This window comes from Panicum virgatum, chromosome 1K, assembly GCF_016808335.1.
Source record: "Panicum virgatum strain AP13 chromosome 1K, P.virgatum_v5, whole genome shotgun sequence".
NCBI lineage: Eukaryota > Viridiplantae > Streptophyta > Magnoliopsida > Poales > Poaceae > Panicum > Panicum virgatum.
In genome coordinates this window covers 12457708-12529796 of record NC_053136.1, presented here as the reverse complement: position 1 = coordinate 12529796, position 72089 = coordinate 12457708, and the positions used below count along the sequence as shown (strand labels likewise).

The 72089-nt window shown below is 47.0% G+C and overlaps 2 protein-coding genes and 1 long non-coding RNA gene across 3 annotated transcripts; all 3 read left to right on the top strand.

The window, feature by feature from the left end:
* The first annotated feature begins 32309 nt into the window (after positions 1 to 32309).
* LOC120651372 lies at positions 32310 to 33597 on the top strand. The gene is made up of 2 exons (XR_005666151.1): positions 32310 to 32601; positions 32832 to 33597. It is a non-coding gene; the product is annotated as an uncharacterized LOC120651372 (long non-coding RNA).
* Positions 33598 to 34061: 464 nt separating this feature from the next.
* On the top strand, positions 34062 to 36826 carry LOC120695444. Its single transcript, XM_039978694.1, has 2 exons — positions 34062 to 35267; positions 35675 to 36826. Exons 1-2 carry the CDS (start codon positions 35116 to 35118, stop codon positions 36804 to 36806), a joined length of 1284 nt encoding a protein of 427 aa, XP_039834628.1. The 5' UTR covers positions 34062 to 35115; the 3' UTR covers positions 36807 to 36826.
* A 5021-nt stretch (positions 36827 to 41847) lies between these two features.
* On the top strand, positions 41848 to 43756 carry LOC120695433 (G-type lectin S-receptor-like serine/threonine-protein kinase LECRK4). Its single transcript, XM_039978685.1, has one exon. It carries the CDS (start codon positions 41874 to 41876, stop codon positions 43443 to 43445), a length of 1572 nt encoding a protein of 523 aa, XP_039834619.1. The 5' UTR covers positions 41848 to 41873; the 3' UTR covers positions 43446 to 43756.
* The last annotated feature ends 28333 nt before the right edge of the window (positions 43757 to 72089 follow it).

The following is a 72089-nucleotide window of genomic DNA, read 5'->3' as shown; positions in this document are numbered from 1 at the left end:
TAAAATTGCATGATCCAACAAAAACAAAGGCTCATTTTTCTTTTGTTTTCATGACTCAACACTAATTTAAGACTCACTCTCACACATGCGAAAAATAAAGCACACTCACACGACGAACTTTCGAGTAAACAAAGACCATAATTCAATCTACAAGTCATCACACCTTCCCCCCATGCTTAGATTATGCGGCGTCCTCGTCGCAATGATGTAAAAGACGGGTGGGACGCTCGTCGGTGTTCTCAACGGCACCTAGGGCAATTGCATCTAGGGCTCCCTCCTCCTTGCTTTTGTAGATCTCCGACCATCCCGAATAACTTCCTTATGTTGCGGACAAGGATGTTGTAGTCTCTCTCGACCAAGTTCTCGATGTCGTCCATCCTTCGATCCATTGCCACGATTCGATCGTGACACCTATCGATGGTGGCGCGGAGATCCGCGATCTCATTGCGGCACTTGAAACAGCACCCGAAGTGATGCCCGCTGCGGTTGGGGCTGTCGTCCTCGGGCTCGTCGTCGTCCTTCTTCTTCTTGCCGCTATCACCTCCGGAGGGGTCGTCTTCTTCCCTTCTCTCCTCTTCGGGCCACCCCAGCCAATCATCATCGTAGTCACGACCGGTGGAACCCCATGAACTGGGGCTCATGATGCTCTCCCAATCGCTGTCTCCAGCATAGTCCTTCGGCTCCGGGGTGTGCTCGATGTAGTTCTTTCTTTTGAATCCGAGGAGGCGCAAGGAACGCCTAGGCGCGGGTGGCTTTTTGTCTTGTCGCTTCTCGCCTTCGTCTTTGTCGCTGCTGATGACGGCGACCACCCTTTGGGCTTTAGCTAGCTTCTTGTTGCACCATTGAAGGCCCTTCCCTCCGACGCTCATCCTTGCCTGAGTATTGAATTTCTTCGGAGGGGCCTTCGCTTCACATCGCTTTGTTTCGACAAGGAGGGGCTGCGCACCGGATGCCGAGATGGGGCTAGGCGTCTTTGGCGTGGGGGTATCGGGCGTCCAACCTCTCTCCTCGATCTCCATTGTTGCAATCATGGCTCTTGCGCTCGCTGGACCGGCCATTGTCGAAGTCTCTCACGAGGTGGTGGTGTAGATTGAAAAGTATGAGAGAATAGATATAACCCGCGCCTCTATTTATACCCCAAAAAGACTTGGACGAGAAGTCCACAATCTCTTCGGTTTTGGCATATGAAATCTATAAGGCACAGGTTTGAAATTTCCTTATCTCGCACCTACCAAAAATTGAGACCGATTCGCACACGAGGAGGCTTAGGCCGGCCGGCCTAGGGGTGTTGGGCCGGCCGGCCCAGGGGGTTTTTCAGCCCCCTGGACTCCAACTTTTTTCGAGGTGCACACTAATAAATTGGAAGCCTATGTTTTACTCAAAGTTCGTCCAGAATAGAAATAAAACAATGAAAATAAAATCTAAAAGAGAATATCTACAAACTTACCTTGCTTAATGTCGTTAGGCTTGACGTTCCGGTTCCTCATCCATGGTGTATATGTTGATGTAATGAAGGGGCACGACGTCAGGCTCCAAGAATACCTTTAGTCGTTGTCCGTTCACCACATATTGGTCGCCTTTCGCATCCATGATTATCACCGCTCCCGTGGGTGAAACCGAGTGTACGACGTATGGTCCATCCCATTTGCTTTGTAATTTTCCTTTGCCAAAGAGTTTGAATCTTGAATTGTAGAGTAGGACCTTGTCTCCTTCTTTGAATTTCTTGTTTTGTAATAATTTGTCATGCCATCTCTTCATCCTTTCTTTGTAAATTGCACTTTGTACGCTTTCAATCTTAACTCCTCCAATTCGCTTATTTGGATTCTCCTTTTAATTCCAGCGGCTTCCGCATCAAAGTTCATCTCCTTCATCGCCCAATACGCCTTATGTTCTAGCTCAACCGGCAAGTGGCATGTTTTTCCATAAACAAATTGATAAGGAGTCATACCAATCGGGGTTTTGTGTGCCGTACGATATGCCCATAGTGCATCATCTAGTTTCTTCGACCAATCTTTTGCTCCTTTTACCACGGTCTTCTTTAAAATGTCCTTCAATTGCTTGTTCGAAGTTTCCGCTTGTCCGTTTGTTTAGGGGTGATAAGCCGTGGACACTCTATGTTCAATTCCCAATTTCTTCAAGCATTTACCAAAGTCTTTGCCCGTGAAGTGTGTTCCTCCATCGCTTATCGAGATTCTCAGGATGCCATATCGAGGGAAGATTACCGATTTAATCATGTGTGTGGACTCCTCCGTTGATGCCTTCCGACACGGCATAGCTTCAACCCACTTAGAAACATAATCCACCATCACCAATATATGCTCAAACCCATGTGACTTCACAAATGATTCCATGAAATCGATTCCCCAGACATCAAATAGATCTATTTGCAAATTGTAGTTCAATGGCATGGCATTCCTTTGCGACATATTCCCCGTCCTTTGGCATTCCGGACAAGTCGAAACAAATCTTTTCGCATCTTCATGCATCTCGGGCCAATAGTATCCACTAGCCCATACCTTAGCTTGAGTTCTAAAGTGCCCATAATGTCCTCCATATTCCGACGAGTGACACTTCCTTAGAACTTCTTCACGTTCCTCCCTTGGTATGCATCTTCTTAGGACTCCATCTTCTCCATATCTATATATGTATGGTGGATCCCAATAGTATTTTCTTCTTTCCGTGATCACTCTTCTCTTTGCATTCTTGTCCAAGTGATCCAAGGGCATCCCTTTTATTGCCCTTATTATTTCATTCATCCAACTATCTTTGTCGAGAATTCTATATAGGTGATCATCTCTCATTTGATCCTCGATCGGTTCTTTTCCATCATCTCCATGGTTCATCCTTGATAGGTGGTCGGCCACAACATTTTCTGCTCCTTTCTTGTCCCTTATCTCCACATCGAATTCTTGTAGCAATAGAATCCATCGAATCAAGCGTGGTTTAGTATCTTTCTTGGACAAGAGATACTTGATTGCTGCATGGTCGGTATAAACTATCACCTTTGAATTTACTATGTATGATCTGAATTTTTCAAAGGCAAATACCACGGCAAGCAATTCTTTCTCCGTTGTTGCATAATTAAATTGGGCTTCATTGAGAGTCTTGCTTGCGTAGTAGATAGCATTTACCTTTCCCTCTTTCCTTTGTCCAAGAACGGCTCCTGCGGCGTAGTCGCTTGTATCACACATGATTTCAAAAGGTAGATTCCAATCCGGAGGTTGCATGATAGGAGCACTTATGAGGGATTGCTTGAGTGTTCGAAATGCGTGAAGACAATCACTATCGAAGATGTATTCCACATCTTTTTGGAGAAGTTGTGTCAATGGCTTGGTGATTTTTGAAAAATCCTTTATGAACCTCCTATAGAATCCGGCATGACCGAGGAAGCTCCTCAAAGATTTCATGTCCATAGGTGGTGGCAACTTCTCCACGGTTTCTATTTTTGCTCTGTCCACCTCTATCCCTCTCTCGGAGATAACATGACCGAGAACAATTCCTTCTTTCACCATGAAATGACACTTCTCCCAATTAAGCACAAGATCAACCTCTCCATATCTTTTAAGGACTTTCTCCAAATTTGCCAAACAATTATCAAAGCTAGTACCATGCACCGAGAAATCATCCATGAATACCTCCATAATCTCTTCTATGAAATCTGAAAATATAGCCATCATGCACCTTTGAAAAGAAGCGGGCGCATTGCACAATCCAAAAGGCATCCTCCGATATGCAAAAGTTCCATACGAGCAAGTAAACGTGGTCTTATGTTGATCATCCGGATGAATAGGTATTTGGAAGAATCCCGAGTATCCATCAAGGTAACAAAAGTGTGAATGCTTTGCCAACCTTTCTAGCATCTCGTCAATGAATGGTAGTGGAAAATGATCCTTCCTCGTTGCCTTATTCATTTTCTATAATCGATGCACATCCTCCATCCTGTAATGGTTCTTTGCGGTATCAATTGCTCCTTCTCATTTTTCACAACCATTAGTCCTCCTTTCTTCGGAACGCAATGCACGGGGCTTACCCATTCACTATGTGGCACGGGGTATATTATTCCGGCATTCAACAATTTGATAACCTCCTTCTTCACCACATCACGCATAGCATGGCTCAACCTTCTTTGATGCTCTACGACCGGCTTGTATTGCTCCTCGAGTTGTATACAATGTGTGCAAAAAGCGGGGCTAATACCTTTCAAGTCGTTAATCGAGTAGCCGATCACCTTTTTGTGCTTCTTCAATAAATTCAGCAACTTCTCCGTCTCTTCCGGGCTTAATTCATCGCTAATAATCACCGGAAAAGTCTTGCCATCTCCCAAAAATTCATATTTCAATCCCTTGGGGAGTGGCTTTATCTCAACATCGGGCGCACCATCCTCTTCTTGATCTAACTCTCCAATGTCTTCAAATTTTTCTTCCTCCAAATTCCTGTGTTGCGGCTTCAACTCTTCCATTGTTTCCACTAGTTCTCTGTCTTGATCATCTTGAGCGTCTCCATTCTCCAAAGCGCGTTGGAGAGGATCCCTGAAAGAATCAATGGAACGAATGCTGTCTACCTCTTCGTTATCAAGAGGTAGAGGTGAAGCAAAAGACGGTTTTGAATGAAATTCAAATGTGCTCTTCTCTCCATCTAGATCAAAAGTGACAATCCCTTTTCCAACATCTAGAATAGCATTTACTAATTTGAGAAAGGGTTTTCCAAGGATTATGCCTTCATGCTCATCATCACTAGCATTAATCACAAAAAAGTCGGTAGGAATTTTTTTACCCGCTATGGCAACATTTAGATTTCTAAGCACTCCTAGCGGTTTGATTAATCTACCATCTCCCATGATCAATTTAATGATTGTGGCATCTAGGTTTGATGTTTCGTTAAAAAGCTCAACATAAACCTTGGAACTCAGCACACTAACATGGGCGCCAACATCACATAAAACATTGCAACATTTTATTCCTTCTATTATGCAATCAACACGAGGTGTGGGTGATGGGTTACCTTCGCCTTGATCGCTTCCAATCGCATATACTTGGGCTATGTGCGCGTAGGGTGACGATTCCGATTTCACTCCCATGATCTTTTTGACCTCCAGCACTTCGTCCAAGTCAATCCCTTCCTCTTTTTCTTCAAAAAGTTTTCGAATAATATCACCGGCCGATTCCTTGCCAAATGTATATCCCGTGTGATTATCCGGCGGGAAGTCTTCCGCTATCACCTTCGCCATTCCTCGCTGATTTGGATGCGGTCTTGCTTTGTCGAACAATCTTCCGAAATCAATTGGTATCCAATCCATTTGCTCGAATTCCCTTAGCGATTTGGCGGTGCCCATGGTTCTTCCTTTCTTTTCCGGGTCGTCTTTCGTTGCACTCCGGATCGATGCTTCTTCATCGTGGTTTGTCTCTATGACTTTCCCATGCTTCGGTTGTTCTTCCTTCACTTCCGATGCCTCTTTTCTAAAAATTCCAGCAAGCACCCGCACTTGAGATTCTTCCTCGGAGCTTGCCGAACATCGTTTTTCCCAATCTCTTCGCATGGCCACACCCTTGCTGATTTTTTGTAGGAGTTGGGCGGCTTCCGTGAGTGTTTTCTCCATGAGATCTCCTCCTGCACACATTTGAACAAACTGCATGCACTCGGGGGTTAGGGAAAAATAAAAAATATGCAAGAGTACTTCACCGGAAAATCCGAGCTTCGGTCCTTGTTCAATAAATCCATTGAATCTATCCCATGCTTGATCTATCCCTTCTTCTTCTCCTTGCGCAAAGTTGATCACTTGCTTCCGAATATGTTGAACCTTGCTTAACGGAAAGAACCGCTCGCAAAATTTCTTCATCAAGTCATCCGAATTTCCTTTTACCTCGAAGGATGCAAGTGCAAACCATCTTCTCGCTTCTTCCGCAAGTGAGTATGGGAAAAGATTCCATCTAAACCAAGCTAGCGGAACTCCGTCTTGTTGTACCGTGTTGCATAGCATTGTGAACCACTTGATATGTCTATATGAGTTGTCTGTCTTATCTCCTCTAAAGGGGTTTGCCGCCGCCATCTTGATGATTTGAGGCTTGATCTCGTACTCGGTGGCTCGCAACACCGAATCTGATTTTTGCATGTCGAAGTCCTCCGATCGCGGGCTTGCATAATCCCTTAGTGATTTTTCTCCTTCCTCCATGTGTTGAATGAGATGGTCCATCTAGACAATCAAAACAAAAACAAGAAAACAAAAAATTTCTAGGGAAAAGGTTAGGTGTTAGTAACCAACAAAATTAATACAAATTTAAACGTAGCAAAATCGCATGTTCCCCGGCAACGGCGCCAGAAAAGCTTGTTGACGCTTCTTAAAGCGCCAATTTACGTACCGCAAGCGCACGGATCGTGTAGCTTTTCCCTTATAGTATTCCTCCAAGGTTTATCAATCCACGGAACAAGTGTATTACTATGCTTAACTAAGCACTAATGATGTTGGTAAAAGATCTATATTGAGTGTTTGAATGTGAAATAGATCTAATCTAACCAATCTAATCTAATTTAGACTAGTGAGCAAAGATAGATGTGTGCACAAGATATGAAGAGCATTTGTCCATAGGGTCTAGGATCACTAGAGATGTAATCGCCAAGCAACGAAGAACGGATCTAATATACCAAAGGTGTGTTCCAAGATCAAAACCTTTCCCTCCCGCATACTGTAACTACACGAGGATAATCGGTAACGAATCAACAAGAACACGATAGTTGATGTAATCTAAGAAAACCATGCAAGAGCAAAGCAAACCCAAAGCCAAGTCGCGAACTATTAGGCATCAAAGCATCATCAACAAGAATCGTGATAGATCAATCTCATAAAGGATTCAGCAATTACAACTCAAGATCTCCTTACAACCCATGAACAAACGAGGACTTTACCCCATGAAACTAAGCGAAGCGTAGTCGATCATGGTGACGAAATCTCCGGCAAGGGATGGATCCCTTGCTGTCCTCCAACTTGCAGCGGCGCCGAGGGAGGATGAGGCCTCCGGTGTCGCCCTTTCTCTTGTGTCTAACTCAAATGTATCTCTGGATGCTCTTTCTATGCGATCTCTGCATCCCTCTGCATGCCCCCTGTGATGTTCTCTTTGACGGCGGCTTCGGGGTATTTATAGGCAGATATGGTGGTGGTTTTGGTAAAACATAGATTAGGGTTGACGCATACTTCATGCTGAAGAAAACCGAGATCGATTGGGCTCCGAAAAGGGCTAGGCCGGCCGGCCCAAGGACTCCAGGCCGGCCGGCCTGGGCCTTTTCTGGCCCCTTTCGGTCCCATCTTTCGCGTGTTGAATCTTCCTTTTATTCCTCATCTTAGCCCAATTGTAACCATGCGTCAAAACATCTCCGAAAATGTCCAATTTCCTGTCAAAATGCAACATGCTCCAAAATCAAGGACAAAATCGAAAACGGTCAAGTTCGGGTGCCAAGTGGTGGGTTAGTACATGAATCATCCCGAAGAATTTACCAAAACAACTCCTAATCATATAGTAAAATGGGTACTTAAGGAGCGCCAACAGGGTCTTTGGGAGATATTTGGAGAGGAAATATTTTGGACTATTTGGGGATTTTTGTTGAGCTCATAGATATATACTCAATAGCAAACAAGTTTTTTGAAAATTAATTTTGAATTAGAGGGATATTAGAAGGAAATTTCCGGGGCTAAATTTTGGGGTGTTACAGTCCCTCTACTGCTGCGTGGGTTGGCATGGGCTTGCTGCAGTGCTTGAACCGTGTTGTTGACAGTAGCCATCAACTGCATCTAGAGTTGATAAAATTGTTCTGCAGTCAACTATGGTGGGTTGGGCAGTGGCTGACCGTTGCCCTGGTTTTCCTCTGGGTCACCACCTCTCCTAGTGTTCACCATCTGATGAAGTAATTGAGATTATCATAAGTAAACAGTTGTTGCACATGACCAAGATGATAAGCATAAGTGACAGCTAAAGTAGAGAGGAAGCAATAGAGTGGATGTCTATGTATATCCCCAAACAATCTAACTCATTTATTAATTTAACATAATTTTTTCTCACTGTGGACAATCCCCACAACTGGACTAGCAATCAAACAAAGAACCAACTCAAACATAATCCATAAGAACAACCATCCAAGCAATAAACATTAACTCAAAGTTTAACACACTGACTTGACACAACCAACTCGATAAAAACGTGCTAACGAACTATGCTAATGGCAAGCCTAGTCCTCATGAGGGAGGATCCTAGTGACACTTTTAGGCTCGCCGTAGCGGGTCCTCTTGCGGTTTGGTGACTCAGCTCGCTCCACGTATGGCACACCACTGGATCTGGACCTGCCACTCTTGCAGCTCGTGCTCGTAGCTCAACAATCTCATCATTTGCTCGATGAAGCTCATCCACCACTAAGTCGTACTTGGAGTTCAGGGCTGCTAGGAGCTGAACCGTCATCTTCGGGCGATCATCCTCCACTCCTGCTTCTGAAGAAATCACGTGACACGCCTTCCCCTACTGAAGGCGTTGGAAGTAGCGCCACGCAGTCTGGCTGAGAGCGGCATGGTACTTGTGGCGGACTGCTCCCAAGGCCAGGCGTGCGATGTCCTCCATAGCAGCTCCTAGGGTCTCATGGGGTGACGGGGCCTCGTGCTCACTCTCAACAGTGTATCCTCCATAGATGGCATTGGGGCATTGGATCTGGGCTTTGGCCAACCACTGTTCGTTGTAGCCCGGATGCTCCATGTGCATGACTTCATAGGCGATGCCGTGCGTAGTCAGTCCCTCGGTGTAGAGGCAGCCTCGCAGAAACTCGTGGAGCTGTCTAGTGCCATCGGAGTAGATCTTCGTAGCAGCCAAGGTGGGGCTAGTCTCTACACCCTCCTCCGTGAAGTCGGGGCCGACGAGCTCGTCTGCCTCAGGAAGAATCGCGTAGTGTGGCCACCTAGGTGCCACAAGCTGGGGCGCAAGGGGCACCTCCTCCTCCTGCTGGGGCACCGGGGCGTCTCCCTCGGACTCGTAGTCAGTGTCGTAGAACTCCTCATCGTCAGAGTTGTCCTCCACCCACACTACCTCTTGAGACTCCTAGGGTACATAGCGAGGGGGTATGCCATGGCCACCAATGCTCTTCCGTGCAGTCTGCCTGGTCTTGGCCATCGTCTACAGAAACGATAGAAAGGGTTCAATATCAATTCTATTATGACACAAGAAATAAATATAAAAAATTTAACATATAGAGAGTATTAAATATGAACAAAATTTTAACAAACAGCAAGTAAGGCAAAGAGAAGTGAAATCCTTAAATTTGACCAGTGCTAACTAGGCTTTTCGTCCTACAGCCGACACGGCTCTGATACCAATTTGTCACACCCAGTTTCCAATGAACAAAACTCTGCACAATACATATGCGCCAGGATCAAGTCTCGCATACATATGACAAATTACAAAGGTATCACAGACGCATGCCAAAGATAAAAGCGTTACATAACGTTATCACCATTACAACATAGAGACATAAGTCTTAAACTCAGAGTCATAACACAATATTTATTGGTCTTGGTAACTTATTTGCATTTTTCGGGCATGTCACACCCGGTTTCCAATGAACAAAACCGAGCACAATACATATGCGCCAGGATAAGTCTCGCATACATATGACAAATTACAAAGGTATCACAGACACATGCCAAAGATAAAGGTGTTACATAACGTTGTCACCATTATTACATAGAGACATAAGTCTTAAACTCAGAGTCATAACACAATATAGCGGAAGCTTAAAAAATAACTAGAGCCGCCACAGGGACATCAGCTGGTGAACGAAACGCCTAGAACTCGTCGTAGCCCTGCGTGTACTCCTCGGCATCTCCATCAACTGAGCAGCGGTTGGATTTGTCTCCCCAACAAGGATAAAAATAAAGGAACAAGCGTGAGTACTTCAACTCGTACTCAACAAGTATAACATAAACTATGTGGCTCTAAGGTTGGCTGACATAACTGCATGAGCTTTTAGTTGATCAAGTTTTATTCAAAGCTAATTACTAGAGTTGAGTAAGTAAACCATTAGCCCAAAGTTATTACATAAAGAAATTAACAACATTAATGAGACATAACCATCTTCCAAACCATACCTAAAGATCCACTAATCAATAGGAGGGTCCAGGCCGCTCATAACCGTGAGCACAACTGACATGTCAGATTTTACATTCTCGAGAGGTTGCACATCTTTACCCACAAGTAATGAGCTACGCTAGGTGTTCGTCACATTACTGGAGATGAGATGCCTAGCAAGCCCACTACAAAGCCTTTTCCAAAGATCATGTTGGTAAGAAGTAACCGCAAGGAATCAGGTGTCGCAACGGTGGGGCAAGCCTCAAGGGGAGAAGCAGGAGAAGCACATACATGTAACGTAAAGCGCACTCAACCCAAGTAGCACGAGGTCCATAGAAGCTTACTCCCCCTCTTGCTCCACATGTAAGTTACTCCAAACCAAAATGACCTAATTACTTAGCTAAGACTGCCCCATCCCAATCTTGTGGAAGCGTGTTGACGGTCGTTATTGCACTACCTACGACCATCAACTATCCATGAATATGAAGGAAAACATGCCAAAGTATGGATTAAACCTTGCTACTAACATAATTCCACAAGTTGTGTTGAATATTTGGTTGCAGGTGTAACATCACTGAAAACAGGAGAAACATGGCTAAGTCAGGAGACACTGGCAGGAGGGCCAGGCCGCCCGGCTCCACCCCAAGCCGCTCGGCCTGGGAATCTACCCAAATGTGCCCATCTTCTACCTGCATGCACAACATTGACGTGTCAACACAACTCCAAGGTCCAAGACGAGAAACGAACACGCCAAGTACCGAAAGGCTTGCCGCCTCACCGATCCAACCCACAGATTTGTGAAGTCAGCAATCCGAGGGACTTCAATCCTGTGGCTAAGGAAGAAACACAAAGATCCAATGGCTCAAGGAAAAGCACACTTGTAACCGCCATATCCGCCATGCAACCGACTTGGGGAGGCAATGTGAACCATTGGATGACAAGAGGCGGTGGATCCAACGGCTACCCAAGCCGCCCGGCCTGGGGTGGAGCCACCCGGCCCCACTAGGAGCCACCTGACCCCACCAGAGGCCGCCCGGCCTGTAACCACTTCTCTAACCGCCACACCGACCTTAGTAGCTATAAATACCCCACTAGGACTCACTTGTGAAGTGTGGAAGTTGAGTGGAACACACTTTTGCTTAGTTTAGTAGCTCTAGGTTAGTCCTGGGAGTTAGAGTTGAGTCTGAGTCTTTGCCTCAGGGATTTCGGAGTTAGCTTCGAGTCTGGTAAAGCTCTTGTATCTTTCTGTCTTTGTACTCTTACTACTCCAGTATAATATACTTTATTGCTCTATCTTTTGAGTTATACTTTACTTTATTTCTTACACTTGCCTAGTGTGGTGTACCTTTTTGCATACTAGACCAAGGCTTAGGTTTGTGTTGTTCTTAAGTTATTTGAATCTTGCTAGACTTGCCGGTGCTATAAGCTTGTCTTAGGCTTTTGATCTAAGATTAAGTTAGTTCTCACCCTCTGATCAAGGAAGAATTTTAGTGTTCAAGTTCTCACTTGAACTCTTGTTTAGCGTGCCATCTTACCCACGCAGATCTGGTTGGTAGCCCCTATAGGTGACAGCTTTAGGGAGCCTCTGTAGTCCACCCCGTCGTTCGGTAAGCCCGTAGACATTAGCCAGTTGCCGTTCGGTTGGCCTCCTATCTGCCCCCTGGCCTCCTCGGTGTAGTCTGGAATTTCGCTCGACGCAAGATCCTAGTTTGTATCCAGTTAACTTAGTTCAACCGCGAATACTCCTTTGCAGTAGTTAAGAAATAGAGTTTGGATATCTTAATCTCACTCGTTGTCCTCCCAGGCAACTACCTAGTTGTTTACTTGCTTTGGTCCCTGTTTACTCTTCCCACCATACACTATCTTGTTATATCTTACCCCGGTTGTAGAATAGCTGTATTTTATCTAAGTTATAGTACTACTTGAAGTTCGACAATTCATTCCACCTATTCGCCCTTGCTTCCCAGTGGATTTTTAAGATACTCGGAATACTCTGAGTGAAAAAGCTACAGCGAATCTCCATGCGCTTGCAGAGTAAAATCTGTTACGCTAAGAGACGTCAACAAGCTTTTTCTGGCGCTGTTGCCGGGGAAGCAATTGGCAATAGAAGTTTGATTTGTTCGAACCTAGGAACTTATAACTTGATAACATACCGCTATTTCTTAGCGGGCTCATTTGCCTCTGTCTACTTTATTGTTGGGTGACAGAGAGGTGTATGACCGGTTTCGACCTACCGGCAAACTTTCACAACAATCCGAAGTCACTGCTCAGAAGGAGAGTCCGTCAAAAGACAATCCACAGGCAAAGGCCTGTGCCATCAACACTGGAGTTTGGATCCATGAGCACAAGGCAACTGACACCACCCATGGCTGAGAAGACCATCCGCGACTTCTCCATTCCCTCCAGCAACAACATCCCTGTTGGGCCTGAAGTGAACGTTGGAGAGGGTTTGAGCTCAAGCTAGGTGTCATCCACATGGTCCAAGCCAGTCCATTCTGCGAATTGGTGTTGGAGGATGCAAACAGCCATCTCCAGCAGTTTCTGGAGATATGCAGCACATTTACTATCAAGGGTGCAACCACCGATGCTGTTTGACTGTGCCTATTCCCATTCTCACTGATCGGGAAGGCAAAACAGTGGATTCAACATTTCGTATGACCACGTTCAACATTTTATAGGACCCAGTTCAACATTTTACAAATGCGTTTTCAACATTTTACAAATGCATATACATCGAATGTTGAATTAATGTAGGTGAAATGTTGAATTAGTGTAGGTGGAATGTTAAATCAATGTAGATGAAATGTTGAAGGAGAACGTGTGAGGAACATGAAGACGGAGCAGCAGCAAGGACCGGAAGACGGAGCAGCAGGGCCGGCAGCGGGCGCGCGCTGGGCCGCGGCGGCCGGCGGTGAGCCGGGGCTAGGCGCTGCATCGAGCGGGGCCAGGTCATGCGCGGGGCCTGGCACAGCGGCGCGCGGCCGCGGCGGCGAGCAAGGCCAGGCCGGCCGGCGGCCGGGGCGGGGTGGCGGCGCGCTGCAGAGGGAGAGGGAGAAAAGAGAGAGGTTAGGGTTTGGATGAGATCCAATGGCTACAGTTGTTAGCACGAATCTTAGACACTGGAATGTATGGGAAACAAGTTTCTTCCGGAAGATGGATTGCTATCTTGGTCAAAAGAGCTTAAAGATGGAGGTCCGCAAACAAGTTTAAACACCACGTTTACACAAGATTGCAAAATATAAATGCTATCATGATAAGCATTACATGGATAGGAAAGCATACATCAATAAGATTGAGACCAAGCTAGCAAAATGAGGGCATGAACAATGGAATAGATGCAAAGTGCAAATGCAAAGTTAGCAAAAACAAGTGTTAGCAGGGTTGAAAGGACCTTTCGATGTTGTTCCGCAACTAGCTTATTCAAAAACCATTGCTAAGAGTGACAAAAAGCCTCCGCAACACTTTATAAGAAGTGAGGCTTTTGTCAATGAAAAGGTTATTTATCGAAAAGTACCAAACAACCGAGCTAACAAGGTTTTAGAAGTAGGTTTATGGGTTTTCTATATTTTTTGGCTTAAAACAAAAATTTTGAAGAGAGAGTGTTGGGTATAGAAATTCTATAGGTTTATGGGTTTTCTATATTTTTTGGCTTAAAACAAAAATTTTGAAGAGAGAGTGTTGGGTATAGAAATTGTATCTAAGGTGGTTTTAAAAAAACTAGAGAGAAACAAAAGTTAGATTTTTTTTAATGAAAAACATAACCTATGGTTTTAGGATTGCTCTATGAGTGGTTTTCCTAAGGGTTTTAGGATCTCAAAAGCGAGGCTAGTCAATGTTTTTAGAAAAAAAAAATTTTATGCAACATGCAATGCAATGCAAGGGTGAGACGAACAACATAGTATGCAATGCAACACGGGGTGGGTGAACAAAATGATATGACATGATGAGGTGGTCTAAAACAAAACAAAAAGTTAGCCTAAGTTAACTAGACACAAGTTTAGAATCAAAGGGTGGTACAATGCTTCATAAATCTCTCTAAAAAGACACAAAGAAAAAGACTCAAAACACTAATAGGCACACAAAAAGGTCTACAAGTTTCCCAAGATCAAATAACAAAGTGCTCCCTCAATAACATTTAGAATGAAACAACATGAAGTTGTGGTTTTTGTTAGAGCAATGGTACAATGTTACTTGATATTCCGATTAAAGAGTGCAATGTAGACGGTCATATTAATAAAATAAAAGATCGGGTTGCCTCCCGCAAAGCGCTTCATTTAAAGTCATAGAGCTCGACTTTCTTACCTTCAAATTGATGCGAAGCCATGGTCCTTCATGCAAGAGGTGAAGGTGTTCCATGCAGCTTGATGTCGCCTCTTGTAATCCTCAGTGAATAAATGGGGTATATATAAAGTTATGTGCATTATTTACCTAACACTGACGAATTCCACGAGTTTTGGTGGTTTTTGGCATATCACAGGGAGATGCTCATATCCCATACAAAAGAACACCATTCGGAGCAAGAGAGGATCCACATACAAAAGGGCTTGAGAATGAACTCCAAAATAACTCTACTACAAAGTATCTCAAATGCCCTCTGTTGGACCGAACTTGCGACCAGAGGGGGGGGTGAATGGCCAGAACCCAAAATTCACACACAAAAACAAACCCCTCTAAAACAGCGTTGAGTATCGGCCACTGGGAGGCTACACACTCAACAAAGCGTAGCAAACACACACCACAAAAACCCCGCTTGAAAACGCCCACGAGAAAAGGCGCAAGCGGCAGTACCCAGCAGTCCTTGTGCACGGCGGACGGTCCGGCGTGAAGCGCCGGATGGTCCGGCGTGCACCGGACAACTGGGACAGAGAGAGTTCTACCCAGTACCCTGTGCCGACTTACACACAGTGGACGGTCTGGCGTGAACGCCGGACGGTCCGGTGTAAGCGCCGGACGACAAGGACAGAGCAAAATCCCTAGGACCTCGCGCTGGCTGCGCACGACGGACGGTTCGGCGTGTAGCGCCGGACGGTCCGGTGTGAGCGTCGGACGACAAGACCAGAGACAGGAGGAAAGACCGCGCACGTGCACAATAGGCCGGACGGTCCAGCGGGTTAGCGCCGGACGGTCCGGCGTGCACAAAAACGCCAGCCCGACTCCCTGGAACACTTCTCCGTGAAGATCCAAAACCGATCAAAACTACGGCAAATGAACTCCAACCTCAACCAAACTTTGAGGGCACTCAATTGAGATTGTGAGAGGGCTATCCCAAAAGAAATCTCAAAAAAGGAATCACCCTATCTCACGAATTCCCTATCTCATGAATTTGAACCGGCCAAAGTGATTAGGGTTGGAAGCTCAAGAACGAATAAGAACAAGTCCTAGGACTTCACTGCGAATCCGAGAGTTATGCGCAAGGCAAAAGATATGGATTCAAATGCAACTAGGTCACTAGAACACGCAGCAAAAGGAGCAATCCATTTGGCAAACACAAAGCTCTCAAAAGCCAAGGATTGGAAACTCCAAAACCACAAAAGAGAGGAGGAGGAAGGGGATCAGTTCATGGAAGAAATTAGCACAAGGAAAAGCTTTTTATTTCACACCACGAACTGATTACAAGATGAGATCACAGCCAGCCTCCCTTCATCGACCCACTAAAGATGATCCTCTAGGCTAAGTAGTGATTAATCTACTCTAACCTAGCCTCTCATAAGCACTTAAGCACTTGGCTGCAATTTCTCTTTTCTTAGCACTAAAACCAAGTGGAGAGGTAAAAAGGTTCCCCCCCAATGGCTGCCCACCTTATATATATAGGCCATGGAAATAACGACCCAAAGACGACTCTAACCCTACACTTAACTAGACGACTCAACGCCCATAGGGGCAAAACCGGAAAGATACATAGAGGTACTCATCCAACGTCGCCCGTCGCTTCGGAGTGTCGCTTATCTTCTACGCAGCCGCGCGATGTCCACCACGTGCCCGTCGAAGACTTTTAGGGTTTCTATCTTGTCCGGGCTTCTGTCAGCCCAGAGAAGGCGGGCGATGGTTTTGAGGCCCAAACCATCAAAACGGTACGCCCGTGAGCATTGCCGGCCCACGAGCCCGTCCATCTCGACGTCCTCAAGTTGAAGTCGCCGAAACCTTCCGCTTTCCCGGGTAGGTGGCGGTTTTGCGCCGAAACCGCCAAAACGCCTGCCGCCCGTCGCCGTGCACCCGGATTGGACACCACGGCACCGGCGCTCTTCAGCCCGCTGACCGCCCTCCGTGTACCTGAGTCGAACACCGGCGTTCAGCACGGCAGGTCAAGCACCCTCTTCAGGGTGGCCCTCTTCAGGGACTTCTCCACCACTCTTTAGCAGCGCCATTCATCACCCTCTTCAGGGTGGCGAGCCTTCATCCCGTTGACAATCACTCATTATCTCTAGGAGCCATGAGGCCCACCCTATTCAGGATGGCTCCTCACCCTCAAGACCTATTCCATTGCGAAGTGCTCGTCAGACGATTTCAGCGGATATATTATTCGACATATTTGGATCTCGAATAAAGAAAATAAAGAAGAAAATAAAAGTCACCACTGTTGATGTCATCGCTGACGCCAGCAACACTGACTCAGCTCAGCAGCCAACCACAGGCTGCTAAGTGGCACGCACAACCATGTAGGCAGGAGAGAGCCACGCCGTACGGGCGGGTCGGCTTCGCGCCCGGCAGTTGGGCCCCTCGATCCTGCGGACGGAAGCGTAGCCAGCCAAGTGTTGCCACGCGGCGGGCCTAGGCGGCATGCGTGCTTCCGCGTGCGGGAAGGAGCACGTCCAAAGCGGGAGCGGGTCAGCCGGCCACGCGGCGCTTCGCGAATGGCGGCGGCCACGCGCCAAGGTTCACAACCCACGCGCGGGCGGATCAGCCACACCAGCGTCGACACGTGGTGTGCCCAGAGAGGACGCCGCCCGGTTCAGTCGCCCAGGAGGGAAACCAAGGTCAGTTTTGACCCATAATGCACTGCAAACTGCCGGTTTTCACTACCAACGGCCAGTTGACTTGCCTAGGGTCCGGTTCTTGACCGGTTTTCAACTCCTGCACGTGCATAACTACAGTACCGACCTTTGGAGGTCAGTTACCTGGCCAGGTGGCGTCCAAGGAGAGATTGGTGGAAGGATTAGGCATAGGATTCCATAGTTTCTTCACCCTCAAGCCACCTCTTTCCTCCTATAAATAGAGGGGCACCCCCCTCACTACCAATGTACCTCACACCATGTAATCACTTCTCCCTCACTTGGAGTGTAACACCCTGATTTTTGAACCGTAAAATTTTTCGATAAAACTTGCTAACGAGGTTAAGGATTCAGTGATTTAGAGTACATGAAACCTGGTTTACAAATTTTCTCAACTAAATTACTAAAGTCTATCATAAGACAACTTGTTTTGTTGCATTCATGCAGATTGCATAATGTTGGTACGTGTGAAAGCGAAGTTTTTCAAACATTTCAAAACCGACTAGACTCGAGAAGGTGTCCAGCTTTTTTTTTCTAAAACCCTAATCGATGTTGTTTGAACCACGACAATTCTTGTTCTGTCTCTTTATGAATTTAAAGTTTGCCCAAGTTTATTCTCATGACCCTGCAAGCCCCCACACCGTCGCGCCGCCCCGGTGAGCCTCGCCCCGCGACGGCGAGCCTTGGCCTCGGCCGCGATGGCCGCCGAGCCGTCCTGCGTGGGCTCCGCATCCGCCATCGGCCCCATGCCCTCGCACCCCCGGCCGACGCGTCGTCCCCACCGGTGGACTCCTTCCTGGCGCCGGTCGGCCAAGGCAGCTTCCATGGTTGCGTCGCCCTGGCCCTGCGGCCCGCGCGGGCCCGTCCTCGACGCCGCCCTGGCCGGCGAGCACCTCCCCTGAGCCGGCGCCAGCGGCCGCTCCCCTCCATCCTCCATGGCGGTCTGTACAGGGAGAGCTCAAGGTTGAAGACGATGTACACGTGGCGCCGTTCCAATGGTCCAGCCAGGCGCCACATAGAGGCCACACCGGCTGCGCCCACACCAGAGCCCTGCACACCAGATCTCGATCCAGCTGAATCCCATGTAGCAATCCATCCCTGCAGTTCCCTATGTGGCAACCAGTCCAGCCAATGAGGTTGCGCCACACGACCTCTATCTTTACACGCTTATAGCTTTTCCATACTAACTCCGTTTTGACCCGTTCAGGTTGCGTTGGGTTCGTAGCGACGTTGTCTACCTTTGGTGCCGTTGGTTAAACATGTCACATATTTTATATAATTAAATTTATGGTAATTTGCTTAATTTTCATTTTATTCTTTTTTCCAATTAAACCCAATATAGTTTTTTAACCCTATCCTTTGTAAATAAAAATGTTAACATGACTAATACCAACGTTAATGTATTTAATGTGATGAACTGATTAGCTAAACGCAACTCATTTTGTATGTCGATTAGATGCCCTCATGTCTCATATTGTTTTCTAAAGATAATCTTTTAAATGGCATAAATATCAAATGTTTATATGTAAAACATGCATAGGTGCAAGCATGATTTCTAATCCAAATATAATTTGCTTTTGCTCAAACTTGGATATTTCTCTGAAATATCTTCACATATGCTTTGTTAACTAAAATGAACACAACTCGTAGTCTTTTATTTGACAACAGTGCAAACCTTTTGCTAATGGTATCCTTTCAACCGTAGCTTCGTTTTCAGTGTTTCTTAGTCCCACATGAACATAGCAGCGAGCCCTCTCCTCTGGCACGTGTTTTATAAAGCTTTTTCTTTGATTGGTGTAATGTTCTTATGCGTGCTTGTTTGTCTTTTGTATGTGGTTTGTTCATGATGATGCTTGTGCGATGCTGTGTCTATGAATAGACGTTGAGCAATACGTGGACCTGAAGATATGAAGAACAAGACGGTGAAGAACCTTAGCAGTATTTAAAGGAAGGCAAGTGTGCTTAGACCTATTATGTCCCACTTACATTGAAAACTTACTTTCCCGCACAACATCGCATGCTCAACCTAAGAATGACTAACCAATGTTTGACCTTGGGATGGGCTGCTATGTCGTAGTTTTGCTAGCGCTCAACTATAAATCAAATGAGCAGGTTATGATGATGATGTTACTACCCTTGTTTAATGGCTCTAGGGAGTTGATGGTAGGTTGGCTTTTTAGCCATTTTTGGTAATGTGGACTTGGTCACACGGCATTGTGCATCCAATGTTCCTCACCCTAAGGGCTTGTTCGCCGAGCGACCTTCCAAGAATTTTAGTGCAACCACATGGGACGGAATGGGACGTCCTTAGCTGATTAATTAGGGGAACTAGTGGGTGGTTTGCTTCGCCGTCGTGCCACAAGAGGGGAGCCTTTGTAGGGTAGACTCGCCCTGCCAAAGGGGGTGCAGTTGGTTTATTTGGTTTCTTGTTAATCACCACTTGGAGGGGAGTTCTATTCCTTATTGTGCTGAAACCTTAGTAGGCGGGCTACACACTAGGGATCCTTTGTAAGGCTTTGTAGTGAGATTACCTGCCACTCACCTTGGAAGTGTTTAAGGGCCCTGCAAACCCTTGGCAAATGGGAAATCACGACATGTGGGATTTAAAGGTGTACAACCTCTACAGAGGGTTAATTAATCTAACATGTTAGCCGTGCTCGCGGTCATGAGCATCCTGGAAACCTCACAGATTAGATGGATCTCTTATGGTTGTGATGTGGTGGTGATGAAACAGGTTATGGTTACTCTACGATGATATCTACTTTATGTTTTACTTTCTGTTATCTATATAATTATCAAAGGGTTGGGATGAACAAATGCTTAGTAATTGCTAAAACCTTACAACTACTTAAAAGCAACTGCAATTCAGCCAGCTAAAGCCAGTCCACTTTTAGCCCAAACGGGACACTTGTTGAGTACGGCATGTGCTCACCCTTACTTTTCTTTTCAACTACTATGTTGCATCCATTGCAACCGCTGCTCAGAAAGATGAAGGCCTAGAGGAGTGCAAATGAAGATTTATGAAGCTAGAGGATGAAGATGACGCCATGAAGCTACTACAACCCGGTGTTGTGGAGCTATGGATCCAGATGTTAAGAGATGGAGTTGTTGATGACCACGCTCAAGCCTTCGAGGATGACAAGTTTTAGCCTGGTGGAGTCCCTAGTCAGATGCCTGTGAAGGAGGAAGCCCGACACTGTAGTTACTCTGATAAAGAACGATATGATAAGTTATTCGTCTTGTTATGTAATATTCGCTATGTAATTTCAAGCATTGTGTAATGATATTCACTCATGTATCAATGTAATGTGTGTGATTCTGATCCTGACACATACATTATTTGCATCCGGTGTTTCTTTTTAAAACCGGGTGTTGACATGGAGGCGCCCTGCGGGTGGTGCCTCCGCCCCTTTGAAAACAATGTTTAGCTAGGGAGTTAGAGTAGGCTCTGCTGTCTCGGAGTCGATCGGAAGTCTGCGGTAATGTCCCTTTCATATCTTTTACATTACCTTCCAATGTAAGACTTAGGAGCACTTCAATAAATATATTTACTTTGCTCATCTTCATTCTTTATTAAGTTACTTGGTTGATGTGGTCCTCATTTATTTTCTTTTGCACATCAATTGAGGCCTAAGTTGTGCTAAGTTAGATTTTATTGAACTTTGTTATACCTGCCGGTGCTATAAACCACTCCAGTCCTGGATACTAGGCCGGTTAGTTCTTACCCTTTCGGCCGAAAGGCGAGCTTTAGTGTTCAAGCGAAAGCTTGAAAACTAGTGTAGCGTGTCATCCTGCCCACACAGATTTGGTTGGTAGCCCCTCTTGGTGACAGTGGGAGTGTGGCCTGTGTATCTCAATTCCGTTGTCCGGTAGGCCCAGTTGCCATTCGGTTGGCCAACTATCTACCCACGCGCCTCCTTGGTGTAGTAGTCTGGAATTTCGCTCAACGCAAGTCCATAACCTTGTCTCAATCCTTTCGACCTTAGCATGGATAGCTCTTCTATGCTTATAAAGAAAGAAGACCGAATCTTAGCCTTGACTCGCTATCCTCCCAGTTATACCTGTTTTCCTGCCAACGGTGCTTGGCTTTTATCTCATGGTGTTTGGTCATTACCTATCTAGTTATCTTGTGACATGAATGAGTAGTAACAATCGAGTGAATGATAGTTTAATGTTCTTTCTCAATTGCTTCCCTGTGGATAAATACGATACTTTGGAATACTCCCGGGTGAAAGCTACAGCGGTCTCCGTTCGCTTGCGGAGTAAAATCTATTAGGCTAAGAATCGCCAACAAGCTATCTGACGCTGTTGCCGGGGAACCGCCGAGTTAGAACGTTAATATGTTGTTTACCTATTGTTGTTGCTCATTCATTTTATTTGAGATTCCAAAAAATATAAAATGGAAAAACCATTCTTCAATTTTGTTGTATCCGTTGAGTAAATCTTGTTCATGTTTTTCATGCTACCTAAAGTTTACTGTGAGAACATAGCTTGGGCCTTGATCTGTGAAAAAGGAAATATCTTTTGAACCAGAGACTAATTTTCAAATTAAGCATGGTGCTTAGGTTGGATTAGCCTCTTTTTATCAACTCGATGCACACGCCGTTTGATAAAAGAGCTATGTGTGAACTTTGGTAGTGAGGTTTTGTACTAGTTTTTTGAAAACCGCAATTCTGAACTAGTCGAACCTTGCAAGTTTCAGTGGAGACACAAAATCCTGGTAATGAATTGAAAAATTGACCCCTTTTTTTAGACCAAGGATTTGAGTGAAATTTTTGAAGGTGGAAGTCATAGCTCAACTACATGGTTTGTGCTATATCTTGATGCAAATCTTGATTGGCACTTTGTGAACAACATCTTGTGATGATTTTTATTGCATATGTGCTAGCCCTTGTATATGTTGTGCACTAACTTGTTGTAGGAGTCATTCATTCCCATCTACGAGAAAAGAGGCCTGGGGCTATTTCTCGTGCTCAACGTCGCGCAACCTATTCTGCATTTCTTGGGAAAATGATAGCATTATGACATGGTGGTGTGGCTACTTTAGCCAATACTACCATTGCTGCAAGTTTGCACCAAAGCAAGCCTCTGGAGGCTAGCTTCTCGCGGGAGAATTGCTGAGGAGCCATCCTGAAGAGGGTGGGCATCATGGCTCCTAGAGATGATGAGTGATTGTCAACGGGATGAAGGCTCGCCACCCTGAAGAGGGGCCGTCCTGAAGAGGGCGATTGACCTGCCGCGGTGGGCGCCAGTGTTCGACTCAGGTACACGGAGGGCGGTCAGCGGGCTGAAGAGCGCCGGGGCGGTGGTGTCCAATCCGGGTGCACGACGACGGCCAGCAGGCGCTTTGGTGGTTTCGGCGCAAAACCGTCAACCTACAAGGAAAGCAGAAAGCTTCGATGACTACTTCGGAAGGCGTCGAGAAGGATGGGCTCGTGGGCCGGCAATGCTCACGGGCATACTGGTTTGATGGTTTGGGCCTCAAAACCATCGCACGCCTTCTCTGGGCTAACAGAAGTCCGGACAAGATAGAAACCCTAAAAGTCTCCGACGGGCACGTGGTGGACATCGCGCGGTTGCGTAGAAGATAAGCAACACCCAAAGCGACGGGCGCCGTTGGATGAGTACTCCTATGTATCTTTCCGGTTTTGCCCCTATGGGCGTTGAGTCGTCTAGTTAAGTGTAGGGTTAGAGTCGTCTTTGGGTCATTATATTTATATATATATATATATATATATATATATATATTCTCTATTTGGCACCCAAGGTGTTGAATAATTTATTTATCACACTGACCACCCATTAAAACTAGCGTGAGCCATGGATCAACTCCGAAACCGGAAAAACGTAACCCCGAAACTGGAAAATTTTTCTTCAAACCGGAAAAGCTAGCATCCATCCCGCAACCGGAAAATTAGGAGGTTTAAACTGGAAATTGATCTGCGTGACTGAAAAATTTAAAAATCATAACCGGAAATTAGATTTTGATTCTTCAGATTAGTACATCTGTGAATATCTACAAGTATGATCTTGTACCAATGAAATATATGTGGAATATTTATGAATGGATTTGTCATCACTGTGTAAACAAAACATGTTTTCTAATCTCAAACCAAAACTAATGAGCTTTTACTATTGCAATTCAATTCTATTCTGGCTACAAATGTGCCTTTTTTCCTGTTTCCACGACACTTTCCTGTCACGAGATGAAAGCATCAAGTATTTCCTGTCACGACAAAATTTCTGGTCACGGCTCGCCTTTTCCTGTCACAATTCATTGTTGTTTCTGGTCGCTGGAACCAGTCATCGATTTCTGGTCAGGGACTCGAGTTCCGGTTACGAAATGTTTTCCGGCCACGTCTCAACAGTTTGCTGCAAGGGTCTCACGTTAGGAATATTTTCCGGCTATGAAATCAATTTTCTGGTCACGGATAAAATTTCCGGTTGTGGACAGATTCTTGCACCAATGGAATAAGAGCCACGGGGGAAGGGGCCGACGCGTTGAATAGTTATTTAGCGTGTACAGTGTTAAATAGCGTCTATATATATATAGAGAGAGGAGAGAGAGGGGAAAGGAAAGGAATTTTCCTGGAAGCCCGAGCCAGCCCCCCGCACCCCCGCCGGTCCCGCCGGACCCTCGGCGCGCCCCCGCCAGCCGTGTCCGTCAGCTGCCAGCGTCCGAGTCAGACCCACTGCGAGCGTCCCGAGCAAGACTTCCCGCGTGCGCCCCTGCACCAGGGCCCGTGCTGCATGCTGACCAGCCAAGTGAGAGGAGAGAGAAGCTAAAAAAGTGGTTTTTTCAACTGGGTTTTTTCTGGATAACTTTTTACTCACGTATGCAATTCGCAAACGGTTTTCACCACATTACTGTCATTTTTCTGCATGATATAAGATCCATTTTGAATATTTTTTGAAAATTTTAAAATTTGAATTTAAGAATCGTAGATGTCCATAGAAAATCACACTGTCATACAGGACATAGAAGACAACGATGTAGGTCATAGGAGATCATAGATGGTAGTTTATACTATATACATGTCATAAAATGCATCGATATGAGTCATACAAGGTTCAGACTATCTATAACATTGTCAAGCAGGGTCATAGAAGGCAGCGTTACATGTTATGAGAGGGCGTTGATGACAAATTTATACTATATACATGTCATAGAAGACAACAATATAGGTCATAGAAGCAAGCGGCATGCACCCGACAATCATATGCAAGGGCATATAAGGCAGATAGAAGGCAGGTCACAACAGACAATCATATGCAAGGGCATATAAGGCAGATAGAAGGCAGGTCACAGGAGGCAGCGATACAGATCATTAATGCGGGTTCTACTACATGTATACAGCGCGGTTGCCAGGGAGCAAGGACATCATAAAACTTTAAGGCCTTGTTTAGTTGGGCTGTGTAAAATTTTTGAAAAGGCATCTTCCTACATTTGAAGTACTAAACATAGACTAATCACAAAATAAATTACAGAACTCGTCTATAAATCGCGAGAAGAATCTAATGAGCCTAATTAATCTGTCATTAGAGGTTGTTTACTGTAGCATTACTGTAACAATTTAGTGTCTAATTACAGCCTAATTAGATTCATTAGATTCGTCACGCGATTTACAGGCAAATTGTGCAATACGTTTGAAAGCATCTATGCCCTCAAGGTATGTTTCGGTGATTAATGACAACCATTATTGTAACTAATGAGTTTGTACAGCTTAATGAAATATTATCGCTCATTGGATCATATGTTAAAGAGGCCCCTAAATTTCATCATTCAAAAAGGCGATCTTAGTATTCAACTCAAGTATATAACAAGACTAAGTATCTTTCTAGTCCTAAGTGTCGCAAGGTTGAGAAGGACATTTAGGTTAGTATAGGTTTTATAGTTTTGTAGAGATCGCACTATTAAGAGGGGTTAAGGCCAAGTAACTTGAGCATGGACATGGTCAATCAAAAATGGATGCACACATTGGTCACTCAGGTTCTTGGAAGCTCAAACAAGTGCTATTCAACTCATATCTCAAGAAGAATTGGATTTCATTCAAGACTCAAATCAAAACAGATAAAATCAGGAAAAAAGTCTTATCACCGATTTAACCGACGACATCAATTTTCTATAAGTCAGTTAAACGCTGTCATTGAAGCATGGACACTGAGTTCACCGGTTAAACCGATGATATTTGAAATTAACGTCGGTGCAGTTGTCCACAACGTTGGTTTTTCCAGGGATTTCTAAGGTTATACTCACCGGTTAAACCGACGATGGATTTGAGTTAGCGTCGGTGCAGTTGTCCAGAGAGTCGGTTAAATTGCCCGAGTTGTAACGGCTAGTTTTTCAAATGGGCAGTTTACATTCATCGGTTAAACCGACGATGACTTTTGGAGGGCCGTCGGATTAACCGGCGTTGCGTACTTTTCTGGCAGATTTTCTCCAACGGCTCTATCCGCGTGAGCTGTCTATATATACCCCTCCAATGGGTCATTTTGAAGTCTCTTGACACCAGGCAACACTCATACACTCATTCTATTGTTGAGAGCCACCTTGAGCTTCATATTCCACTCATTTGATCATTCAATCATTCAAGAAGCAAGACTAAGGACTTGAGTAGAGAGAAGCTTGTGTGCATCCGTTCTTGGTGATCGGTTCTTGCTCAAGTGAAGGCCCTATCTTGTTACTTTTGGTGATTGGCAGCACCTAGGCGATCTTGGTGATTGAGGTGTTTCTTGCGGAGCTTGCCAAGTTGATTGTGGGAGCCCAAAGAAGATTGTACGTCGCTTGAGCTCCACCACGCCGGGATGGTGAACGGAGACTCTTAGTGAGCACCCTCGTCTCGGTGACTTGGGAGGTGACAAGACTCTTAGTGAGTGTCACAACGTAGATTAGGGGTGTGTGCCAACACATCGACACCACGGGAAAAAATCCGGTCGTCTATTGCCCACTCTTTACATTCAAACACTTACTTTCATGCAATTATTCATGTGCTTGACCCTAGAGATCATAACTTAACTCTACCTTGCTTAGTTTCATATCTTGTTGTATCCTTTATAACTTGTGTAGTTTGCTTAGTTAGCTGGTTGGTGAATTGAGCCTTACTAGTATTGCATAGGTTAATGCTGTTTTATTTTGTTTTAGAGATTTGAAAAAGGCCCAATTCACCCCCTTCTTGGTCCATCGATCCTTACAACGTTTTTTTTCGTCTAGATTTAATAAGTCTCCATGCAAGTGCCGGAAAAAAATTTAGAATTTTGAACTTTGCAACTAGGGCTGAGTTGACCAGCAGAGAACTAGCGTGCATGAATATAAATGCGTGGTCTCTGGCGCGGTGACAATCATATACAGGGGCATTGTAAGGGAGCCATACAGGTGATAGAAGGTAGGTCATAGGGGGCAGCGATACAGGTCATATAAGGCAGCGACACAGGTGATAGATGGCAACGATGATAGTTGTAGAACCCACATCACAGCTGGGATGCGAGAATTTGAATTTAGATTCTAATTGGGTCATAGAAATCATAGTAGCATGTCATAGACTTTTCATCCAAATCAAAGTAGCATGTCATAAAAATGTCTATGCCTATAAATTTCATAGGATCAAATTTGCGTAGCTCTCTTGCTAACTCTAGCAGTAATCATAGAGCATTGTGTAATCCGTCATATAATAATCTTGATACAGGTCTTGATACAAGTCATATAAGTACAGTTCGTAGAAACGTCATGGATCTTTGATAGCGTTTGAATTTTGAATCTTGAATCCAACAGCACGGTCAATGACAAATAAAGGAAAAAAACACTTTTATGGCGTAGTACTACATCTGCAGCAGAAATCTATGCAACATATGCTGCCTCCCTCGTAGGGGCATATAATACATAAAAACATGTCATACATAAATTTTGTTTGTAGCCATATATAGAACCAAAATACTTTCCATTCAATTCATTCATAGAAGTCAAGGATAACAATCATAGAAGCCAAGATTTGTCTTGCTGGAATTTGAAATTGGAGTCTAACACGGAAATAAGCAAAACACATGCATTGATGGAATCATAGAACTACATATTTTCCACTGTAACCAATGCATTTTCTCTTTGCAGTTTGAAATTTGAAGCCTGAGCAAAAAAAAATTCTATAAAATTTGAAATCTGTTTACAACTGCCATACAAACCAAAGCATATATATATCTACACTAGCAGTCATAGAAATCACATTTATACGTACATTCTCGTACAACACATATGATTCAAAATCCAGATCCAAGCCACCCCATGAAAATAAAACAAATCAGCAAGGTCACAGGCAACTGCTATCTCTAAATCTGCAGGGTCACAGGGCCCACACGTCCCCTAGACATGGTGCGAAGCTCGAATGTACCCAACGCATGGCCACACCGTCGTAAGCCCGTCATCCGCGCTGCACCACACCACCAGGGAGGGAGCCATCGCGGGAGGTCACGCCGGGCCACAGCGGAAAGGGGCTGTCACCGCCGGGGCCTGGTGTATCTGGCCTGGACCACCGCCGGCCGGCATTCAGGGCCGGCGTCGGGGGGCGCGCCGCCGCCACAGGATGTGCGGATCCGGAGTCGCCGGGGAGGGGGCTGGACGCAGGGGCTGTGCGGGGAGGGTTCGCCGGGGATAGGAGACAGCCACACGGGTCATACACAGCAGGTCTATAGAAGGCAGCGATACATATCATTTTATACTCTATATAATGTTATAGGAAGCAGAGATACATGCCATATAGACAGTGATACAGGGGCATAGACGGCAGGCCATAGAAGCCAACAATGATGCAAATCGTTTTATACTCTATACAGGGTCATAGAAGGCGGCAATACATATCAAAGAAGGGCCTGGAAGGTAGTTTATGCTCTTTAGATGTCACAGGGTATTAGAAAGCAGCCATAGAAAGCAGCCATACAGGTCATAGACAGGAGGTAATAGAAGGCAGCAATACATATCATTTTCTACTCTATACAGTGTCATAGAAGGCAAAGATACATGTCATAGAAGGCATCGATATAGGTCATAAAGGGCAGGTCATAGAAGCCAGCGATGATGCAAATTATTTTATACTCTATACAGGGTCATGGGTCATGCAAGGTTACTATGAAAAAAAATCCAGCCCACTAGCAGTGGCGGATCCAGGTCACAGCCATAGGGGGGCTGAAACCTTCTTCTTCTTCTTCTTCTTCTTCTTCTTCCTCTTCTCACTTCACTTTCTCCTCCTCTAGCTCCCCTTGTTCCAATGGAGGTTGCAGCCTGTGGGGGGGGGCTGGAGCACCCCATTTGGATCCGCCACTGCCCACTAGCATAGCATATAATCAGCTGTGTGAAGTAGTAGTACCTGCTCTGCTTTCAAAAAAATTCCTACCAACTGCTACTACTAGTATAGACTCTCATGGATATGGGCATACAAAAATGTGACGCCAGTGTCACATTTCTATTTTGTTTTTTCTTTTTTTCTTTAACATTCTATTTTGTTTTTTTTCATGATATTTTTCGCTCATACATCAAATCAGAAACCCTTTTCAAATCTACGCAAAGGAAAAAGAGGCCAGCTGCTGGCTTAAAATTGTTTTATACTAATCAGCTACTTCTAGAGGTATAGAATTTCAAAGATCAGGTCATAAAAGCAGCAATACATGTCATAAAATGCAGGTCATGGGAGACCGGTCATAGAATACATCGATACAGATCAAGTCGTAGAAGGCAGCGATACATGTCATAATAGGAAGAGATACAGGTCATAGAATCATTCATACAAGACCTCTACGTGCAGGAATTTGAACTATAGAGACAAATATCTAGCATGTCATAGAAATCAGTGCATACACCCATAGAACCGCAAATAACAGCTTCCGGATGGAAAATTTTGAATTTTGAATCTAATCGGCTCATAAAAATCACAATAGCATATCATGGAATTTGACCCATGAAAAATCACACTTCCATACAGGACATAGAAGGCAGCGAGGCAGGTCATAGGAGGTCATAGAAGTCAGCAATATTAGTCATATAAAGGTTCAGACAGGGGCATCCCCACCGATCCCGGCTTCCACATCACGACGCACAAAACTCTATGCATCTAATCATATAAATTTATGCACTTTGTCTTTCCAATTTGAAATTAACATCATACAGCTCATATAAGAGTGTCATAGAAGATGGTGCTACAGGTCATAAACGACAGCGATGCAACGATACAGGTTCCGTAGAGTTCGAATCGTTGGCATATACACACAAGGACAGTGTCGTAGAGGGCTTCCTCTGCTCCTGCAAGCATGCTGCTGCTGCGCGCCCTGCACGCCGCTGGGAATCCTCTTGCAGACGCTACTGGCCGCGTGCGTGCCTCCGTCGTGAGCCGGCAGAGGCCGCCGATGGAGGGGCACCACCACGCCGCTGGGGGGATAGGGCCGCGGTGTGCTTTCGAAGAAGGGGGACCGCTGCCGGGAGCGGATCCATCACACATCGTCGGGATCCTTGGAGGAGTAGATCGGGGAGCTCCATTAGGAAGATGACCATTGGGGCCGCCGCTAGCCCCTGGGAAACAGGGGCTGCCCCGCACCGCCGAGCCCCCTTCGCTGACCTGCAGCTGAGCGCTCCTGCGGTTCGACGCCGCCGCTGCTTCCGCGCCGCACCTTGTGAGCCGCCTCCGCATGACGCCGCTCGATGTCGCCGCATGACGCCGCTCGATGTCGCCGCGCCACGCTCCTCGCCGCTGCTCGATGTCACCGCGCCACGATCCTCGCTGCCGCTTGGGTCCGTGTAATGACCCGGCCCAGAATAACGGCTAAGATCTGCTCTACACGTTGAGTAGACCACACCTACTAATTAACTCTCTTGTGCTTTCGTCCTCGCTTCGCATAAAAAGATCGATCCAGAGTTACACTGCTACAGTACCACGAATTCGGTCCGGCCCAACATGGCCTGTGGGCTGATCTGTTACAATCACCCACCATAAAGGACTCGACGTCCTCATCGAGACATCGAACCAGCTTACTCATATGGGACAAAGGACCAGGATCCTCTCTTGGCCACGACTGTATGTCCTATTGCCAATCAACACATGTACACGTCCATACGTCCAGTGCTAACGGCACATCTCCGATGCCCGCGCACTAATCCGCACACGCCCGTGTACATACTGGGCCCGTGACCCACACCTACCCGTGAAACCGTGAGAGTCGGCTCTGATATCACTGTAACGACCCGGCCCGGAATAACAATTAAGATCTGCTCTACACGTTGAGTAGACCACACTTACTAATTAACTCTCTTGCGCTTTCATCCTCGCTTCGCGCAAAAAGATCAATCCAAAGTTAATAGCTTCCCAGACTCAGGTTTTTAAGCTGGTCTGTCTCTCCATCGGATTGCAGCATGGGACTAAATTGGGAATACTGTGCTGAGCTACAGTACCTCCACGTCGCTACAGTAGCACACTGCTATAGTACCGCGAATTCGGTCTGGCCCAACATGGCCTGTGGGCTGATCTGTTTACAGTCCGCCACCTCGCCCAGATGCTCGACGCCAGCCTTCGCTCCTCCGCTGCTCGACGCTGCCGTACCCTTCATGCCGCACTATGTGCGCACCCTGCGCTCTGCGCAGCCTCCTTCCTGGGCCACGTTGTGCCGTGCACGCTCCTCCACCTCCTTCACGCATGCGCAAGCCGCCGCCGGGCTGGAAGCAGGGGGGGCTGCGGTCGGCTGGGGCCTCCGTCGGTCGGCGGAGGGATGGCACCCCGTGGGGGTGGGGGCCGCCACGCCGCCGAGGGAGGGGGACCAGACCGCCGCACGTCGCCCGGGGAGGAAACCGCCACGCCGCTAGATCCAAACTGGGGACCCGCCGCCACCGCGGGATCCGGAGCCTCCTCGCTGGGCCGCCGTCGCGAGGGGGAGTGTGCTGCCGCCACTGGGATTCAGGAGCCGGGCGCTGCCGCGCTGCCGCCGTGGAGGGAGGCGCCGCCGCCGCCGGGATCTGGGAGCCGGGGCGCCGCACTGTGGCGAAGGGGGAGGGAGATGGGGCACCGCCGTGCACGCCGGTTGGGGGCTGGCGCGCCGCCGCATTCACAGGCCACGAGTTCGCTGCCCGCGCTCCCCCCTCGTGACATTCGTGGCCCGTTCACGGCTGTCGCCATCGCCCGCGACGGGCAGGGCTGTCGTTCATAGCTCCGTGCTCGTCGTCAGGGGACGTAGGCCCGCCACACGCCGCCGGGAAGGGGGCCCACCAGGAGCGCTGCCCCCGAGGAAGGAGGTCGCCGGGGATGGGTCCGCCGCGGCCGCCGGGCCTGTGGGGTGAGGGTGGGGGAGGGCGCTAGGGTTTGGGTGGTGGGGCGGTTTATATCAAGTGGGCTGGTGGCTTGCAACTAAATGGACTGGCCCAAATGGCAGGTGTGGGGGAGGGGGCGTAGGGGGCTGGTTGGGGGAGCTGGTGCGGTTGGACCGTTTTGCGCGTGTGGTTGCGGCTCCCTAGTGAGCCCAGAGCTCCCAATAAAATATATATGTAGCTCTATTTAGTACCTGAGTATAAAATAAGCTATTCCGTATCCTAGCCAACCAACCGGACCAACCTTCGCACCCGACCGACCGCACCCTGCGCACCCGACCCGCGCTCGTCCCTGCGCTCATCCTCGCGCGCCTCAACCCGGCCTCGCCCCTCCTCCACGACGAACCGCCCAGCTCGCCCAGGCGCCGCACCTCCCCGTTCCCCGCGGCGCCGCACCACCCTGCCGTCGCCGCTCCCTCAACTCGACGCCCCGGCGCCGGTTCACGCCTCGGCGCCGCCACCCGCCCGCTCGGGTTCTGTTCATCGGCGGCGCCGCACCGCGATCTCGGTTATCCACGCCCCGGAGCCACACCCTCGCACCAGCGACGCCGCTCTCATCCTCCCGGAGCGCCCGGCGCCGCACCCTCCTCCCGACGGGGCGCTCTCTCCTTCCGGCGCCCCACCCTCCTGCCGACGGGGCTTCGTCCTCTCCCGAAGCGGTTTTCTTCCCCAAGTCGCGATCCGTTTTGCTCCGCCATTCCTCCCGTCGCCGATCCGGGTACTGGCACCGCCCGCGGCCGGTTGCTGGCCAACCCCTGCCTGTCCCCGCATTCAACGCGACACCGCTCAGTGCTCCCGTCATTGTTCCACGAGACTGATCCGTCCTCCCGTCGCCGTCGATCCTCCTCAGCCTGCCTTCGGATCAGGTGATTCCCCGCTGGCTCAAGGTCCCTTGCTGTTCCTACGGTTAATTTCGCGGCGCCTGTTGAACATCATGGTCGCCGCTCTCGAGGTCTTCCATTAGCAGGGTCATGTAGTGTAGCAGCACATCCCCAAGTTTGCTATCCCTCCCGTCACCGCGCACCGCCGTTTCCCGTCGAATCTCCCGCAGGCCACAGCAGGCACGTCTCCACTGCGCAAAGCTTAGACATAATTCCTTTTTTCTTCAATTTTGCAGAAAGATTTACTCTAGCTCCTGGGTGGTAGCGCTCAATCTGATGAATCGCTGGGGAACCCCCGCTGGCTCAAGGTCCCCTTCTATCCTTTCCCATCAATTTCTGTTGTTTTGGTCAATTTAGCTCAGAGATCCCAATAATTTGTGGAGGTTGTAGCTCAAATTAGGTCGCATCTTGGTAAAATCTGTAGCTTTGTGATCCTTTTCCCTGTTCCCTTGTTTGTTGCGTGCAAAATATCTGACCAGCAGCTTCGCCTTATACCTATGGATGAACTCACCCATTCTACTTTGAGATCACGGTGCAGGTTTTCTATCCGTCCACTTACCTCTCCCACTGGCGTGCACGGCGAGTGCGACGGCAACAGCCAGTGGCCACTGGTGGCTAAAGCTGCCTTGATGCATGTGTTATGGAAGATGAAACGTGAGGCAACGGAGAGCTGGGGATGCTAACGTTGATTTGCTCTGCACCATTCCTACATCGTGGAGATCAGCAACGAGGGCAGGAACAATCTTTATGTGTACTCAAAAGGGACTTCACTTTCCTGAATTTCTGAATGCTTCACTGAATTTGATTCAGATTATGTGTGGCACTGACCGTAATGCCCCTCTTTTGGATTCAGGTGAGGTGGTCACGCTCCTCTCACGTGTATTCAGGATTATTGCTTGGCCTTTCTCTGATTTTGAATTAGAAGTGCCAGTCAGCAAATACACTAACGGGGTTCATCTGCTCCTTGTTTTTTCTTGCCACTAATCATTATATGCATTTAAGAATTATGTCAAAACCACAACAAAGATTGGTGCTTTTCAGCAAGTGTTTGCAGTACACAATTAACTGATAGAGTGTACATACAAAAGGTTAGGGTGCATTTCAGTCAGGGCATGTAAATCAGAGTACACTGACAATGTGTTCTTCTATTATACTAACTGGAATTCAGGTTTCTATCTTTTTCAGCCCTTGTAGTTTAGAGTATGTTTTTTGCATTTTCCCTTGTCCTACATGATGGAAAATATGTTTATGTGGAATGTAAAAGAAATGAATACAATGATAAGTAGTTACTAAATATCTATTCATATACTGGATAAACAAGCATGAGTATTTTTCTACACTCGCGTGTAGCTACTCTCATCATCGGTATACCATCGTGTGTATGTCCGCATACTCATTTATCAATTTGAGTATGTTCATATACTTATTTTAAGATACTTCAAATGTATATACATGAAAATTTTTAAAAGCAGCCCTATTTTCTAAATATACTATGATTATACCTTAGTATTAGTATATAAAATAAGTATGTCCATATACTCTATGTATGGTCACATATCCAACATATATATCATCATAGATATTCTAGTATGAACATATACTCCACGTACATACTCTCCGTTGGATCAGATTCGTCATGTATCATGAGATACACACACGGAAGTAGCTACAAGCGAGTGTAGAAAGGAATTTTCCTATATGTCTGAATGGGCGACTCGTCCGTCGACGGAAGCGCCTCCCTTTCGTCAGTCTACCTCGCGAGTCGCGAGATCAGCAGCCATCCGATCGATGTTTTCCTCGCTGCGAGCGGTAGTCCGCAAAAACCGCCGCCCACCCGTCGTTGGCCCCCTCCCATACGCACATCGTCAGTCTGCCTCGCGATATCAGCAGCCATCCGATCGATGTTTTCCTCGCTGCGAGCGGTGGTCCGCAACAATCGCGAAATCCGATCGTCCCGCACTGCGGCCGCCCTCGCAATCCCCAGCCAAACCCTAAACATCATTCGCCGGCAGCCAATCCCCAGCCAAATCCGATCGTCTCCCGCCACCGGCAGCTCTGGGATGGGGAGGTGATCCCATACGTGGACCTGCTGCACGTGTGCTAGGAGGCGAGCGCGGCCAGGACATGAGACGGCCGCACGACGCCGTTCCTGCTGCCGCCCGCTGGTACGTCGCCGGCAGCGTTCCACCACCAGTCCGCCTCCTTCTCAAATCCGGCAATGTTCGAGCCTCTCCGGCGCTGGTCAGTACCTCGGGAATCAGGGCACGTACAACGGTGCGTTGGCTGTCGTCTCGTGACTGGAAATTTTGCCAAACCCCCCCAAGTCGCTACAGTTAATGAAGAGAGATAAGGTAGCCGTCAGCCCGTCACGTGGGGAGACGACGGCAAGCGCTCGTGCTCCCAGGCGAAGACGACGGCTGGCCGCGCGTTGTACGGGGCGTCATCTCCTCGTCAACACCGCACGGATCCAAATCTCCCGATTGTGCGCCAAATCTTCCACCATATATGTTTCGCTTTTGCCATTTTCCCCCAGCTCGACAGTGTCCGCCACTCTTGCGTCCGTTCGTCGGGAGCTACCCCTTCCCTCTTCAGCGATGGCTAGCAAGATGGCATCGGTTTCGAAGAGGAAGTCTGTGGTACCTTCGAAGATCGAAGGGCGACGGGAGCGGCGGCGACGAGGGAGACGGTTGCGGCGGTGACGGGAGCGGCGGCGACGAGGGAGGCGGTTGCGGCGGCGACGGCAGCGGCAGCGAGCAGAGTTGCTCGTGGAAGCGGCGCGGCCCCAGCACGCAACCCTCTGCAGGTTCGATTCGTCTCAATCCATGGCAGACGGCTTCGATTCTTCACCACTCCATGTCAAACGAGGCTACCCAGCTGGAGTTGGCGCTGTTGGCTCCTCACATGGCAGATATGGTGGCTCCATCGGTCCAAGATCCCCTCCGTTTGCACTTCAATCCAGTTGGGATCCTGCATGGTAATTCTAAAAATAATTGCGAATTTGCCAATTCAAGTTTAGATGTGTTGTTGTTTGTTCTTTTGCTGAACGTATCTAGTTTGGTATGCACTACAATTATATTTTCCAGTCACAGAATTGATAGCTGAATATATTTAGTCAATCAGGAGGTTACTTGGAGAATTGGTAGCTGAATATTTTTTCAGTCACTGAATTGATAGCTGAATATTTTTTCAGTCACATGGCAGATATGTTTAGTCACTGAATTTTCCACTCGTTCAGTCAGTCAAATTAGAATGGCTGCAATTTTCAGTGTGCTAGAACAGTGGCATGTTTCTCCTGAATTAGAACAAAGCTGAATCTATTTCTTCTTCTATGCTGCTTAGTTTCCTATGAATATTATTGAGTTCATGTATATACTCTTGCAGGGACAACAGCACACATCCCCCTGGTGGATTTATGAGTTTATTCGACAACCAACCCCATTTATCACAGAATCCACATTTTGTTGGTGCGCCATCTCATTATGCACCTTTCAAGGCACCAAGGCCTGTCGATTTTGGTGTCAGTTTTGCCTCAATGGATGCACCACAGCCTAACAATGGTGGAAGTTCATCTCAAGAAGTGGAAGTTTTATCAGACCAGCAGGCTATTGACGTTGATAGCGATACTGAGAATGTGAGGACAGAGAGGCGGATCATGTGGACACCAGAAGAAGATGAGAAATTGATGAGTGCTTGGTTGAAAAATTCAACAGACTCATCTGTTGGAGCCGATAGGAACAACGAGCACTACTGGGGTGATGTCGTTAACTCATACAACAAGACTATCCCGTCACAGAGGAAAAGAAATTCAAAGCAAGCCAAGGATCGATGGCAACGCTATGGCAACGCTACGGTGACAAAGGTGTTCCTACTATGGTTCTTGAAGCAGTGGCATCTCATAATCTTCGTATATGGCATGCTTTTTTTTGGTACCGCTGGGTCTCAGAAGAACGACATCAATGTCCTAAACAAGTCACCACTGTTCATCAATGTCCTAAAAGGGAAGGCTCCAAGGGTAAAATACACAGTAAATGGAACACAGTATGATATGGGCTACTATCTCGCCAATAAAATATATCCGGAATGGGCGGTTTTCGTGAAGACAATATCAGTGCCTCAGATGGATGAAGATAAATTATTTGCATTGATGCAAGGAGCGAGGAAGGATGTCGAATGCGCATTTGGTGTATTGCAATCCCGCTTTGATATTGTTCGTCGACCAGCAAGGTTGTGGAAGCAGGGGGATGTTATCAACATAATGCAAGCGTGTGTCATCCTTCACAATATGGTAGTGGAGGATGAGAAGGATTTGGTCAAAGTTCCATTGGATTTGAATGAGAATGCGAGTGCTACGATAGTGCTCCCACCTGAAGTGCGTACTAGCGATAGCCCTAATCCATGCTTCGCGGAGGTGCTTAGAATAAATTTTGCTATCCAAGCACGACCAACACATAGACAACTCAGAAATGATCTAGTCGAGCACATATGGCAACGCTATGGAAACAAAGAAAATTAGAATAAATGTTTGATTCATTTATGATGTATGGCGAAGAAGAAGTATGTTATATTTGATTTATGAAATATATTATATTAAATCATATATATATATATATATTATATTTTACTTTGAATTATTTGTTTTGCATCAATTAGCAACACCATGGTATATAGAAATGATACTCATGTTAAATCATGGCTGCATACATACAAGTATTAATGATTTGTACAACCAAATAGACAGCAACTATCTATGGGTTGTACGAGCAGTCTGTTCAACCGTCTGTGTTGTAAATTCCAAAATACTTACAGACAGCAGCTGTCTCGCGTCCTGCGGATCGAGCTTCTAGTCGGTGCTATGGTCACCATAGCTCCCCGTCGAGGGATGCGCCACGGCCCTTTCATGGCCTTCCGACAACGACGCAACCGGTGAAGGAGCAGTCAACTTGGACGGTACTCCATCCTTAAATACAAGCTGGATTCAAAATTTGTTCACAAATACAAAGCATCTTGGGCTGAGAGTAGACCCAACTATTTTAATTTTATATTATTTTTGGGTCTTTTTCAACAGAAAGACGTGCATGCAGCCATGTAGAAGAAGGTGCATGGAAAAAGGCAAACTACTTTAATCTATACCTATTAGTAAAGCGAGTTAGGTTTTCACCTTATCTTTTGGTTTGATCATTTTGGTTTGGTCCGCTCGTATCATTGACAGGTGGACCTTAGTCTATCCCGTATGCAAGTCGGACAAACCCTCTACGTCCACGACTCGATCACGTAAATCTCCATAAATTATCACATGAGCACTGATACGAATCCGGTACTTATATCAACTTTGTCCGTAGCAACGCACGGACATAATTGTCTAGTTAGCATATATTTAGTTACCCAAATAGAGTCCCAATGCTTAATAATTAGGGGTAAGAGAGTCTTTTCTACAAAGCCAGAATTTGTTCCAAAAACTCCAGAATGCTTTATATTTAGTGACGGAGGGAGTAGATGAAAAATGGAGTTAGAAAACCGTTTGGAGAAAAAAAAAGACCGCAACTTGTGGTTAGGTCCACATTATTCACCAATGGGTAGGGGCACTGGGCACATTATTCAAGAGCATCGTGTACAATTTCCTTGTGCGTGCTACTTTGGCTTGCCGTGGTCTTTTGAGGAAGGCATAAATAAGGTGGCATTATGTACAACCTTCATTATATTCCTTCCTAGCTTCTTGCAGCCATTCTTGTTACTCTTCCTTGTAGCCATTCTACTAGCCAGCAAGCAGATGTACGTACGAGGCACAGAGCTATAGAACCAGCAGCCATGAAGCCAGGCCATTACTCTCCGCTGTTCACCTCCTTTTTTTTTTGTGGTAACACCTCCTCCTTGACATGCTACTGCAGCCGTGCGCTCTTCCAATTTGACTGAATGAATAGAACCAATCTTGGAAAGAAAAAATCAGACTTGGACGGACGGAGGACTGCGAATTCCAAGTTGCCGTCGACCGTCGTTGCCATCTCCGCGTGTCGCCGAGTATGTGGTCCTGCCCCTGGAACTGGACCAATCCCCTAGGGCACTCAATCTCTCCTCTAATTTCAGAGTATTTCTCAATTAGAGTACAAAATGGTACAAAATTAGATCTGTGCATGGATGCTTGGACTTCAGTTCAATTAACCCCGGCCGTGTCATCCTATTTTGCTGGATGAACTTTTGCTTTTGTTTTTCCTTTTGAATCCGCTGAGTAGAAAATTTTCTTGTAATTTCCTGTGATGCTATCATACCAACAGAGGTTAGAGGAAAAAAATCCCCGTAGTACACGTAACCTCGTAGTACACACGTATTGGACACATTCCACCAACAGCCACATCATCAGCGACCAAATCATGAAGAACATGAATCTTACCTTTATCTCCGTTCAAACGACGCGCATCCGCGCGCGTATTGTGTCGCTCAAGATTCAAGAGAAGTCAGCAGTCATGGTCAAGCATCTACTGGCCATCGGAAGCATCTGCTCGCATGCATTCATAAAGGCTTTGTTTGTGCTCCGCTAGTAACTGTAGCAACTTTGACTATTAATTAGAGGTATTAAATAAAGACAGTTTGCAAAACTAATTTTACAATCCCTGCGCTACTTCGCGAGACGAATCTAATGAGACCTTTGACCGCACGATTAGAGGATGTTTACTGTAGCATTACTATAGCCAATCATGAATTAATTACTGTCATTAGATTCGTCGTGCAAAGTTGCACCCATCTGTAAAAAGATTTTGCAAAGAAATTTCGTTTAGTATTCCATAAATACAAGATTCTTTTTGTAGCGCGAGTAGGCTAATTGCCTTTTAATTCGCTTAATTAAAAGAGCTGTTGGCGTTCGGATTGAACTTCTAGTTGGTGCTATGGTCACTGTATAGCTTTCGGTTGAGGGGTGTGCCGCAGCCATCACTACTGCAAAAATAGTTTGTAAGGACGTCCTATTTTTTTAGAGACGGCCCAAAATATAACCCACCTACAAATAGAGTTTGGTTACTATAGCAATTCTCATCCGCCCCTGGAAATACATTTTTACAGGCGGATGATGGCGTCACCCAACCCGTCCCTGTAAATGGCCACCATTTTTAGGTCGGATGATGCCATCACCCGTCCCAAAAAATAACCACTATTTTTAAGAGCGGGTGATGGCGTTACCTGCCTCTAAAAATGTAGGGACGGGTACCAGCAGCAACAGTCGTCCCAACAAATCGATTTGTATGGGCGGGTAACCCACTCACCCACCCCTACAAATCGATACTAGCTGCTATAAATGTGTTTTGTGGGGGGCACGCGTTATCCGCCTCTGCAAATCGATTTGTAGCTGCGAGAAGAAGGGACGGGTACCGCACACGTCAAGCCCTCGGACAACGATGCAACTAATAAAGGCGAGACGTCAACTTGGGCAATAATGGATGGAGTTAGAAAACCGTTAGTTCGAACCTTTGCACACGGCGAGAAGAAGGGACAGGTACCACACGCGTCAAGCCCTTGGACAACGATGCAACTGTTAAAGGCGAGACGTCAACTTGGGCAATAATGGATGGAGTTAGAAAACCGTTAGTTCGAACCTTCGCACACGGCGAGAAGAAGGGACGGGTACTGCACGCGTCAAGCCCTCGGACAACGATGCAACTGATAAAGGCGAGACGTCAACTTGGGCAATAATAATGGATGGAGTTAGAAAACCGTTAGTTCGAACCTTCGCACACGGCGAGAAGAAGGGACGGGTACCGCATGCGTCAAGCCCTCGGACAACGATGCAACTGATAAAGGCAAGACGTCAACTTGGGCAATAATGGATGGAGTTAGAAAACCGTTAGTTTGAACCTTCGCACACGGCGAGAAGAAGGGACGGGTACCGCAAACGTCAAGCCCTCGGACAACGATGCAACTGATAAAGGCGAGACGTCAACTTGGGCAATAATGGATGGAGTTAGAAAACCTTTAGTTCGAACCTTCGCACAAGGCGAGAAGAAGGGATGGGTACCGCACGCGTCAAGCCCTCGGACACAGTGGCGGAGCTAGCGGTCAATCCATGGGGGGCTGATTGCTACATTATGCCGTGCCTTGTGCCTAGTATTAACAACTTCTCTAAATAAAAATTATACAAACTAGGAAATAGATGAATAATTATTGGGGAAGCAGCTCTTGAGGTTTACAGTTTAGAAGCAAGAAGAAAGGAAAATAAAGAAGCAAATCTGAACTACAGTAGGCAGGCAGACAATGGACTGGCACTGATGTGTAGTAGTACTAATATCCAAACAAAGCAAATGAACTACTTGATGGAAGTAAAATGCATGTGAGAATATACATGCATGCAAGCATGCAGATGTGCAACAGTAGTGTGTATATGCAGTATATGTAGGTCCTTTGAAAATTTATCTAGGGTGGGGGGGGGGCGGAGCCCAGTATGGCCCCAAAGAGGCTCCGCCAGTGCTCGGACAACGATGCAACTGATAAAGAGGCGAGACGTCAACTTGGGCAATAATGGATGGAGTTAGAAAACCGTTAGTTCGAACCTTCGCACACGGCAAGCCAACGAACTTTGATGTTGCTTTTTGAGGTAAACAGATAGGAACAATTTACTATGGGCTTGCCGTAGCCTTCTGACGAAGGCATAAATAAGGTGGCATTAGGTACAACCTTCCTCCTCAGTACGAGGCATGCATAGAGCAATAGGCCAAGCAAATGAAGCCATTACTCTCCGCTGTTCACCTACTCCACCTTGCTGTTTTGCTCCTTCACATGCTACTGCAGCCGTGCGCGCTCTTGGCCCTGAGCCCAAGCAGCTTAGCCGCCGGTGACAGCCTGAAGCCCCCCAACTACATCACCAGCCCTTCCGGCGACTTCACCTTTGGTTTCCATGCCCTCGATGACGCCAAAACATCCAACTCCTTCCTCCTGGCTCTATGGTTTCGCTTTGACGCTAGCAGGGTCGTGTGGTTCGCCACAGACGCGGGCTCCGGCTCCTGTGGTCGCCGGAGGCCAGTCCGTTCTGAGCCTCACCACCGCTGGCCAGCTGTCCCTAGCAAACCCCGGCAGCAACAATGCCTTGTGGAACCCTTACACAGACCCTAGCCTCTATGGCTCCCTTCTTGTGTTACGAGACAATGGCAACCTCCAATTCGTCGCCTTAGATGGCAAAATTGTTTGGGAAACCTTTGCACATCCCACGGATACTCTACTCCCAGGCCAACCCATGTACCCTGGATCAAGTCTTCGGTCTAGGGGCTCGGACATGGACTTCTTGGCCGGCCGTTTCAGTTTTAATGTGCAGAGTGATGGAAACATTGTCTGGTACATAGTGGACCTGCCAGGAGTTCCCATCACCAATAATGCCTACTTGAGCACCGACACTTGTTGTGATGGGAACACAACTCTCTTCTTCGACGCCGGGCACCTCTACTACCTGCTCACAGATGGCACTAAGCATAATTTGACTACTCCTCAGTCCTTGTTTTCCACCAACAGGCTCTTCTACCAGCACGCCAAGCTCGATCCAGATGGCATTTTCCGTGTCTACATCCTCCCCTAGAACACCACCGGCAATGGTTCCACATGGTCTGTCATGGACCAGGTACCAAGGGATGGCGGCTGCACAATGGTGACAAATAGTCAACATGGTATGTGTGGACCGTACTCATACTGTATATACCATGCTAACAAGCGGCTTGACTGTGAATGTGCAAGTGGCTATAGTTTCTTGGACACTCAATTTAGGTATAAAGGCTGCACCCCAACATTTCTTCCAGATAGCTGCCACGGGAAGAGCCATGCTTCTGAGTTCAGGCTCATGGAGTTGCCGAACACGTACTGGGTAAACTCAATCTACTACAAGTGGCACCAATCAGTCACAGAGGGGCAATGCCAGGATTTTTGCTTGAATAATTGCTTATGTGGAGCTGTGTTGTTTGATGGAAAGAATACCTGTGTAGAGGCTGCTATGCTTACAACAGGGTGGCAAGCAAATGACACAAGTATGAGGGTAATGATAAAGGTTCGTACAAAAAGACCACCTATTTTGATCCTACCTTATGTAGTCATTGCTGGATTAGCCATGTTATTGTTGGCCACTGCTTGCATCCTCCTAGTATACTACTACATCACTAAGAAAGCAAGAAAGAACCGTTTTAGCGTGATGGTTTTCACTCGCAAGGAGCTCCACCGAGCAACCAATGGATTCAGCAAGTTGCTAGGACAAGGGGGCTTTGGCAAAGTTTACCATGGCATTGTTAAGTCTCTAGAACCACATGACGTTGCCGTGAAGGAGCTAAGGAGCACAGATGACTATCAGGAGGTTGAGTTTGAGAATGAGGTTCAATCCATTGGTAGGATCCACCACAAGAATCTGGTTCGAATGGTTGGGTACTGTAAGGAAGGGGTGCACCGAATGCTTGTGTTTGAGTTCATGCCAGGAGGCTCCCTCAGTGACATCCTTTTCAGTTCTGAGAGACCATCTTGGAGTTGGCGTGCTGAGGCAGCAATAGCTATCGCAAGGGGGTTAGAATACCTGCACTATGGCTGCACCTCTCAAATTATCCACTGTGAAATCAAACCTGATAATATACTGCTGGATGACAAGTGTGTCCCCAAGATAACGGACTTTGGGATTGCCAAGCTCCTCAACGGCAGCAAGGTGAAACAAACAATCACCCATGTTCGAGGTACGTTAGGCTACCTTGCACCAGAGTGGTTCAACAATGAGAGGAAGGTGGACACCAAGGTGGACGTGTTCAGTTTCGGTATTGTTCTTTTGGAGATGATCTGCTGCAGGAAATACCCAAGTGAGGATGGGCTGCCATGCAATGATGATGACTCAGACCCAGGCATACCTGTGACACTAAGAGCATGGGTATTGGACATGATTAGAGATGGAAACATTGAGCGTATTGTGCAGGGCGACGACAGTGCACTACAAGACTTGCAAAGAGTGGAGAGGTTCACACGCATTGCGGTTTGGTGCGTGCAAGTGGATCCGTTGACGAGGCCAACGATGCGGAACGTGGTGAACATGATGGAGGGCACCATGGAAGTTTATCCTCTACCTGATGACCCTCCGAGGGTTCATGACTTCCCGGCGCCCCTCCTACCAAGCCGTGGCAGTGCAACCCACTATAACTCTAGTAGTATGATTAAGTAAATATTTCTGCAAAGTGTTAATATATAGTTTGCATTACATCCACTACTAGAAAAATGCCTTAAGACACCGGTTGCAGGTGCCCTTTGGTACCGGTTTTTTGAACCGGTACCCCGAAAGTGATACCAAAGGCTCGAGCCTTTGGTACCGGGTAAATTAACCGGTATCTAAAGCTTCTAAAATTCACGAAAAATATTCTCTTTGGCTGGGATTTGAACTCGCGACCTCTAGCCTTGCGTGTTGCTCCTTTACCATCTCAGCTACACAGTTCTTCTAATTGAGAAGGAGATGCTTTCCTTTTGAAGTAACCCATGGATGAGCCTAAGGTACCGGTAACCAACCGGTACCTAAGGCTCGTCTAAAGATACCGGTTGGTGGTACCACCCGGTACTAATATAAAAATTATCACCCGGTACCTATGGAGAGCCTTAGGTACCGGTTGATAATACCAACCGGTACCTAAGGCTCATTCAAAGATTTCATCGACCCCAAAAGTACCGGTATGGAGATGAACCGGTACCTCGGTTCATCTCCATACCGGTACTTTTGGGGTGGACCTAAGGCTTATTTTCTAGTAGTGATCGCTAGTCAATAAAAAAAGTGTTTGGATATTTATGGTGTTTGAGGAATATTTTCACTAAAAATATTCAACTAAAGCAGAACCTACAAGTTGATCAATATTTATTATGACCACATACTATTTTGGATCATGTGTAGAAGGGGATAAACCCTGTGGATCGGTTGGGATTCGTGCAAAGGCTCCACAGCACGACCGGCACCTCTCCCGCCCATCACCCTACGAACTTGCTGAGGTGGTTGAAGATGCGCGCCTTCAGGCCTTGTAGGACCATTCGGTTGGTGCGCTCGACGAGGCCATTGGTTCGAGGGTGCGCAATGACAGTCAACCCGAACATGGTAGTCGCTATAGAATCGTAGGAATTTCTTCCTAGTGAATTGTGTCCCTTTGTCGATTATGATGCAGTTGGGCACCCTGAAGTGGTAGATGATGTCGAGGAAGAACTCGACCGCATCATCCAAGAAAATCTGAGCAACGGCCTGCCGATGGGTGGTCGTAGCCCCCAGGTGCCACCAGGAGGTAGTCGTAGCCCTCCCCCCCCCCCCCCCCCCCCCCCCCCCCCCCGCGGGCGCTTTTCGGAAGGGCTCGACCAGATCCAGCCCGTACACCGAGAAAGGCCACACGATCGGGATGGTTTGGAGCTCTTGTGTGGGCAAGTGGGTCTTCCGTGCATAGTATTGGCACCTTTCCTAGGTGTGCACGATGTGCTGGGCGTCCGCAACGGTGGTCGGCCAGTAAAAACTTTGTTAGAAGGCTTTCCCGACTAGCGATCTCGGCACCGCATGGTGACCGCAGATGCTCCCATGTTTGGTGCTACACTTCAGCAGCATCCCCGACGTGCTCCTCTTGTACATGTGGTCTCCGGCCACAACGTTCGATTTGGCTCGAGGGACGAGGCGTCGCACCTCTATCTCGTTAGTGGGAAGGATGCCATGCTCGAGGTAGCCGACGATTGCTGCTATCCAATTCGATTTGATCACCATGAACTTCCGGCTCGCGTCGACCCGGCCGGGACCCTTCCCTGACCCCTGACTCGGGTCGAGTTCATCAAGCGGCTCTGGGGTCGGCTGGCTCAGCTGTGGACGCAGGCAATTGAGCCAGCATGCTCTGACCTTCTGGTGGATCGGGCGTTCGGTCATGTTTGACCGACGACTCATGAACGTCGTTGGCAAAGATCCCCATTGGGGCGGCCTCTCTGCTGAAGGCCAGGTTTGCCAAGAAGTTGGCTGCCTCCTTATCATGTCAGAGCATGTGGTGGAGCTCGAAGTTTTTGAATCTTTCCTCAAGCCAATGAACTTCTTCGTAGTAGGTACTCATCTTGTCATCTCGGAATGTCGCACCTTTCATGACCTGGTAGACGACGAGCTTGGAGTTGCCTCACACATGGAGGCATTGTGCCCCTAGGTCAGAGGCAATGCATAGGACGTGGATGAGTGCCTCGTATTCAGCCACATTGTTTTAGGCGGGTAAGTGGAGCTAGATGGTGTATCTCAGCCAAACACCAACATGAGAGATGAGGACGACCCTAGCCTCTGCGCCAGGGGCCATGATCAAGTCGCCGAAGTATATGGTCCAGTACTGTGGCAGAACCACTTGAATTATCCCGGCTCAAGTACGCTGGCCATCACCATAAAGGCAACACCGACTCAAACGCATTTCAAACGGAACAATTCTTGGTCTGTCGGGTAACGTCCCGATACAACCACCGGATCTCGGATCGAACAAGCATACCCCGCACGAAGCCAAGTCTAGAAATATTACAACCATATATCTTACAACACAGGCATAGTAGTTATTACAACAAGTTCAAAGTATTATTACAGGTCCAAACTCAGTAAAACGTTATACAAGACATAAGTTTAAAGTTCAGAGTTTAAGCAGCGGAAAGAAAACACGACGGCTACAACACGTCGCAAAAGGATACCAAGCTAGCCCAAGCAAGGTATCACTCGTCGGGGTCATTACCGGCCAGAGACGGATCTCACTCTACGGACCAACCATAGGGCAAAGAGCAGGGCCAAGTCAGACTAGCGGTCTGATCCTCAAAATTCATACCTGAAACAGGATTCAACAGCAAGGCTGAGTATACTAATACTCAGCAAGACTTAACCATCAACGGGTATACTTAGTCCACTTAGCTAGACTATGCAGGGTTCTGTAAGTCTCTGGTTTTCTTTTGCTGAAAAGCAACAAAGAGTAGGTCCTTAATTTCACATTTTAGCTTTCAATATTCTAGTTGATTAACCATTCTATGTAAGCAACTAATGCTAATCAACCATGGTAGAACTTTAGTCAAACATCAAGATTGATCATAATAATATTACTCTTATTACTCTGTGTGGTAAAGGGATCAAGTAGTCTCAATATCCGTGAGAGACGGACGATTCGAATCGGATTTCCAACCTTGCAAGGTAAACCTAACACACACGTTTGGAACACCGTCGGGTCATTCCCAAACAACCGTTGACCTTTCATTCCGGCTTGTGGATAGGGTCACTCTCCCCGACTACTGGGCACCAACTTCCTCCCTGCACCCGTGGTGTTGTGCAACATAAACATAAATAAAAACCTATCTCTAAGAGAGAGTGAAAGGTATATCCACTCACCGGTCCGATCAGCTACTAGGCTTACCGCGTACCATATTTACGGCATGTGGCTAGTACGTTCAAACACTTAATCACCGCTATCACACACCGCGACCTTAGCAGAATTCATCAACACAGACGGGGTCTCACCCAAGGTCATGATATCGAACATGACCCCGTCCGACGTCCTTATAGTGATTGCAGATAAAAGAAAACAAGTAACTCCTATTAAGCTCGCGAGTGACAAGCAATCACTCGACTTTTACCGGTCCTATAAGCATAGCAGTTACTCGAACTCAAGTCTAGTGTTCAGTATATAGGTTCCTAGGATCATGCATCTAGGGTTTCAATTCAAATCCTAAGAACTGTAAATGCACAAGTAGTATATAAAGTGCATAATTTGAAATACTGGGTTTATGTCCGGGGCTTGCCTTCGTGGTAGTCACTAGCTAGATCAGCATTGGGCTCTTCCGAACATTGGTCCGGGTCTTCAGTCAGTGTAGTGGCGTTCACCTGGGCTTCTTGATCACCTCCTTCGGACTCCGGGATCAGCTCGTACGTCCCGTCCGCTAGAACAGTCGTATCTATATGTGATGCAAGAAACGGTATTACAACATACACACTTCGCGATAAAGTGGCAGTCTAACAATTAGCAAACATAACTTAGCATACGAGCAATCATTTATAGAGTAGTTATTTAACAAGTCTTACTACAAAAAACAACATGATTAACCTCACAAGACAACTTGATTATCTTCACAAAGTAAGTTTTAGTTAGTTCACATAGCATGTAAATCATAGTTTGCTAAGAATTAAGTAACTCAGTACACAACCAGCATTTAAATTTAACAAATTTACTTCACATAGGAAGTACAGAGAGAAATCTATCCTGTAAATTTCATATCATTTCATGCAGCCAATTATTCAAAATAAAACATTTACTCAGACAGCATCTAGAACAAGATTAAATCCTACAGACTAAACTAGAGCAAATTAGAGGCTATAAATTTAACAGAATATTAATACAGATCTAACACAGCTACTGTAAATTTTCAGAATTTATCTATGCATAAAACAGAATTAATAATTTTGATAAAATTAAACCACATATAGTAAAACTAATTAGTACAAAAAGTTGTATAATGTTTCTAGATCCCAAATTTTACAGACATGAACATATGACCAAAATAGAGTTCCACAAATATCCTAAGATTTTTCTAAGCAAGAAAACTATTTATTATAATTAAAGCCTACTTAAAAATCATTAAATCAAAGATATAGTTAAACAGATCTAAAATTTCCCAAACTTTCGCAATAGCAAGTTTTTAGTGACATGCATGCATGGAAAAAGTTTCAGTCTCTAAATCAAAGCATAACAGCCATAAGAATTTAGATTCATTTATCCATGGCATAAAGCAAGGTCTATTAAAAACTATAGCTAGAATTTTCCTATGGTCATGACACTTTTACACAGAGCTACTCTATCTGCTAGTACACCACTGCCCAAAAATCAGAACCAGCACATGCATACACCTTGAGATACATTAAATGCTAACTATTCTTGGTATTTTAAATAAAGTAAAAACTATTGAGCAAAAAAAAGTGCAAGTAACAAAACTTGTAGATCTAGTTGCAATGAACTCAGAACAATTGATTTTGCATTTTTTTGTTTTTTCTAGCATTTACTAGGAATTTTCAAAGTTCAGCCTAGAAACAAAAGAAAAAGGACTGAAATCTTGCAGATAGGTCCCTAGAAGAAAAAGAAGGTTGCAATGTGGCCCCTGGCTCGCCTGAGAAGAAGACAGGGTGGGGAATCGGCCGGCGTTCTGGCTAGGGGACTCACCGGCGGCGAGCTAGAGGTGGCTAGGGAGCACGAGGCGGTCAAGGTGCATCGATTGGTGGGTTTGGTGAGGGCTGGGGCGGTTGGCTGGGGTGTTTCCCACGGCGAGGTGCGGCGGCGGCTTGGACAGCTCGCCAGCGGCCGTGCTGCGGCGATGGAATGGGGGTGTGGAGGGGTCTGGGAGCTGCGCGAAGCTCGGGCGGTGCTAAAGGCAGGGTCGGCGCGGGCGGAGGAGGTCTGGAAGGGCGGACTCGCGGCGGCGTCGGGCTTGCCGGAGTTGAGGAGGAGGGGCGGTGGTGCTCGGGGGTGCTTGGAGCGCGAGACCGGGGGTGTGAGGGGCTGAATGGAAAGAAAAGGATGAGGCCGTGCTCGTGCGTGCGATAGAGAAGAGAATGGGGCTCTCCACCAACCGGGCCACGTCGCCGGCGATGTGGCGGCCGACTGGGGCCTCGGGGGTGCGTGGCAGGAGCGGGGGAGGTCCAGCGCAAGGAGAAAAAGGGCGGCGAGGAGCCCGGGCACGACGCGTGGAAGGCCACGGCGAGCAGGAGGTGGCCTGCAGCCCTCCCTCGGCGGCGGGCGGTGCCGCTCTACGCCGGCAGCAGACAAAGCAGAGAGGGAGAGAGGAGGAAGACACAGGCTGGACCTGTTTGCAATTTCAGAAAAGATTAGGGGTCCTACTATAAAATAAAAATAACTCCTAAACTAGGGCTCAAATGAAAAAGTGAGCAACATGAAAGTTGTTCTACTTTTCAAGATCTACAACTTTGATGTTGTGCAAAATTTGATTTGACCAAAGGTTGAAAGGTTATTTTGAAAACATAGAAAGCATTTTGAATTTAATGGACTTTCATCTTTTCCAAAGCAAATTCACCTTAATTTCAGACTGAAAAGTAAAATTTTCTGCCATGCAATGATTACACTGAATTTTACAAAGAAACCCTCCACAAAAGCAATATTCACCCATCTTATTCAAATTAAATTATAGAAAGGTCCTTGCACCAAATCATATTTACATAATTAACCTTATTATTTTTTTAAATAAAACTCTTGTTCAAGCAATTAAGAATATGATGCATAAAATAAATACAGTTCTACTGTGCAGACACCTAGGGTGTCACAAGTACTCGACGCGGTTTGGGGGCGGCAAGGCCTGCGTTTCCATCCACTTCATGATGAAGTCAGCCAGGACCTGCGACTTGATCGCCGTGCTCAGGACTTAAGTGATGTGGTGTTCCATGAGCTCTGTTGCCCACTTGGCCACCTGACCCAATGCATCATAGATCTGGATTATCTCGTCGAACATGATGGACGTCACCACCATGACGTAGTTGCTCTCGAAGTAGTGCATGAGCTTGCGTTTTGTGACGAGCAACATGTAAATTAACTTTCTGGACTTGCGGGCACCGTATCTTGGTGTCAAAGAGGACCTCACTAATGAAGTAGACTAGTCGCTGAACCTTCAAGGCATGCTTGGGCTCGTCTCGCTCTACGACAAGTGCCGTGCTGACCACTTGCATGGTGGCAACGATGTACAACATCAGTGGCTCACCTGGGTCAGGTGAGACTAGGGTCGACAGTGAGGTGAGGAAGGCTTTCAACTGATCAAAGGCTTCTTGCGCCTCCTCGGTCCACCGAAACTGGTCAGAATTCTTGAGCAGCTTATACAGCGGCATCCTTCGCTCCTCAAGCTATGAGTTTAACCGCCACAGCGAGACTAGGCAGCCTATCAGCTTCTGGGCGCATTTGAGGTTGGGATCGATCTTCTCCGGGTTGGCGTCGATGCTACGCTTGGAGACGATGAAGCAAGTAACTTGCCTTGGGGACCCTGGGCACGCATTTCTCGAGGTTGAGCTTAATCCTATAGGAACAAAGACGCTCGAAGGTCCTCTCTCGGTTCTCGACCAAATGGTCGGCCCTCCCGGACTTGACCATGATGTTGTCGATGTAGACCTCAACGACCTCTCTGACTTTGTCAAGGCACCGTTGCATGCAGTGCAGGTGCGTCACTCCGACATTTTTTAGGCCAACGAGCATCGTCATGTAGCATTACGTGCTGAATGGAGTGATGGAGTAAATCGCGAGCTGGTCGGACTCCTTCATCCCGATCTGGTGATACACCGAGTATGTGTCAAGGAAGCACATGGTTTTGCACCATGTGGTTGAGGCGACCACACTTGATCAATGCGTGGCAAGAGGCATGACACTTTGGGACAAGCCTTGTTCAGGCTCGTACAATTAGCACATATATGTGCCAAGTCCGTTTCTTCTTCTTGACAAGAATGTTGTTTGCTATCCATTCAAGGTGGAACACTTCCTTGATGAACCGAGCCGCCAGAAGCCGGGTGATCTCCACGCCGATGGCCTTCCGCCTTTCATCGTCAAAGCACCACAATAGCTTCTTGACGGGTCAGACGTTCGGTAGGATATCCAATGAGTGCTCGCTAACCACCCTTGGAATTCCTGGCAAGTTAGACATTTTTCATGAGAAGATATTCCGATTGTTGCGTGGGAAGTGGTCGCCAAGTTGGGAAGGGCCTTACAAGATTGTTAAGGTTATTTTCGAGAATTCATACATGGTGGAGACGCTGCAAGGAGAACGTCTACCAAGGACATTGAATGGAAGATACTTGAAGAAGTATTACTCCAGTGTTTGACAAGACGCTTGAAGACGGAGATGACCGATATTTGAATATCGCCCTTAGCACTATTTTAAGGCCAATGCCTACTGTGTAAATTTTATTCTTCAGGGCATGTTCTGGTACTTGCCTTTCGGCTTGTAAAGCTCATCAAAAAGGCAGGGGGGCATATGTTGGCAGCCAAAATTATCAATTACCGAGGCCGACCGGTCTGACCAGTCGGCCCGACTGATCAGACCGGTCTAGGCCTGTTTAGTCTGAGTCAAGTTAGATATGTAATTTAGAGTCCTCTTGTGACCCGATTTGGAAGGGGTATGACCTCTCTGGCCTATAATATAAAGGCTACAGCCGATTGGGTTTTTTTTTAACCACAATCGAATCAATACAATTTCTTTACTCCTTTTTTTCCAAACCCTAGCTTTTCCAACCCTAATTCAATTCTTCTTGCGTCTTTACGACGTCTGAGGGCGTCTTGAATGTCCTGCCGACCTCGAGACAACCCTAGTTCTTCGAGCTCTGACGGGTCCCTCTCAAGCCTGAGGTTCTAGGTCTTCGCTGGTTTTAATTTCTGCGTCCAACCGGTTTGACCGGTTGGCGTGACCGGTCTGACTAGTCGCCGTCTGGAGCCTATTGGTGATTGATCGTTGCGGTCCTCGCATTCTAGCGCTTGTGTGTTGACCAGATTCGCGTCAACAGTTATAACTTGCATCTAAGTTTACCAACAATATAGATTTTCCCCCAATTTTCACCGATTATTCCTAAGCATTTTTCAAGTTGAGCCAAAAAAAAATACTTGACTAATTTTGAGTCTAGACTTCGCACCTAGTTCCATCTTATGGCCAAGTTTCGAAGTGAGCTAGGGCTTTCCACTATTTTTGGTTGAAAAATAATTGAATTAATTAAAATGTCAGTCCATGCTCACTTGATGTTGAATTTTATCAAACTTGGTTACCTCTACCCAAACATGGGTTTTTATTTAAATAGTTTGCTTGGAAATACAACTTCTCACCATTTTTCTTCCAATTTAGTTATTGATTACATGTATTTGATAATAAATTTTTACTTTTACTATTTACTTTCAAATTTATTTGGAATACTATTATCTTTCCTATTATTTTAATTTTGCATTTAGCTATTAATTGGTCGTACTCAACATGAATTCTTAGGACTAATATATACTATTAGAGAATCATAAAAAAATCAATGGTGTAAATTATTTCTTTGTCGATTTTGTTTGGTAATTTCAAGTCACATTTCAAAATTTTAGCTACTAATGAATTTTATTGCATAAGCTCTGTACGTAAGTAAATGTTTTTCCAATATTGTTTTCTTATTTTCTTAATTCTTAATTTAGCTATTTATTAACCGCATTCCACATGAGCTCTTAGAACAACTACCTATTTCTTCATTGTTCTAAAACAATTTACATTTATTTGTTTATTAATCTCATTGGACTTGAGCTCTTTAATCAACTACTTATTTTATTAATCTAATTTTCAAATTTGTCCATCTATTCATATCTGTGATGAATTGATTGGTCAACTATTAATTTTATTTTTTTATTACAAATTTATCTATTTATGTTTATTATTTGTATTCGAGATCAACTATTTTGTAAACTACTAGTTATTTTATTTTTTCTCTGAATTTGTCTATTTATTACTTGTATTAGATATGCACTATTTAAGCTATGTAGATTATTAGATCATTAATAGACTTTATGAGAAAGGTTACTCCGTTATTTCCTTTTACAATTCGACATTAATTATCGATTAGAAAAAACCTCACGCACACATCCAACTCAAACACAAGCACGAATCCCAGGCCAAAACACAAGGCACCAAGGCACGTAACCCCTTGCATCAGGCGCAATCTACCTCATTAATAATCCTCAGCAGCCATGAGCCCATGATGAAGCTATCCTAGCCATCTCTGCTCTGCACACGCGGCCGCGGATGTAGGGCGCTTGAGTTGGCACGCGAAGCTGTATTGCCGGGTTGACCATCGTGAGCACCCTGGGGGCGGCCGAAGGCGAGCGCAACTTGGTTCGACGGTTGCACAGCAGCATGGCCCCTTGGTGGCCTCATGGCGCGGGAACGCGCGGAGCATGATGATGAGCGCTAATCCATCAGCATCGTCAAGGAGCCGTTGTTGCATGTGGCAAGAAAGTTCCCTAGCACAGGACCTAGGAGTAGAAGGTAAGCGCAGAGATGGTAGCTGTGGGGTTGAGGCCCAGTTTAGTTTCTAAAAAAAAAATTTACAGTATCTGTCACATCGAATCGTTAGACACATGTACGAAGTATTAAATGTAGTTGAAAAAATAACTAATTATACAGTCTAACTGATTAGCATGAGATGAATCTTTTAAGCCTAATTAATCCATGATTGGATATTGTTTGTCAAATAACAACGAAATGTGCTACAGTACCAAAATTCAAACTTTTTCGCGAACTAAACACAGCCTGAAGAGGCAGGCCAATGTCAATAGCGGAGCAAACGTAGCTCTACACCGGATCCCTGGAGCATGGATGAAACGCTTATAGGGCCAGTGAACGTAAGTGCGTCGACTTCTCTCTTTTCTCAGAGTTAATGTGGAATGGTAGATGCAAATACAGAGCAACCTTACAATTTTCGGTGGTATTTTTTTAAAGATTGATTTTTTTAATGATATGAATCCAATTTTCTGGAGATTAAAACATTAATCCAGAAGAAGTAAAGAATATTAGATTTTAGTATGATCTAAGAGGTCTTTTACAATGGTTGGAGATGCCTCCCCTAAATAATTAATTTAATTAATTTGATGTGTGGAAGGGTACTGTGGTAATTTCGCCTCCCCCCAAAAAACCCCACGCACCTGGACTATTCGCCCGCACAGTGCTACCGCTCCCCTCCCCGTCGCCCCTCGTTGGATCGCCGCCTTGCTCCGCCCCAGTCGCCGCCGGCGTCGCCGCCGCCCTGCTCTGCCCCCTCTGCCGTGACAGCTGACACCCTCCACTCAGCCCCGCACTCGCTCTTTGTGTCGACCACCCTACCCTCGACCTCGCCGCCATAGGCCGTCGCCCTACTCCGCGTGCTAGGTAGTGTTTGAACGCCGCCGGTTGTGTTCCCTGTGCCCTCGAGTCGCGAGGTTGCCGCCTGCGCCTGCGCCTGCTTCGTCCCCTCCCAGTTGCCCCGTGTTTGGGCATCCATCCACAGGTACTTAAACTCCGCCTCCTCTTGATGGGTCTCTTGTTTCATGATTAGATGATAAATTGCTCAAGATAGTATTAGATGATTGGAGCGAAATGTTTGTTTGTAGTCTGCATTCTTAGGTGAAAGAAATACTGCGAATTTTCTATGTGTATATTTAATTTGTTTAATGTTGTTGATAGGTGTAGTAGGAAATGGCGGATCTTGAGAATTTGATGGAGTACAGTGGAATCGTTAGCAAGATGTTCGCTGACGAAGATGAAGGATATCAGTTTTATAACGCATACGCTCTTGGCAAAGGGTTTAGTGTGAGAAAAAGCTATGTTGAGTGGAACTGTGACCACACTGAGCTCACCCTTCGGCGGTATGTTTGTAGTCATCAAAGTTACCGTGAAGAGAAGTATGTGAAGAAGGAGATTAAGAAGCGGAGGCCACGGGATATAACTCGTGTTGGATGCCCTGCAAAATTGGTGATTGCACTAGATCGAAACAACGAGCAGTGGTATGTGAAGAATTTCATCGATGAACATAACCATCCGCTGGCTCCAGCCGACCTTGGTTGTCTGCTGCATTCACATCGATCAATCAGCGATGCGCAGAAGGCTGAAATTGTCGAGTTGGGGGGTGCTGGGATCCGCAAACACCAGATATTTGAAATTATGGAGATGCAGTACGGTGGGTATGATGAGGTTGGCTATACGTCAAGGGACTTGTATAATTTCTGCCATCTCTATAAGCAGGAGATAATTGCTGCTGGTGATGCTCAAACAATAATCAGTCACCTGATGGAACGTCAAAATAGAGATTCTGATTTCTTTTTCAAGTACATGACTGATGGGGAAGGACACCTGCAGAGACTCTTCTAGTGTGATACTCAATATTTGCTTGATTATGAAGCATTTGGTGATGTTGTTGTATATGATAGCACCTACAAAACAAATCGGTACAACATGCCCCTTGTTCCTTTTGTTGGAGTGAATCACCATTACCGCACAGTTATTTTTGGATGTGGAATTATTTCTCACGAGAATATCGAGTCATATGTGTGGCTGTTGAAAACATTTACTGAAGCTAATGTTAAGAAGCATCCTATTTTTGTGATCATTGATGGAGACCTCGCTATACAGAGAGCAATCAGTGTTGTGTGGCCGAAATCACCGCATAGGCTTTGCAGATGGCATATTGAGCAGAACCTTATGCACAATGTTCACGATGAAACAGTGAAAACTGAGTTTAGGATTTTTATGTATGACCTTTGCTCCATAGAAGAGATTGAGAGGAATTGGCAGGCATTTTTCGGAAAGTATGATGTCACAGAGGACTCGTGGCTATATCAGATGTATGAGGTGAGAGCAACCTGGTGTGCTGCGTATCATGCTGGTAATCGCTATTTAGGATTGAGGAGCAACCAACGGAGTGAGAGCATGAACTTTAGGTTTCAGATGAAACTGGATGGTAAAATGACCTTGTTAGAAATGGTACAGCACTATGAGAGATGCCTTACAAAGGTGAGCAGAATTGAGGCAGATGATGACGCTAATGCACTATAATCTAAGCCATTCACAGATCCAGAAGTTTCAATTCTCGAAGTAAACATGAAGAAAAGGTTCACAACAAACATTTTTAAGACGAAGGTTCAGTTCAGCGTGGAAGCAGCCAAGAAGTGTTCTCTGGTTGAGATTCTAGATGGCGATGATACAACTGAGTATATTGTAGGAAGGAGCGATAGAGACATGATGTACTATGTGAAATGTGAATTAACTGAAGAGGCCAATCTGAAGGAGATTTTTTGTTCTTGTCGTAAGTTGCAATCCCTTGGAACCCCTTGCTTACACATCTTCTTTGTATTGGGCATTCGGGATGAGAGCATGCTTCCAGACTATTGTGTTCTTGTAAGGTGGACAATGGGTGCGAAGCCTGCATTTCCGCCGATAAGGAAGAGCACCATGTAGGACTATTCCCCTACCCTACTGAGGTTCCATGAGCTATGCAATCTTAGTCTCACTGCATCCTTCGTAGCATCTCGCTCAACTAAAGGATATGAGCGGATCAAACATGTCCTTGAACAAGAAGCTGCTGTGATCATGCCAAATGTGGGAGCGAACGAAGGGAACATGTATGGACCGGTGCTGCCACAAGCGCCGGCGGTTGATTGTGAAGAATTCAGAGATGTCCTGGATCCCATGCATGTGCCTGGCAGAGGGGCACCGAAGAAAAAGTTGAAGTCAAGTTCATATAAGACTAGAGCCAACTTCAAATGTAGCCTGTGTAAGGGGCAGGGTCACAATCGGCGAACATGCCACTTGAGACAAGAGGTTATTTTCGATAATGTTCATCAAAGCTGACAACTGGCCATGTCTGAGGCATGTGTAGTTATGACTAATGTTCATCTTCATTTGTAGAAAACAAAGCTCCCAGAAGATGTGCTAGATTAATGATTTGCCAATGATCCGATTGCAGCTACAGAATGTTTATAGGTAAGGTGGCAATTTCTCGTCATCTTTCACTGGCAAACTCCTCGTTACATGACTAAATTATTCTTTCTTTTTCTTATGGTACAGAACTTGGTATATTAGCAGGATCCATCTTATTTGTGCACCTCGTTAGTGACAGGAATGGAGATTAGTGGAACTGTATCATTAGACTTAGTTTAGCATGGGTGTATTTTGAGACACCTTCCTTGGTAGAATTGTAACCAAACTCTAAACATGTTATGAAGTGCCTGCTTGCATTTGTGAATTCTTTCTGTATCATTTGTGAATTGTTGTGCAACATCATGTCTCACTGCATTCACAAGTCATACCGCTGTTCTCACCGTACAGCATCACTGAATCGTTTTCCTGCACTTCGTCTCTGTTGGAACTGAGGTTCTCACGCACTGGTTTATTGTTTCAAGATATTAACAGTCACTGGACAATGTTTCAATGTTACGACTGTTTGGAGGTATTGACCATCACCGGACCGTGTATGAAGGTCACCGGACAAACTTTCAAGGGCTTGCCATTCACCGGACATGTTTTCATGTACTCGGCAGATTTCCCGTGCCGGGTGTTTGGTGGGTGCACCGTACATGAACACCGAAGCGTTTTCCTGTACTACAAGACTATGTTGGAACTGTGGTTCCCACGCACTGGATAGTGTTTCAAGAATTTACCAATCACAAGAATAAACTTTCAGGGATTTGACTGTTCGAAGGTTTTGATAGTCACCGGACAGTAATTCAGGGGCTTCACATTTACCTGACAAACTTTCAAGGGCAAACTCAGACGACTTCAATTTGCACGAGATCTTCATCATCGGTCCATATTTTAGTAAACTGCGAGCCTATCGATTCAAAATTGTCCCTCCTACTCTTAGTGGGCTGGGTCCAGCGCCCACTCCCATGCAGTTTTGGTTTGTTGGCTCAGGTGTTCATCGATTCCTCCGCCATTGGTGACTTGATCCCAGTGATTTCACCGGTCTCCCCTGTGATACCGGACTACAAGTCCCTCCTCAAAAGGCATAGCATGACACCATCAGTGGACCTGAGTTTCATTGTTCTTATCCCCTATTGTTATCATTGTTATTAGACTTAGTGTAGCATGGGTTTATCTCGAGACACCTTCCTTGGTTGGATTGTAACCAAAGTATTACCATGATATGAAGTGCCTTTTTGCAATTATGAAAATTCTTCGTGTACCAATTATTGCAGTGAAATGTGCGGCAACATCATGTCTTACTGCACTCACCAGGAAGACCGGTTCTGGTGTGAAAATGTTGAATAATTTGTATATGAATTGAGTGCATGTGACTTCGTTTCGTCTCACATGTCAACAGCAGTGGGGGATCACCATGAGACCGGTGATCCACCGGAACAAGTCACCGGATTGATTTTCTGAAATTCAATGCTCAGCCACACTATGGTTATACACATGTATGACCGATGCAATTGGTATTGTCACCGGTACGAATCACCGGATGCAGTGGGGGATCACCATGAGACCGGTGATCCAGCGGAACAAATCACCGGATTGATTTTTTGAAACTCAATGCTCAGCCACACTATGGTTACACACATATGTATGACCGATGCAATTAGTGTTGTCACCGGTACGAATCACCGGATTGATTTTCAGAAACTCAATGCTCCCAGCCACCCGAAGATCTGGTGCTAACCGGTCCAACTGGTGCGGTCACCCGAGGGAGCGTACCTGCGTTTCGTCACGACGTAGGGACTCAGCGAAGCTTCCTCTACAACGCATTCATTTCCCGGTACGGAGACTCCTCTCCACTTCTTCAGACTCCACCACTGGAGTTAAATGCAGCTTAACGGCAGGCGCCTGATTTCGGCAATTCTATAAAATCAACGATGACACTGTTTCCATCTACACTCTCCCCAATTTTCCTCCGCTATTGACATCGACCTCCCTCCCAGAAGCTGCTATGGCGCCCACGAGTTCCCTCCCCGTGCTTCCAGAAGAGATGCTCATCGAGGTCGCCACCCGCGTCGCGGCATCATCGAGCTCTCCCATGGTGGACTCCGTCGCCTCCGGGGGGCTTGCACTCTCGTGCGCGACAAGGTGTGCGGCGCGCCACTGATGCGCTTGTTGCCGCTCCTTAGCACCCCAATTTATATACCGCAAGCGCACGGATCGTGTAGCTTTTCCCTTAGAGTATTCCCCAAGGTTTATCAATCCACGGAACCAAAGATACAAGAAACAGTCTACTAACATAGAGAATCCTTTGTGTTGAGATGGTGTAAAACGAATCTAATCTACTAAAAGCGACAAACACCGAAGGTAACAAGAGAAAGTTAGAGATAACCAATCTAGATCACCTAGATCTTGCACATGTTGTAGTTCAAAGCTAGATGTAGTGAAGCAAGATAGGTGTGAATCTCAATGAAAAGCATCTTTAAACCAAAATCTCCAATCCAATCCTTCGATAACCCGTATTACTAAAGCAACGCCCTGTCACGATGCCCCCTTTTGGACTAAATTACCCCAAAGCATGATATACAAGTCGAACCCCCTTTGGTAGTTCCGCCATGAAAATCTAGCCACCACGACTACAAGATCATGCTAAGCGATCTATCTCGATAATAGATCTAGGATGAAGCAAACCCAAAGAAAAGAACGAAATCGAAAGAGAGAACATGGTCGCTAAAGATTCGGAATCACAAGTAACTTCACCATGAATGATTGTACATCACAAGATCACAACCGGGGCCCTACCTTGATCTTGATGATCCTAGCTCTAGAAATCCGACGTGGTCTTCCTTGCAAGGTTCCCACGTCGGCTAGGGAAGCCCCTAGACAACTAGCACGACTCTCGGCTCTCTGAAAGGTGTTTCTCTATCTTCTCTGCTCCTTGGCGTCATCTCCCGAATGACTTGATGCATGAGCCTCGGGGAGGGGGCTTTAAATAGACCCAAGAAACCCTAGGTCAAAGGGGAGGCCGAGGCACCCTGGAAAGGCCCTAGGCCTGCTGGCTTAATGGGCCCAGGCCGGCCGGCCTAGCCCATTCCTTCGCCGCCTCGCGTTCTTCTTTCTCCCCAAGTCTTCTGGAGTTTATCCCTTTCACGATTGCACCCCATTGGACATCGTTACCTTCGAGATATCTTCGAGGGAAAGGATAGGACGGAGAATCCTTCATTAAATCTCTATTTGCTTTGCTTAGCCCCGAAGTATCTTGATCTCATCTTGTGGGCTTTGACCTTTGGGCTTCATTGGAGGGTGGATGTGCATGAACGGGCTTCTAGTAATCATGGCCTTTGGTCCTTTGTTTGGGCTTTGGCCTTCGTCTTTCTTCGTGTCACCGCGTGATCATGGGCTTCATCATTTCATGCTCTAAAATTGGCCAAAAACCTGGAAAAACAAAGTACCTCCAAAATATATGTGCAAATGTGAAAACGACCAATAATTGGGCCGAGGTTAGGATGGTTAGTGATTTTGATATTAAATTCATGCCATTATCAAAGTTAAACAGGGGATAAAATGGGTACTTAAGGAGCGCCAACAGCGCCGCAGCCTCAACCTGAGCCGGGCGCTACGGCAGTCGGACGACGCGGAGACTCGCGAGCCACTGATCACGAACACTTATGCCACGGGCAACCTGGAGGTGATCTTCATCAACGGGATGAGAGTTTTCTTCGGACACCACGGCGGGGCTCTCCAGGCGGCACTTGACGACTTCGATCAGGCCGCCCGCGGCGGCCACAGGCCGGCGGTGTACATGCTCGCCACGGTCCTGTGGCGAGCAAACAGTGGCGCCGAGGCCGACCTCCGGGCGAAGCAGCTCCTGGCAAAGGTGGCAGATGACAACCCGGCTCTCGTCGTCTATAGCGACCGCTGGGTTTCGGGTCCATGCGTGCACGCCTTAGAGACGCTGTGGATGTTCGTGTGGCCTCCCAACTCCCCGCGGCCATCCCCCGTGCCTGGGCCAGTGCCTCGCGACGATAATCACTAGTGCGCGTCCCACACGGGCTGGTGTGGTGCTCCCGCCGGCCACGATAGATCGCTCCGCTGGTCCTACTTCTGCAGCGACGAATGCAGGATCCGGAGCCTCTGCGATGACAGCTTCCGCTGGCTCAGGATTGTTCCTTAGGATATGGAGCAACTCCAGTATTTTAAGCAGGTTCATTGTGGCTTTTCTTTTGTTAGATCTGTTTGTAGTTCTGAACAATGCGACTTGTTCTATTAGAGCCCGAGCTTTTGGTGCAAGTTTTCTGTTAGTTCCTGATCTTTTGATGTAAATGTTGGCTCCTCTTGCAGCCTATTTCAATGCAAATCGAACTAATTTGCAAAATTCAGTGCAAATTGAAAATGGATGGCAGATAGCAATATCAGTTCACAGCTCACGGCACTATCATGACCCTGAGTTCATACGAGAAGCATCAATTCATAGCATTTACTGCATGTGCCTCCGACCCTAATTCGCACCACCATAATTTTTGGCAGTCAATTGGTTGGTTTCCTAAATTAGTTGCCCACCTCACAAAGTTACGGCAGCCAACACTGGAGATCCGGACATTTCAAACACAACACCTACAGTTATAGCAACTAATCCTGGAAATCAAGACATTACAAACTACTTAAATCTATAGCCATCCCTGACCTCCAGTTGATTCGTGACCTCGTAGGACAGGTATGCGTCTACGGCGGCGTACTTCACCTACAAGTAGCCCAAATCCCGCACGTGCCACCTTCTGTGGTCGGCGTCCGGCTTGCGGACACGAGGTAGGCACAACACCTCTGATGCGATCTTCTCGAGGGATGATCGACAAAATCCATATTCGGGATGTGGACCGCCGAGGTGCTCGAATCTGGAAGCGGCTTGGGGGACTACAATCTGGAGGTCAGTCGGATTGCTTATAGTGACGCCGAAGTCGTCCAGCAACCGCTTCACGTCGTTCTCGATGTGTGCACCGGCGAAGATGTGGTCCTCCTCTGTCAGGAAGCTCTTCAAGACTTCGGGGAGGTCACCGGCGGCGGCATAGAGGACCTGAAAGACAAGCACACGAGTTCCGACACATAACTGCAGGAGAGCCGTCGTGAAGCCGCCGCCATTGAGCGTTTTCCACTCGGTGTCCAATCCAACGATCATGCGGCGTTGTGGTGGAGTACCTCGGATTTCTTCAAGAAATCTCGCCGCCACCTCTGTGTCACATGTCACCATCGTTTGGAGGATCCTCCCCTTGAATGAAACACCTAGATCCCTCGAGTTCGGGGGACCGGTCGGCGTGGCGCGCAAGCGCTTCTTCTCCGGAGATGGCGGCCAAACACCCCCACAACGTGCTGGGCGTGCTCTGCGGTGCCGGCGTCCAGCTATTGCCGTCGCAAACTCCTCCCATGTTCGGAGTAGAAGCTTGCGGCTCATCGCACCAATATGTGGTGTACGTGATCTCCGGCGCCAGCGTCGAAACATTGTCGCCGCAATCTCCTCCGGCATCCTTGCTGGCATCTTCGCTCGCGGGCCATGCCGAAGCAGGAGACTGCGGATAGAAGAGCACGTGGGAGGACGGCGGTGGAGGCGTCGGCGACCACGCAGCCGTGGTGGTTGACGGAGGCGTTGCCGCAGCCGGACCAGCAGCCATAACCGGAGAGCGGGAGCGGGAGCGGGAGCGGGAGCGAGAGCGAGGGCCAGCCATCGGGTCACTCTACGGCTTGCCTGTGATAGAGGCTTTCGTCGTGCGTGAGGGCTGGCGAAGTTGTATTGGATCGGTGGAGAGGAGAGGAGCCCTACAAATGCCGAGTGACAAGGCATATACGGCCCTCTGCAATCGCAAAGGACGCGTCGGGAACACAACCGTCACCGCGCCCGCTCGCACCCCTCCCTGGGCCTGGGAATCCAAACCGATGCTGCAGTAAACAAACCCTGCGTCCCCTCAGCCTCCCTCGGGCTTTCGGAATCTCAACCGTCGCTGCAGGAATCAAACGATTTCCAAGTTTTCTACACCCATGTAACTAACCGGTGAATACAAACGTCGCGGCCGCGCTCTCTCTGTGTGTATGTTAGTGTTTGCTTTTGCTTATCTCAATTCAATCCTACTGCAAGCTATCCCCACGTCTTCTTGATTTTTTTTGTCATTTGCTAAAGTTAAATGTGCATCAACCTCCCCAGCAATAAGAATAAGCCTAGAGGTTTGGTGTGGCGCAAGTTCGTTAAACAATCTTTTTTTTTGAAAGTTGTTCTTTAAACAATCTGAGTATGAACTCAAAGGACTTGAATTTTGACGACCGAGTTCATGTTTTACTGCACTCACCAGTCAGACTGGGGAATTCAGCGGATGTTTCTGTTTTGTCTCAGCACATTTCATGATGGAACTTAGTCCGGTGCCCGTGGCGTTCAGCAATTCCGTCCTACGTTGGTTGCACCGAAGTTCATTTGAAAGTTGCAACCTTGACTTGTGTACAACAATCACTTAAAGTAACTCCATTTCAAAATTCAAATTGTAAGTCATTTCATTTTGGATATAGTCAGGACCTTGCACTCCAGAAACATCATACGGTGAGGGTGTACGGTGACACCACACGTGTAACCGGTGAGTGCACTAATCTAGAAATATTAACTTTCACCCCAGAAAGATTATACGGTGAGGACGTATGGTGCCATCCTAGGTCGATCCGGTGAGTGCAGTGAACTTGGAATGTTACCTTGCACTCCACAAAGATCATCAGGTGAATGGAATGTCCTACTTAACCAATTTAGTCAGGCCCGTTAGGATCGTGAGGTGTATACACAACGATAACAAGTGACGAGGTGTATATAGAGTTCTACATGACCACAGCCATGCATGAATGAATAGCTTCAACATCAGCACCTTCTTTGCATTTGGATGAACAGAAATTGCTACCTACTAATCACGTAAAGTGCCCCCTCATATCAAATTGCAAGTCGTTTCATTTTGGATATTCATGTTGCTGAATAAACAACTATATAGTAAGACTGCACTTCACATATTTTATAGCACACATATATAGTAGGCCAGGTCTTCACTTAGTAGTCAAACTACTAAAAGGACGTTGCACCAGATATCCCCCAAAAAATGACAAACTCAAAATAATCAGGCCTTTTTTCTTCCTAACAACTTAGTCAGGTCTTCACTTCTTCCTGTCAAATATAACACCAAATTGCAAAGCCAGCATCAGACAAAATCATGGAACTGTATCTACAAAAAACCATGCATATAGCAGATATATAGTCATGTCATCAACTTTGATAGGCGAATGGTACTCAACTCTGACGGCCGCAGTACCGGAGTTGGTGTCTGGGCTCCTGCCGGTCTGATCTGTGGCCTAAACTGCTAGTTGTGAGGGCTACTACTCGGTTGTCTGCTCTGCAAAGTCCTCGCCCGGCCTCCTGGTCTCATCTGAGCTGCTGTCAGCCAGGGCTGTGTCCTGATCTGCCAGCCCTGAGTGCTGATGCTTGTCTCTCGGCTAGGCTGAGTTGCTACTTTCCAGAGCTATGTCCTGAGTGGGAGGAGGAGAAGTTGGCTCCTCATGGGCAGAGTTGACGTGCTCTGGAGGTCCTGATGCCTCATGCACAGGTGATTCACCAGTAGGAGAAGCTAGGGAGGCGTAAATGTAATCAATGCCAACACAGAGGCGTAAATGTAATCAATGCCAACACAGATACCACCACAGCCGACAGAAATTGTTGCCATTGGACGATCATCTTGTACATTAAGAGGTGGAACTGGAGTACTGGAAACTGGCAGTCCCCAGGTCTGTATTCTGCTCTGCTAGGATCTCCTTGTCCATTCTCTCGATCTCCGTGGCAACACTGTCAGCCGTGGAGGTAACAGGAGCTGCTGACTCTAGAATTGGTGGAACTAGAGTACTGGAAACTGGCAGAGTCGCCAGGTATGTATTCTCCTCTACTACAATCTCCTTGTCCATTCTCTCGGTCTCCGTGGCAACACTGTCAGCCGTGGAGATAACAGGAGTTGCTGACCCTGGATTTGGTGGAAATGGAGTAGTGGAAACTGGCTGAGTAATCGGCTGAACTCGAAGTGTATCAGAAGTATATGGCTGCAGCAGCAACTATTCAGGGAGAAGTAGTAAGTGTGTTGAGGGCGGTGAGATAGCCAATGAAGGTTGTACTGTAAGTGGTGCAGTGCTGGTACGCTGCCACAGGCGCTCGAACATCAGTGTCGCAGACTCTCTGTCTCTCGCCATTGCATGATTCGTCCGCTCTTGTTGCTGCTGGATAGCATGAATCACAGACATGTTGCGCTCTTCCCAGACTGCTGCCTCCTCCTGCAGCTTTAGCATCCTCTCGTTGAACTGTGTATGTATGTTGATCATCATCTGCATTAGATCGGCAGTAGTCAATGCTGCAGGTGCAACTGGAGCTTGGGCTGGTGCTGGATCTAGCTGAACTGGAACCACCTGCCTCTGCATCGTTAGCTCTAGGAGGTGGGGCTGTAACTGTGTAGTCCGAATCTGACGAGTCGGAGCCATAGTCGCCATCCCATAACCCATTAATGGCATCCAAATCCTCAATAGCATCATCTTCCCATTGAGTTGCTTCTCGCTCTACTGGACTCAGCTCACTCTGAGCAGCTAATAGGGCTCTCTAGCCACAGCGAGGATCCCTGGAAGACAGCGGGTTGTAGACCTTGTAAAAAGTAGGGCTCTCTTCAAGTGGGTGACGAACTGGATTCTGCAAATGCTGAACAATGGTCCCGTCCAACAGATAACTGATAATATGTGCATAGGGCTGCTGTCTTCCTGCCTTCAATCCATCTGCAATACTATCCTGAATCTCACATAGAAGAAAGTCTACAATATCAAATGGTGTATGGGACATAATGTGAAGGAGGAGCCACTGCTGGATACTAGTCACTGCCTCTCCACCTCCCATCCTAGGAAGAAGTGAACGTCGCAAGGCGTTGTGCACGACCATAGCCTCGGTCGTAAGTCTCTGGGGTGCACGGGAGGACTCGGGAAGGAACGGCTGGCGGTAGCAGATAGCTACCCTCGCACAAGATGGAAGGACACCACCAACACATGCACGTCTGGGAGGTTCAGCACCTGGGTAGGCCAGCTCGTGAAGGCGAGTGTCATTGAGATCCACTATGGCAGCATGAATTCTAGGAATGCAACAACAAGCATAGCAGCCGATGCAAAGTAACAGTGGCATTAGATCGTTTCCATTAAGCACTGTTAGTTAAAGTATTAGCATGCTATGGCTATAAGTGAGTTTTGCTGCTCATTACATGTCCCAAACATCACAAGCCACCTAGCCACCGAAGGAGTTTGCTTTTTATTGCACACAAATAAGTTCAGAAAAACAGGCAGCTTGGTCTTCAGAACTATGTTATGTTACAAGTCGACTTGTTCCAACACACCGTTCTGTAGGGGCCAGACAATTTTATGGACTTGGCAGACATGCGGTTCCAACTGTTTTTACCACGCACAATTTCGACCTGTCTGCACCGGATGTTTTCACCGGATAGTTCGTCACCGGACATACCTGAATCATTTGCCGTTGATAGCAACAGTCTCTCCGGTGTAGTCTATCTGGATCCACTTCTTCAGACTCCACCACTAGAGTTAAATGCAGCTTAACGGCAGGCGCCTGATTCCGGCGATTCTATAAAATCAAGGGTACCCTAAAATCAACGACACAGTTTCCATCTACATTCTCCCCCAATTTCCTCCACCATTGCCATCGACCTCCCTCCCAGAATTTGCTAAGGCGCCCACGAGTTCCCTCCCCGTGCTTCCAGAAGAGATGCTCGTCGAGGTCGCCATCCGCGTCGCGGCATCATCTTGCTCTTCCATGGCGGATCTCCGTTGCCTCCGGGGGGCTTGCACTCTCGTGCGCGACAAGGTGTGCCGCAGCCTCAACCAGTTCCGGGCACTGTATCAGTCAGAGGACGCGGGGACTCGCGAGCGATTGATTGCGAACACTTACGCCGCGGGCAACCTGGAGGCGATCTTCATCAAGGGGATGAGGGGTTTCTTCGGACACCACGGCGGGGCTCTTCAGGCGCCGCTGGACGACCTCGATCAGGCTACCCACGGCGGCCACAGGCCGGCGGCGTACATGCTCGCCATGGTCCTGTGGCGAGCAAACAGTGGCGTCGAGGCCGACCTCCGGTCAAGCGGCTCCTGGCGGAGGTTGCGGATAACGACCCGGCGATCGTCGTCTGCAGTGACCGCTGGGTTGCGGATCTACACCTACACACCTTCGCGATGCTGTGGATGTTCGTGTGGCCTCCCAACTCCCCGCAGCCAGCCCCCGTGCCTGGGCCAGTGCCTCGCGACGACGATCACCAGTGTGCATCCCACACGGGCTGGAGTCCGCTGGTCCTACTTCTGCAGCGACGAATGTAGGATCCGGAGCCTCTGCGGTGACAGCTTCCGCTGGCTCAGGATTGTTCCTTAGGATATGGAGCAACTCTAGTATTTTAAGCAGGTGCATTGTGGCTTTTCTTTTGTAAGATCTGTTTGTAGTTCTGAACAATGCGACTTGTTCTGTTAGAGCCCGAGCTTTTGGTGCAAGTTTTCTGTTAGTTCCTGATCTTTTGATGTAAATGTTGGCTCCTCTTGTAGCCTATTTCAATGCAAATCGAACTAATTTGCAAAATTCAGTGCAAATTGAAAATGGATGGTAGATAGCAATATCAATTCACAGCTCACAGCACTAACTTGACCCTGAGTTCATATGAGAAACATCAATTCAAAGCATTTAGTGCATGTGACTCCGACCCTGATTGGTTACGTTCCAAAATTTGCCTTGCCAAAACTCATAACACGACTCAATTTGTTGGATTCCAAGAATAGTAGCCCACCTCAAAAAGTACTTTCGCAATATTTTGCCCTACCCTAGTTATGGCAATTCAAAATTTGGAATCAAACCAATCACTCCCTTCAATTGATGATGGGACCGGTGCGACACCGGAATCGTTCACCCGATTGATTTACTGAAACCCGATGCTCACACCATGGTTAACCGCATGTGTTTGACTGGTGCTCAGAGGTGACTACCACTGGAGCATTATTCTTGAGCTTGTCACCTCATCAATGCAAATCGAACTAATTTGCAAAATTCAGTTCAAATTGAAAATGGATGGCAGATAGCAATATCAGTTCACAGCTAACAGCACTAACACGAGTACTGCACATTTTCGAAAGGACTCTGCAGAAATACAGATGAAAATGTTCTTTCCAAGCACCATTTGAATTGGTGTCCACCGTTCTGGATCCCGATCCAAATTTAAGGACACGAATTGGAACCTCGCAAAGCCCAAACACGCGCCCACAGATTTTGGGGTATCTACACAAAGCTCATAAACAACAGACATCATATAATAAATGGCCATAAGTCATTGAGATAGCAAAGTAATATTAGCTTGGCTTGCTATGCATCCCACACGATTGAAGCCACCATGACTTTCCTTAGACAAAATGAAAATGAAAGATGTTCAACAGATAACCACTAGCAGGATATCCAAAAGGCCACACGAAAAAGGAATAACAAAATAAAGCCGCGGGCTTGAACGGATCACCGTTATCACTCCGGAGCCTTCAGGGGATGGCCTCGTCCGGGTTGGCCCCTTCTTGACGAGGTTGCTGATGCTGACCTCGGCGGCAATAAAGCCCGCAGCTCCGGCGAAGTCATCGGCAAGCCTTTCCCGCTCCCGAAGCGTCGTCCCCTCTGGGAAACCAGGCTCCAACCGGCGCAGATCCTAGCCGGAGCGAAGCTAAGCGGCAGCGAATGCCAACATTGCGCCCCGGCGGATGCCGAGCCCCACCGCGCGCTCCACCTGCTCGGGAATACCCCAGAGATGGTCGAGCAACAGCAACCCTCCCGTCCCCAGAATCCCCACCGCGTCGAGCGCAGCGCGGGATAGGGCTTCATAGCGCTCCTCCAGGTCATCCAGCCGCCGGCGCAGTCCCTCCATCTCCCCGCGAGAAGCAGCCAAATCCTCCTCTAGGCCTGAAACTGAGCAGAGTCACGTTCGGCGAAGTCAGGCAAGAAGCGAAACAAAGACAGGGTCTCAGGAGATCCGGTATAGCTGGCCGCCTCGTCATCAGCGGAGCGCTTCCAGCTGGCCATGGGAGCAAGGGACTGCGGTACAGGTAGGCGGACTGTGTGAGAGCAAGGAGTTCTCGTCCAACCCGACTAAGCATTTATAGCCACATCTCGGAACCCCACCGCTCATGGCACCTTGACTCCCACGACACGCGACCCTTCCGATCCCCGCGGTCCTCGACCACCATGTAGCAAATAAGCGCAGGGATCGCGCGCTGGGTCCGGCGCCCCCCCCCCCCCCATCTGGCCCAACAATCTCGCGGGCTGCTTCGGTTGCTTCACATGTTCCGGCCCATCTGCTTCGCTGCCTGTTTTGGCTGCTTCACGTATTCGCGTGTTGTCACCGGGAAGACCGTTGATATCACCGGACATTTACCGCATGTTCCTGATTTGTTCCAACTACTTCATGTTTTCCCTTGCAACAGCAATCTAATCCCATAGACCAGCTAGACCGTTGCTATCACCGGATTCACAAATTGGATCGGTGATCAACACTGCATGTCCCGGTCAATATTTCAGGTTGAGCCCCACTTCGTGGGCACCAGTGGAGTTTGCATGTGTACGGCCCACACCTAATTGACCAAATATAAATATTGGCTCATTTGCAACCTATTTCAATGCAAATTGATCCGATTTGCCAATTTGAGTGCAAATGGATGGCAGTTAGCAATGTCAGTTCACAACTCACAGAACAACATGACCCTGGGTTCATAGAAATAACATAAATTCATAGCATGGAGTGCATGTGACTTCACCTGATTGCTTTTTAGAAACTCGATGGTCCCTAGCCAGACGTGTAGAGCTTAAGGATCCATCAAACGACAGCTTTTGGTGGCAAGCTTTGCCTAACTTGCGGCATGGTGAGCAGTTGCATGAATCCAAACATGCGGCGTGGTTTTCGCTTATGGATTTGCTGTTCCCAGTCAAATGTGGGACTGGTGTCCACCAGTCTGAAGCACCGGTCCAACATTGTCTCCGGTGAAATGAATCACGTGTTGCTCTTTTACTTCACTCACCAGTGAGGCTGTGGGTATCACCGGACATGTGTTCATGCCCTCGGAAGATTTCCTGGTGATTTACACCCACCAATTCGACCGGTGGTCACGTTCCATATTACGCACATTCATGCTCCTTCCTTAGTGTGGCAGCACCATTCGGACCGGTGATCTCCCCAATGTTGTCCGGCGAATGTAGTGTTGAGCTGTGCAGTACTGCGATGGTTCTACTAATGAATTTTGTTCCATTTGGGTGAACCTCCATTTCAGATTTGTGAGTCATGTTGGATTTTCAAGATAAGTTCATGCTGCTGCAATTTGTCCGTGATCAATTTTGCCTAAGTCACTAGAAATGCAAACAGACTATTATTGCTCCCAAAGGACGCGTCGGGAACTGAACCGGCACCGCGCACGCTCCCACCCCTCCCTCCATGGGCTTTTGGAATACCAACCGCCCGCCCCCATCCGCCCCGTCTACTTCGCGGGCTGCTTCTGTTGCTTCACGTGTTACGGGCTTACGGCCCATCTGCCTCGTGGCCTGCTTGGGCTGCTTGACGTGTGCCTCTTTTATTGCACTCACTAGTCACACCATTGGTATCACCAGACATGTTTTAATTTAGTCGGCAGATTTCCTGATGGTTTGCTCTCAAACCTTGGACCGGTGATCACTGTTCCATAGCATGCTTACCATGCTGTCTCGGAACATACGCGGCCTTGGCAACAAGGAAAAGTTCTCCAACGTCCGGCTACCGCTCCCCTACCCGTCGCCCCCAATCATTTGCCTCCACGAATCCAAGCTCGATGACAAAAACTAGGGAAGTGAAAAACTCGGAAGGCGATGGACGATTTGATATTGCCTGGACTCATTAAGGACCTCGATAAAATGTGCTGCAACATCTTCCATGTTTCCAGTGAAATGTTCTTCAACCCCCCCAAGACCTTGCACGACCAAGGTTTAGTTTGGCGCTAACTTGTGAAAGACTTTGAGTATGTACTCAAAAGACATGATTTTGGACGTGATCCTCTTTTACTGCACTCACCGGTTGGACTCGTGGACAAATAGTACATTTTCTAAAGGATTCATCAGAAAACCTGATGAAAATGTTCTTTACGAACACCATTTGGACTCGTGTTCACCGTTCTAGAGTAGTGGACCATATTTTAGGCATCTGTGAGCCTACCGATTCGAAATTGACCCTCCTACTCTACCAGAAAGATCATACGGTGCGGCGGTTGTCTAACCGGTGAGTGCATTTAACTTGGAATGTTACCTTGCACTCCAGAAACCGGTGAATGATGCACGGTGCCGCAACAGATCTAACCGGTGAATGCTGTAAACATGGATTGCACTGCACTCACCCGGTTGGACCGGTGGTCACCGTTTATATTACTTGTCAATATTTCGAGATGAGCCCCACTTCGTGGGCCACCAGTTGGGCTGTGCGTGTACATGGCAGCAACAGTCCGACCGGTGCTCCTTCCAAAGTTGTCCGGTGATTGTGGTGTCCAGCTATGCTGGTGAATGCCAATGATCTGATCTCCGTTGATGAACAACAATGCCTGCTTTGTGAAGTTAGGTGGATTAATGCAATGTTGTATTGTCATTGCAGACCTTATATGAACAATGATTGTAGTCCTCTGTTTAACATGTAACCTGTCCTTCTCATGCTCAATCACAAATTTAGCAAGTTGATTATCAAACAACAAAATATCACGCATTTTACCATAGCCATCTTCAATTACAGCAATCATTGAACATCAAAAGAGACATAGCTAAAGGAGACACAACTACTTCAGTTCACACAAAAAAGGCTCTATTACCACTAGACCATGCATAGTCCAGACCTGCATCTACTTCAGTTCACACACCCATGCGTCCACTACAACCTCCCTCTGAACAAGTCATTGTTCATGCAAAATGAGCATGAACAGTGCTACACCAACCTACTTCTTCAGGAATGTTCCAAATAGTATGGCAACCATCATCACCCCAAACATGCACATGATGAACCCATAGATTTGACTAATTGTCATACATCTCATGGCTGATCCTATTCTGAAAGCATAACTTCCTTCTCTTCAACGGCATCATTCCTCAGCTGGATTGCCTCCAGACAATACAGATGCCAAATGCCACATGCAACTTGCTGGAACTCTGGTGGCCAAACAAAATGTTGGATTCCCCCCTACCAAACAAAAATGACACTGATCAGTAGGGAAACAAAGGATATAGATCAAAGCATTGGCAAGATGAAGTAATGTTGTAGGAATCTGATGAGGGATTATCTGATTCACCAGA

Excerpts from the sequence above, each read along its gene's own strand:
- LOC120695444 (XM_039978694.1), top strand. The coding sequence starts at position 35,116 with ATGGCAGACGGCTTCGATTCTTCACCACTCCATGTCAAACGAGGCTAC. Across the intron at positions 35,268-35,674 it reads TCCAGTTGGGATCCTGCATG|GGACAACAGCACACATCCCC; the intron begins GTAATTCTAAAA and ends ATACTCTTGCAG.
- LOC120695433 (XM_039978685.1), top strand. The coding sequence starts at position 41,874 with ATGGACCAGGTACCAAGGGATGGCGGCTGCACAATGGTGACAAATAGT.